The 69,775-nt window shown below is 47.1% G+C and overlaps 6 protein-coding genes and 1 long non-coding RNA gene across 7 annotated transcripts; 4 read left to right on the forward strand and 3 right to left on the reverse strand.

Annotated features, from left to right (window-relative positions):
- The first annotated feature begins 5,071 nt into the window (after positions 1-5,071).
- Doc2 (Dorsocross2) lies at positions 5,072-11,488 on the forward strand. Its single transcript, XM_001354124.4, has 5 exons — positions 5,072-5,802; positions 6,298-6,454; positions 9,407-9,674; positions 9,771-9,908; positions 10,556-11,488. Exons 1-5 carry the CDS (start codon positions 5,712-5,714, stop codon positions 11,360-11,362), a joined length of 1,461 nt encoding a protein of 486 aa, XP_001354160.2. The 5' UTR covers positions 5,072-5,711; the 3' UTR covers positions 11,363-11,488.
- Positions 11,489-14,056: 2,568 nt separating this feature from the next.
- LOC117184675 (uncharacterized) lies at positions 14,057-14,811 on the forward strand. The gene is made up of 2 exons (XR_004470087.1): positions 14,057-14,261; positions 14,314-14,811. It is a non-coding gene; the product is annotated as an uncharacterized lncRNA (long non-coding RNA).
- A 1,679-nt stretch (positions 14,812-16,490) lies between these two features.
- Positions 16,491-18,773, reverse strand: Doc3 (Dorsocross3). Its single transcript, XM_001354123.4, has 5 exons — positions 18,283-18,773; positions 18,051-18,216; positions 17,622-17,889; positions 17,421-17,558; positions 16,491-17,341 (listed from the first exon to the last, which is right to left on the reverse strand). Exons 1-5 carry the CDS (start codon positions 18,371-18,373, stop codon positions 16,730-16,732), a joined length of 1,275 nt encoding a protein of 424 aa, XP_001354159.1. The 5' UTR covers positions 18,374-18,773; the 3' UTR covers positions 16,491-16,729.
- Positions 18,774-20,550: 1,777 nt separating this feature from the next.
- On the reverse strand, positions 20,551-24,662 carry LOC4814003 (ubiquitin-protein ligase E3B). The gene is made up of 7 exons (XM_001354121.4): positions 24,502-24,662; positions 23,948-24,437; positions 23,510-23,890; positions 22,813-23,450; positions 22,631-22,749; positions 21,391-22,568; positions 20,551-21,328 (listed from the first exon to the last, which is right to left on the reverse strand). The coding sequence occupies exons 1-7, from the start codon at positions 24,660-24,662 to the stop codon at positions 21,044-21,046; spliced, it is 3,252 nt and encodes a 1,083-aa protein (XP_001354157.2). The 3' UTR covers positions 20,551-21,043.
- Positions 24,663-26,638: 1,976 nt separating this feature from the next.
- smg (sterile alpha motif domain containing protein 4 smaug) lies at positions 26,639-31,972 on the forward strand. Its single transcript, XM_033384910.1, has 4 exons — positions 26,639-26,992; positions 28,241-29,777; positions 29,838-30,808; positions 30,867-31,972. Exons 2-4 carry the CDS (start codon positions 28,353-28,355, stop codon positions 31,876-31,878), a joined length of 3,408 nt encoding a protein of 1,135 aa, XP_033240801.1. The 5' UTR covers positions 26,639-26,992; positions 28,241-28,352; the 3' UTR covers positions 31,879-31,972.
- Positions 31,973-34,013: 2,041 nt separating this feature from the next.
- On the forward strand, positions 34,014-35,131 carry LOC4814037 (UPF0193 protein EVG1 homolog). Its single transcript, XM_001354119.4, has 3 exons — positions 34,014-34,347; positions 34,419-34,790; positions 34,851-35,131. Exons 1-3 carry the CDS (start codon positions 34,140-34,142, stop codon positions 35,024-35,026), a joined length of 756 nt encoding a protein of 251 aa, XP_001354155.1. The 5' UTR covers positions 34,014-34,139; the 3' UTR covers positions 35,027-35,131.
- Positions 35,132-35,342: 211 nt separating this feature from the next.
- LOC4814002 (protein phosphatase methylesterase 1) lies at positions 35,343-37,323 on the reverse strand. Its single transcript, XM_001354118.4, has 6 exons — positions 37,095-37,323; positions 36,816-37,014; positions 36,618-36,727; positions 36,249-36,560; positions 35,960-36,181; positions 35,343-35,900 (listed from the first exon to the last, which is right to left on the reverse strand). Exons 1-6 carry the CDS (start codon positions 37,166-37,168, stop codon positions 35,591-35,593), a joined length of 1,227 nt encoding a protein of 408 aa, XP_001354154.2. The 5' UTR covers positions 37,169-37,323; the 3' UTR covers positions 35,343-35,590.
- Between the last annotated feature and the right edge of the window lie 32,452 nt (positions 37,324-69,775).

The raw sequence follows: 69,775 nt of genomic DNA on the forward strand, positions 1-69,775 counted from the left end.
ATCTTTATCTTCCGCAATTTATTTGCCTTTTAACAAATATTTTCATGCTTTTTTGCCCCCCTCTTCTCTCTCTCTCTCTGTATCCCCCTTTATCTCGCTGCCTCTAGATGAGTCTCTGATTCGGATTCGGATTCTGATTCTGAATGTGGCTTGGCCTAATCTCGTTTGCTCGTTGTTTGTTTCTTTTGAGGACTTGGGGACTGTAAATATTTAAGCTTTTGACGCCTCACATGGCCTGGAATAGTCACTGGTACAATACGTAGTGCTCCATTGCAGAGGTAGCATAAATTGTTCTCGCTTTGCCGCCATTAGGTAATGGCCGTGCCTATTGTTTGACTTTGCGCCATATTTGTTTGCGACCCCGTTGGGTGTGTGCGTGTCGTCTGCCACGTCCGCCCAGGGGACGGGGGTGGTGGCGGTAGCTTCGGCCCAGTGGTACGGAGGGAGGTGTATGGGCATGTATCTCGCATGTAACTCGGTTGCCAGCCTTTGGAAGATTACTATTTCGAGCGCCAAACAGTGAAAGCTAATGGGAAACTTTTGAGGAGACTTGGCGTCAAAAGTTCCAGGAGTACCGCTAATATTTTAGGGAAAACATCCATATACTACGCACATATATGTATCTATGGTATTTGAGATTTTCCCCCCTTTTTTTTTTAATATAAATTCCACTCGGTAATAGCTCAATCTTCTTCTCATTCCAGCGCACTTTTTAATTCCAATTAACCCGCTGTACATTTTCTCTTTTTCCAGATAACTCCATGCCCTAGACGGCAGAGAATTCCTTATTTAAATGAAGCCCCAGCTAATGCATCATTTCTGATTAGGATTCGTGGAAGCGTTGCCACCATTAAAGCGAAAGTCTTGACGCCATTCGAGAGAGCAATCATCATCCGAGAGCAGAGCTAACAACAAGTGCAGACCATAAAGTGTCAACTATGACTAGTGCCATTAGTACACACACCAGCTACAGATACAGCAACAGATACATACATATACAAAGATAGATTGTACAGCTAGAACCTTGGCCAAAGACTGATCCATGGAGTGTGCGATGCTCAAATAAGAAATGGAATCAGAGACAGTCCGACTCGACTCTATGGGACTATGCACTATATTTGGCTCCGTGACGCTTTAGACTAGCAAACAAACAAATTTCCAACACTACGAGTCCAGTATCCATGGGTTGGCTAGATAATGGAGGTGGAGTCAGAGTCGGAGACAGAGGCAGAGGCAGAGGCAGAGGAAGGCCCATTGTTGTCACGAGATTAAGGCATTTCCTCTTTGACGTTAGCGCGCTAGAGCTCCGCTCCGCTCGTTCTCTCTCTCTGTTTCGGTTTCTACGTTTTTTCCCCCATCTGTGGCTTCTTTATCACTGCCATTGTAATTGCGCACTCAGGCCAGAGCCGATCCCTGATCTGGCTACTGGTCCAGGGTCCATGGTCAATGGTCCCTGGCCTATGGTCCAGCGACAACAATTACATTACCCCGCGGTTATGACCAGATCGTAGTCACTCAATCAAAGGCGAAGGCCGCCTCGAAAATAAGGTAGCGGTAGCCAAAGAAGCCGTCAAATTGTTACGCATAATGGATTTTTTTATCAGGCGAAATGGTTTCGTTTCGTCTCGTCTCTTCTCTCTGCGAGCATATATTGTATCTCTGTATATCTCATCTCCGACTACTGGACTAGGAATTTTCTTCTTTTGTCGGCAATCTTCTGCCACTGTCTTTGATGTCAACGTTTTGGCCAATGACTTTTTTCTCTAGATTTGCTTTGGGCTCCAAGCCCTCTGTTTTGACTAGACCAACCTAAAGATATCTTTATAGAGCGGTTAAAGCCTTGAATGATGAATGTAGTTATTTGGCAATTGTTTTTGAAAATCAGATTTGAATGCATGATCTTGTTATTACACATGCCATTAACACGCATCTCCGCCAAGTGCCAACTCCATGAGAGGAGAGCTTCGAAGGTAGGCAAACAAATATTATAGTTCGGAATATGCAGATTCTTCAGATGTGGAGAGCAGACCCAAACCGAACGGAGAGCCAGTAGCACTTGAAATTTGAATATATAGTAATATTGTAATAGCTCAAGGGTCTACACAACACAACAGAAGCGCCTCTCAGAGCGTCGCGTCGCCAGCAACTTTAGCACTTCAGTTTGAAGATGTTGGGGTCGGGTCGGTTCTGAAAAGCGTAAAGTAGAAACAGTCCACAGTCAGTCCACAGGGAAGGAGTGGAAGAGTAGAAGAGTGGAGCGACTCGGGTCTGGCTCTCTGTCTGGTCTGGCATCTTGTGTCGTATTTACTTATGATAATTTGAGAGCAAACAGCGTTCGACAATGTAGTGGAATAGAAGCTGTAGCTGTAGCTTGAATTTGAATATGAGTTGATGCTGGAGCTGGAGCTGGAGCTGGAGGAAAGAAAAGGATTACGTTTTTGGGGCCATGAATGTGCAGAAAAACAAAAACGAAACACACGATTAAACACCTCTCAATTATAGGAGGGTCCAAAGGGTAGGTCTGGGGTCTGGGGTCTGGGATCTGATGTCTGACTTGCTTTTGGTCGGGTCTGGTCGGATCTGGTCGGGTCGGGGACCATCGAAAGCTGTCAAGTGGCCTGCCATGGAAACACATGATTATGATGCCTTCTTGTTGGGTCAGTTGCTGTTGTTGACCCTCCACTCCGCTCCGCTACTGGCTGTCTATGATTTTGCTGTTTTTCCTCAATGTTGATTGAGTCACTTAATTTGCATACAAAAGTAGATTTGCATTGCCCCAGCCAGACGTCGTGTTGCAACAATGGAACTACACATGAGTACACGTACACATCCCTCTCAAGTGCCAGCCCGTTAATAGTCGTCTTTGGAGGCGCTAGGGCTTGCTCAAACAACCTGACTGAACGACTAACTGTACGACTGACTGACTGGCTGGCTGGCTGGCTGGCTGGCTGGCTGGCTGACTGAACGATCGGCTCTGAATGTGAGCTAAAAGTTTAAATCAATAAATTGCGGATCGTCAATGGCAGATGAGTGCTGGCTGGGGCTGGCTGATATGAGATGGCGGCACAGGGTAAGGCATATTTTCCATGGAAAATTACATTGCTTTGGTAGACGTGGATTTATGCTAATTTTAATTTGAACAGCCGTGTGAGAAAGAGGGCTCGTGCTTCCCAAGTACTCCAATCCGAGATCTTAACTCATTTCGCAACTGGGTGGAAAGACAGACGACACTAAGGTGCACTTCACAATTGGCGACGCAGTTCAAGGCTGTTCCGTTAAGTTCAGGTGCATGTAAGTAAAGGTTCTCCTTATTTCTCTGTTCTTTGATTGCCTTGTGACGACAGGAATGTTTGGCTGATAGAAGCTAGTCCAGAAAACTGAAGAGATTCGATTCCTAATCGCTTTTTGCCTCCACCTTTCCTCCACACTGATAGCCGCCAGATATTCTTCCTCTATGCTGATTAAAGCGAGTGGATTGCGTCTGTCTGGCTTCTGGCTTCTGGCTTTTATCTTCTGTCTCATGGCTACCTGTAGGCCCATTTATCCGGAACTGAACGGAAGTTAACCGAAATGCATTAGTCAAACAGCAGGCGCAGGGGCAGCACCAATTAGATGGGTGCTGACAAATTGCACAGCTATTTGCAGAGACCCTGCAGGATCGATGTCTAATTGTTGGAAGAACCATCCCGAAACCGAATCATGCCCAAACCCAAACCGGATATGTGCGCGACCAAATGTGAAAACGTAGTGGAGAATGGAGAGAGGAGAAGGTAGAAGGGAGAAGGGAGAGAGGAGAGCAAGCAAACACATGGCTTGGCCAGAACGCAATTCTGCTAATAGTAAATTAATTTCACTCTCTTATCGCCAGTGGCTTTGGCTTTGGCTGTGGCTGTGGCTGTGGTTATGGAAATAATGCGTTGGATGTTAGATGTGTCAGGCCGGGAAAGTGCTGTGTAAATTAGCTTGGATAACTGCCTGAGCCTCAGGAATTTAGCAGTGATGCCATAGCAGATAAGAGCCTCCCTCTTGTTTGATCGCCAAAGTCTTACGACGGAAGTGGCAGGGGCAGTGTTTGCCCATCGAGAGGGACAAACACGAGACCCAGTACGCGGGAGCACGTTTCTTATCCGCTTCCCCACATATGTATGTACATATATGTATAGCGTATGCTTGATCTCTCAGTCAAAGTTCAATTAAATTAGTTAATTGTTTTAATTAGTTTCAAATTTGTAATTAGGCAACAGAGCAGCATATTCCGTAGCGTAGCGACACGCGCTTCCGTCGCTTCGAAGCTCGAACAAATGTTTTGTCAAGATCTCTAAAAGGTCAGATCGACAATCCATGAGTATGTGCGATGCCAGATACCACCTGCAACGGCAGCAACATCATCAGAGAGACGCCATATCGAGCCGTGGGATATGGTATGGGGTATGGGTACATGCTGCCATATCAATACCGGAATGACGCAGCGTCAAAACCGAAATAAAAAACCAAATAAAACAAATGAACAGCAAATCGACAAACACACACTTACGTACATACATAACACACATACATATGTACACTGCACGGCTTGGGCTCGGGCTCGGGCTCGGGCTGGGGCTCGACAAGAGGACCAGACCACCATGATGGCATCGGGCTGCAAATGGTCAAAGTATAAAAACAACAAAAATGATGCCAAAAAGCAGACACAGAGAGAGAAAAACAATTTCAATCATGATGATCATAATTAAAAAGGCAACACAAGATCGAGAAGCGACACAGGGACAGAGGGACAGAGGGAGTGAGACAGAGAGAGAGGGAGGGAAGCAGACACAGCCAAAAAAACAGACGAGCAGCATGTTGCTCTTCCTCCTCCGCTGACTGTGCAACTTCGCACTTCAGAATTAGCCACAATTAGAGAGGGACGAACAGAGACAGCATTTACCATTCAACTTTCGAGGGCGGAGCTACTTGGTCTGGAAGAGCGAGACAATTGTTCAAAATGGAGGTGCCAACACAGAGCGGGATAGCTATGTAGACAAAGTCTGAAACAGCCAATGGAAGCAGGGGCTCTTGGCGCAGAGCAGAGTAAATCGAAGACAGAGACAGAGTCCGACTTCGACTTCGAGCAGGTAATGGTAATGGTTATGTCGATCAATGGCTCAAAACGAGTCAAGCTCGTTTCCAGCTCGATCCTCCAAGCAAATGGAACTTGTTCATTTGAAATGCGAACTTGGCGAGCGCAAGACACGACCGTCGGCAAAACCAAAACGAAATCCATAAATCTCGTATATCTAGTATATATATTTAATACGGTTACGGTCCACCATTACGTACTCGTACTCGTATAGCCCACTTTTGGCTACTCATTTGGCGGCTGCTCTGCTCGATGGCTGCTTTGACACCATCGCCAAATCAAATTAACACCCACGCGCACCTCAGACCTCAGACAGTTGTGATTGCTGGTGATTTGCACAAATTTGAACGCTAATCAGAGACGTCTCGTGCAATCCAAAAAATAATAATAAGACCACAAGACCACCGCCAGACTAAAAACAGACTCTCTTTCTAATGTTGTCATTAGTCAGTGTACTTTATATATTTTGGTATTTTTTGACTGTGAAACCATTGTGCCTAAAGTGACAAAAACTAAACAACAGAAGATCCATCAAGTGTTAATATATACTAGGGTATATTTTAAGATACTACAGCCACCACAACCCACCACCATGATCACCATGAACGAGCTGGTGGATCTGCGGATGCAGCAGCACATAGCTCACGAGATATATCGCCAGCAGATCATGCAGCGAATACCAGGTAAGCAACGTCCCCATATCCCAGATATATCACTCATCCGACCCGTTACATTGAGTTCGCCACAAAAGCTGTTAAGCACCATCAGTCAGCATTAATGGCCGTTACATTTGGCGATCAGTCTGCCATCACACCGATCGATTTAGCTGATCATAAAGCTGAGTAATGTGGCAAAGTGATGGCTGCTGATCTTGGGGCCCAGAAATTATATATCGAATGCATTTTTCTTGTTGCCGCCGATCGTTAAACAGCGGGATCGTCGTTCCTCCTTAAGTATGTACATATACTTCTTTGTACTTAATTACGCTGATACATTTTGGGAAACTTTCATGTTATATCCTTAATTGGAGGCATTAAGGTATTAAGGTGGCCAGAGTTTAAACTGGAATCGATCCGTTCAGAAGGAGTTATCTTGTGTTCTTTTTGGGTTTGTGGATCTTAATGAAGAATTAGAAGATTCCTTAATCTTATTCAACCTTCACTTTTCCACCATTCCAGATCCCTTTCCCCCCATGCTGCCCATTCACATGCCACGCCACGTGATCATGCCACCGCGTGTGACACTGCCCGGCGTGGATATGACACTGCAGAACGACGATCTGTGGAAGCAATTCCATCAAATTGGCACCGAAATGATCATCACCAAGAGTGGCAGGTATGTACATACATGCAAAGGGATCCCAATAGACACCCAAATGCAACCCAAATGAAACCCAAATGTGGCATCCACAACCCTCAAATACTCGTAAACATGGGGAAGGGTAAGATAGAGCTAAAATGGAATACGGCAGAGATCGGAAACAAACATCGGCATCGAGCGATGCATTAGCATGAACGTGAAAACTAATACCCGAAACGCAGGGCAAAGAAAAACAACCAACCAAGACCAAGCACAAGGGGCACTTAAAGAACCAAAAACATGCCTAGCCCAGTGCGCCATCCACCAAGTGGAAAGTAGCTGGTGGCTACTCGAGAGGATGTTGTTGGCGGCGGCGGCAACGGCGGCGGCGGCCGTGTCTTCATCGGATTGATTGCCGTCATCCGTTGTCGACGGCGCTGCTGTTAAAGGCTCATTAGATGCAGGCGCCTGCAAATTGTTTACAGCGGTGTCGCGACAACAATTTTCACAGGCAAACAAGGCGGAAGGATGCATTGGCAGGATGTGAAATTGCAGGTACTGATTGCTGCTGAGCTGAGGCCTGTACCACAGCCAAAATGTGCATAATGCACTTTTTGGGCTATCGCATGAGGCGTAAAATGTACAAGTCCAATGCCACTTTGCGTGTCCAGATTGAAGATACGAAAATGGGAGAAGAGAGAGGATAGGGGAGAGGGGAATGGCATCGAACAACGAGCATCTAGCATCGGGTATCGAGAATCAAAGCCATAGCGCAGCCGCCTAGAGATATTTGATCGTGTATCTAGATACACGAATTGGAGGACGACTACCTAAAAGTGTCCGCCACTTGTTCGAATGTGCGTAAAGTGGCGTCATCTTAATTTATTATAGGCCGTCTATGGACGCTGAAAGCAGTGGGACGTCCTGTCGGTCGTCGGCGTTTCTTTTGGATACGGACAGTCGGACAGTGGGACGGCAGGATAGCAGGAGCGCACTCGACGGACGGACATGCTCGACTGGCATAAATCTTTGCGTCAAGGATACTTTGTTGTCATCTTTGTTGCTTTTAGCGTATTTATTGTGGCGCCTGTCTGCAGACAACCTGAACAGAGACTCTACCCGAAATATGTACAGGTTCCCGTCCCTATGCTTTACTCCGCTTCGTGCATTCGTGCATCTGTATATGGTATCTGTATCTGTGAATACGTATCTGTCGGATATGCGAGCCAAGCGCACGCCGCTTTGGCATCGGCAATGACAATGACCACAGCTTGTCGACAGATACGAGCAATTTCACACTTGGCCCTCTCGGGAAGATGCCCAACTGGCGATAACAGCAACAGCAGACCGACCCCAGACCACAACAGTGACTCCACGATGATGATGACGATGATGATGATGATGATGATGACCGATCGAAAGGGCTCCCAAAACATTAACATAAACTTTTGGGTTCCACCAAAGAGTGCTCGAGTGCTCGCTTACTAGCCAAAACTCTTTCCAAACTCTTTTCACTCCCTCCCTTGCTTTAGAATACATACATACATATATGCCATGAATTATTCATAGTGTCTGCGTATTAAATACTTTTTATGCTCATCAAAAATGTTTTATGTGAAATGCAGTCCCGTCCCCGAATCTTCAACGGAGCTCTCGCTCTCGCATCTCCTCTTTCATGCAATCGATTTGAATTTTTAATGACTAGGCGCCAGAGTGCCACCGTCTGCCCAGTACCCAGTGGCCCAGTACCCAATCCGAATCCGAATTCAAATCCCATGCTCGGCCTAGACTAGGCCTATGCCAAGTGGCGCTCATAAAAACTAATTAGTTGCTTGTCGAGGCCTCTCTTGCCGCTTGGACCATTCGATCTGTTTGGGTGGTAAAAGCGCAGACGGCCATTCAACTTAGATAGAACAAAGCGTATCGTTTTACGTACGATAGAGAGGAAATGAAATGACTTCGTCACGATGCTTTTACGCGGAGTGTGTATGGGTAAATGCAGCAGATGGAACATCTCTTAGAGAATTATAGGGTAACCAACGAGTTCATTCTTCAAGTGAGACTTCCCAAGTGGAGTCCCGATTCCACAAACCGTCATTTTTTTCCCCTGCACCTGCACAAGCGCTAAACCGAATGCCGTCAAATGTTCAGCATGCCCCTCACTCAAATCTTGCATCTCGCTCCGCTTCTCTGCCTGCTAATTATGCGCAGACGCGCCAAAGATATCGATCTTAACAAATCGTTTGTCCAAAAGAATTCACCGGACAGCTCGGACAGTTGCCAAAAACACAGACCAGACCAGACCCAGACCCAGAAACCCAAGCAGAGATCGTAGGCCGAGCAGAGCCAAATTGAAAATGAAATTCTAAACCACACGAATGTCGAAATATTCTGGGCTCTTTGTGGTCTAATGGAATTCGAGACAAACAAACCAGAAACTGAAACAGAAACAGAAAGGCAGCCAGCATTAAAAATAAATGTAAGCAAAGCAAACCAAAGCAAAGCGCAGTCGAGTTCAATTAATTAATCATCGGCCCGAAAAAAATATAAAAATCATTGCCAAAAACACGAAACAACTCTCTAGGCAGCCAGAATATCGCAGATATGAGCATCGGACAAACAGTTTCTTCTGCATCTTTCTTTATTTTTATTTATTTATTTTTTTGAACTGGCGCCAAGAGCCGTGAGCCAGGTGACCACCTGCTGTGCCTGTAGCAGAGGCCTCGGATGGCATCGGATCGGATCGGATCCTTGTTAGCACAGAGCAAACCAGACCGCGAAGAAGCGGATCCCTCTCCCGCTCTCTATTTGGTTTGGGCTAATTACATGGCGCATGGAATGGAAAAACTCACAATTAAATATTTGTAACGCCCACGTACTTTTCGGAATAGGGAAAGGGACAGGGACCGGGCTCCTTTTGTCGATCTACCATGACTTTATTTGAGTTTGTTCAATAAACATGGGTTTCAATTTTCCTGGATTTTTCAGACGGATGTTCCCCTCCATGAGATTGAGCGTCTCTGGCTTGGAGGATGAGACCAACTATTGCGTCCTACTTGAGATGGTGCCCATCGGCGATGCCCGCTACAAGTTCTCCGGCTCCCAGTGGGTACCGGCTGGAGGAGCCGAACCGCAGAGCCCCCAGCGAATGTATCTGCATCCGGACAGCCCGGCCACAGGCGCCCACTGGCAAGCTCAGCCCATTCTCTTCAACAAGGTGAAGCTGACCAACAATACCCTGGACAACAGTGGGCATGTAAGTGATATGCGCTTTGAAGTATTCTCCGGTTACTAATGAATCCCCTATCATCCCTGTACCCCTACCATTCCGTTCTGTTCTGTTTTCCTACAGATTGTCCTGGCCAGCATGCACAAGTATCAACCGCGTCTGCATGTCATACGCACCGCTGATCTGGCGCAGATTCCCTGGGCCCCACAGCAGGCCTTTGTGTTCGCCGAGACCGAGTTTGTGGCCGTGACAGCGTATCAGGTAAGTGGCCAAGCTCCGAAGTTCCCAACCCCCATTCACTCTCCCTATGGGTTTCTGTTTCTTGCCAATACATTGAGCAGTGACTGCACCACACAATAATTGGTTAATTTTCGGCAAACGAGGAGCGATCGCTCACGCCATGGGTAACTTGGTCAACGTCTCAAATTAGCATGGTACGCCCTTCGCCCTGCGTCCTGCGTCCTCGTCTGGGGCTAGGGTTAGATGGGCAGGCAAGATTGTTGTTTTAGGAAGTTGGATAGCCACATCCTTGTAAATTTTAGCCATGCTGTGTTTTTGTCTAGGTCTGGACCCATTGACAGGCGACGCCAGTCGTCAGTCTGCGTCTAATTAGCGTGATCGCCTCGCCAAGATCGTCTTCCTTCTCATCCTCGTCCTCCTTCTCAACATCGTCACAAAGTTGTCAAGTCACGAGGAGGGTCACTCCAGATTGACTGGAAACGAGATGGCGCTGGTGCTGGTCCTGTAGCTGCTCTTGTGTCAAGTGTCAAGTGGCCTTGTTACTTAACGCCAGCTATTGACAATCTGCAAGACTGTTACTTAAGATTATGTATAGCTGTCTGCTGGAAATCGTCATATTTCACGCAATCTCGTCAACTATTTCTCCGTTTTGCTTTTGCCTTTCACAGAACGATCGCATCACGAAGCTAAAGATCGACAACAATCCGTTTGCCAAGGGCTTCCGCGAAACGGGACAATCGCGCTGCAAACGCAAGATGTCTTCATCGCCAACCGGTGAAGATCAAGATCAGTCGCTGTCGCTGTCACAGCCACAGACACAAGCACATCCACAGTCTCAATCCCAGTCCCAGACCCAGTCCCAATCGCTTGACATGTCACCAACAAAAGCCAGCGAAACAAAAACTACATCGGACAACAGCAGTCGCGATCTCGGATCAGATGGGCCGCAAATTAAGCGACTGAGATCAAATGGTTCCGCCTGCTCCTTATCCTCATCGCTGGACGGCAACGGTAGTGGCGGTGTCGGCGTCGGCGGCCCAGAGCCTGTGCCAATGTCTGTGGCTGGCGCCATCTCCATGGGACTTGGATCGCCGCCCCCAGGCCTGGGGCAACATCGCAGCGTCTTCATGCAGCACTTCCAGACCCTTCTGCGACCCTCGCTGGTGGACCTGGCCTGCACGTATTTCGGACGCAGTGCTCACGACTACAATGGCGCGATGCCGGTGTATCCGCCAGCCTCCATTTTGCAAGCTGCTCTTCCCCCACTTCCTGCTCTACCACTGCCGCAGGACATTTCCGGTGGGGAGCCGACATCGGATGAGTCTGGGGCGGATGACCTGGAACTGGATGTGGGGAGCGAGACGACAGCAACGCCGTTGCAGCAGCAGGAGCAGCAACAGCCTGTAGAGCAGCCCCCGGAACCCTCCACCAGGAGCAAGGGCTTTAGCATATCCGCCATTTTGGGCGGCAACTAGAGAAGGATGCCTCATGAGATTCCTGCTACTAATTCTGATATTACCCTTGCCTGATTAGATCATAATTTCAATTTTTTTTAAATTTTATTTTTTTGTATCAAAATAAAGTTACTACTGCTTTGCTTACTTGTTTACTTACGTACTTACTTACTCTAAGAAAAATACTCGAAAATGCCTTTTAAATCTTTTTGAAATTCTAATCGATCGGGATCTTTAGGTAAAATGGCATTAGGTAAATCTTGCTGCTGGCTCGGGCCTTTAAAGCCTCTACGCCCACACTCCGCTGTAGGTAAATGAACATGTTACATCCCATCTAGGGATGCAGCATGCAGCGTGCAGCGTGCAGCGTGCAGCGTGCAGCGTCTCTAGAGTTGCAATCACAACTTCCGCTAGACATTAATCCCAACCAATTAACAAGATAAACGTTCGAATTTCAACAACATCATCAGCCGAGGAACAGTCGCAGCCTTCGCATCCATTAGCCACACAGAAGAGATGGGATGGGACTGGGACTAGTACTGGCTCAGATGTGCCTGGACAGAACATAATTTGTTTGCAATTAAATAGCTCGACAAGGCATGAAGTTCGGTTGCAGCCCTCTCTAGCTCTCGCTCGCTCTCTCTGATGCTACCCCAGAGACCCATAGCGTTTCGGAACTATGTACATATTTATGAAATGGGCAGAGACTGAGACGAAGCCAAAAAAAATTCTACGATACAAGACAACTTGTTATGTAAGCTGCCGACTGCTAGTGTATGGTTGCTGCTGCTGCCCGCAGATCTCCGTCCAGAACAGAGCCAATGATGAAGTTCACGATGACATGCGTCACCACCCACGTCTCGACGATGCGCTGGAGACGCCCTGACTGGAGAGAGGGATGCCATGGAGGCGTGTGCAGACGCAGTTGCCTCCGTCTCTGTCTCCGCCCGCCCAGCCATTGAAAAAAGAAACATAACCGAATCAATTTACCACAAAATCGATTTGAAATTGTTGCTGTTCTGTTTGTTGTCTTTCTGCTTGTCCCCGTTTTGGGAAGTCTGTTCCTCTGGGGAGACGGGTGCGGTTTTATAGAGGATGGACGGAGTGACGGAGTGACGGAGCGACCGAACGACCGAACGGGTGACAGATGTCGGCCGTGTGTGCCCCTGTGTGTACATACGTATGTGTGTTGACAGGCACAAGGTTGTAAGTGCATTGAATTCCTCATTAAATGGCTGTCCCCCAATGCCATCCCATCCCATCGCATCCGATCCAATCCAACCCTGACAGATGTCGCAGGTCTCTGGATAATTAATGCATTATGGCTGTTGCTTTTTACGCTGCCACATTTGTTGCTGCCCCTGCTGCTGCTGCCTCTTTTTGTTGTTATGAAATTAGATACACTTTGTCGAGCAGCACATTTCTGTTGGGTAAACAGAATTGGGGGGCCCCGAAAAACGGGGTGAAACTGTTGCCTATACGAAAGTTAATTAGTTCTCTCTGGTGCCTGTGCTGGTGCCAGTGCTAGTGTAGATGGAGGAGTGGATCTATGGTGCTAATGAGTTGGAAAAGCGTTTACGCAGCGCACGCGTGGCTGCCACTTCAAATTGAGACCTGAGACAATCGTCAGGCAAACGAAAAGATAGAGACCTGTGCTGGTTGATTCATTTAAGGGATTTAGGGGAAGGAAGGAAGCAAAAATCCAAACCAAGTGCAACGAGCGGCAGTTCAATCCCTAGTCATGGGTCTGTGGGCCAAGCTTGAGCCTGCGCCCGGCGTTAGGCAAACACAGGACGGGAAAGGGAACAATGCATCGGTACTTGAGTTCTTATTGTTGGCCATGCAAATATATTGGTCGGGAGGAGAATGCAACAAAGCGTGGCAAAGAAAGGTTTCTGTGTCGCCGGGGCCAAGCCATAAACGGATGAGAGCGGATACACCAGGCACTGACCAACGGACCAACGGACCAACGGACCAACGAACCGGCCAGGCTGAGAGCGAACTCAAGTGTTTTTCGCCTAAGCCAGGGTTTTAAACTAGAGCAGAGAAAACCCACCAGGGAAAAAGAAATTGAAGGGAAACGAAACGAAAATAAAAGAAAGAAAGGGAAGGACAAAGGACGACCGAGCAGTTTATGCAAATGGGCTCACATGTGGGCTGGGATCTGGGTTATGGGCTTTGGGTTATGGGCTATGGGCTATGGGCTATGGGCTATGGGCTATGGGCTATGGGACGTCTCTTCAGGGATGGTACAATTAACAAAGCGTGTAATTTCTCAAACCTATCGCGTGAACAATGGCACAAACAATTAGAGGATAATGAAAATCACCCACATAAGCAGGCCAACTATAGTACTCTATTTAACCATTCCACAGTCCATATGTTCACAAGATCTATGTAAATCTGAGGATCAGTTTGAACAAACTCGTACGCCTTGGCATTGGGGGAAGGGAACAATTACAACCGAACAATGCACAGTGGCCGTCGTCAAGTAGGCATCCCCTTGAGTTGGGAGGGAGGAGGAGGGAGTATTGTTTACAATTCTATTGAGTGCAATATGCAGCAGCATTATGTTTTGCTTTGCCATTTTAATTGCACGAAACCACGAGAATCTAATTTCAATTCAAATTCAAATTACTGCGCGCCCTCTACTGAGAGCTGCCAACTAATGCGTAGATAACACATTATTTTAATTAGGCTGCCCATCCGATGCAACGCTGAAAGCGAATGACAGAGCATAATGACGCTCATCTTGCGTCTCTTTAATTGGCATCTCGCAATAATTTTGCGCAAAGATTTCCGAAAAAGACGACAAGTTCGATTACTTCTACTACTACTACTTGGGAGAAAGCTGTGTGGCTACTTAGACGCTTGGTCGTCGTGTGTGACCCACTCTAGCTGTGAAGATAATCAGATAATTGTAAGTTAATCAAAATCCATCCGAAAACGTGTAAAAAACAAACAAATTTCAGAATTGGCAGCTGGATTCGACGATAAACAAGCCCCGAAAATTGTCTCCAGTGCCATACATATGTATGTATGTTTCTGTTGGCCATTGCTGAGGTATTCAGTGTGGATCGATCCAAATCGATATTGAAAGATATTGAGGCCAAGCTAAAGATTTTTTACACTAGGAACTGGTTGGAGTTCCAGCGAATTGAGCCTAAATTCATTATGTTGCCTCGTAAACAATTTGACTTGGTCGTGAATGCCTATTTTCATCAGGCCAAGCGTGTGGAGGAGGAATATGTATCGCCGTTCAAAAATAGACCACTACAACCATGTCCAAAGGAATGACTTGTCTTTCCTGCTGGCTATAATCTAAGCGCCTTACGAGTTATGAATGATCCCAACCACTAGGCCATTCGCAAAGGCGTTCGTACTGGGGATACTACCATTTATTATTACAAAAAGTACATACAAACATAATATTTGTAAGTTTTCATTTTCAATAAAGGCTGAAAGACCGAGCGGAAAAATTAAAGCTACCAAAAATCAGCGACTGTCAGATGGCGCCGAAGACATAATATCGCCAGCGTAGCTCAGAGAATAGGGATTGGAAATGATTTCATTGTTCTGCCGATAAAATTGTCGCCAGCGAAAAATGTTGCCCGTGACTTTGATTTTGGCCGCCACAAAATTAATTTCCAAGGAACTTACACATGCCCGAAAGAGAGCAGCCGCAGCACACATACACACACACACACACACACACAGCAACAGCAACCGGGCATGGGGCATGGGGCATGGGGCATGGAGCATGGGACAAAAAAAAGTTGGCTTATCTGGCCTGAAAGATCTCCGAGCTCGGGTCGGTGCTCATTTGACTTTGACATGCGAACGTTTGCCTCACCGCCAGCTCCAGCATGGACTACACTACTCACTCGTATTGGTCTTTGCTTTGGCTTCAACTCTTCTTTTGCCCTGCCAGAGGATCCCAATGAGAATTCCCCCCAAATGAGAATTCAATAAATTTCAGCAAAAGCCCGCAGCAGCAGCAACAACACAATGGGCCAACCGTTGTCGTTAGTCTTTTGGCGACGTTTAACATGAATATGCGGTGTGGCTAATGTGGAGCCCATAAACACTTCCAGCGGCAACATGAATGGCCTGCAGCCCCCAACAGATGTTTGAGTTGGTCCCACTGAGCACTGAAGCACCAAAAACAGGTTGCTGCTACGTGTGTGGGTCTCACGAGCATCCTGGCCCGCAGATCATGGCAATGGAGCGCTCTTAACAATTGCTTCTTAACGCGAATTGAAATGAAATGCCACCGTCGAAGATTGGTTATTTGGCCAATCATCGCCGGCCAGAGCTAGGGCTCTGGATCTGGCTCTGGCTCTGGCTCTGGCTTTGGCTCTGTCTCTCTGGCGGCCAACACTTGCATCTGGTAGCTGCAGCATCAAAGCAACCGCCTCATTTCCGTTGGCCATTTGATAACATGGAGATGTGTGAGGGACACCCGGACAATTGCACATGTAAATGGCCACAGTTGCTAACAACTACAATGTGAAAACATCAATTACACGGGACTCGGGTGACCGGAGGACGGGGGGGGGGGACCGGGGGGACCAAACCTGGTTCTATGGCTGTGGCTGTGGCAGCGACTGCTCGCCAGGATTGCTGGCGATCGTGGCGTTCAATCAGCGCATTTAACTTGGCGCTGGCGCCAGCGTTTAAGATGCGGCTCGCTCTGATCTGCTGATAAGCCATGTCCATGTTGTTGTAGTGCTCTTGCTGTTTCTGTGGCTGTTTCTATAGCTGTTGCTCTTGCTGTGGCGGTTGCCAGGAGAGCGGCTCTGCGATTTTTTGGAATGGGATTTCGGGGGCAGAGGGCGAAGGGCGGAGCAAGGAGCTGGCGTCTGGCGTCTGGCGATGTTGGAACAGGTTTTAATGGCTTGCATGAGACAGAATTATGTACGGCTCCGCAGACAGCCAAATGGAAGCATGCAACAAACTTCTGAATTGAAAGAACAGGATGGGGCATGGGAAATTATTGAGGAATTTATGCAAATGTGCGCACGGGCTCTCATGTCTCAGGTCTCAGGTGAGATAGGTCGGAGGTAGGTCCAGAGATGTGTCTTCATTGACCCCCACATATGCAGCAGCCCACAAAAAGTGACCGCCAAGCGATTCCTTTCAACTTCCATTTTGAATATAGTGTGTATTTTATTAATGCCGCATTAAAATGCCACAGACAATAAATCCATTACGAAATCATTTGAACAATTAAAATTGCATAATAAATACGATAAATACTGATGGCAAATACCTGGAAATCCTAATTAACTGCAAAATATCACAATTCAACTTAGAGACTACGATGACGATGGCAACCTAACGCTAATTAAATGTACAATGTGCTCCCGAAATGGGTGCAGGCGGCGACTAAACGGAGACGCTCGTTCCTAATATGTCCGAGATGCTGAAGCTGCTCCGTTTGGGCTTTGGCTGTGCATCGGCATTGGCATCGGCATCGGCGGCCACAGAAGCCGCAGACTCATGCGTGCCCGTTGTGGTGGTGGTTGTCGTGTTAGTGCCTACCACATCCACAAAGGTGTCTGCGTCCGCCTCGGCTGCCGACTCGCCACTGAAAGAGGAGGACGACGTGGAGGAGGAGGAGGCTGGCGATGGCGGTGTGTAGGCCCAACTTGGATAGCAGGCAATGTGTCTAGCATATTCAATGGCATGGGATGTCAGCTGTGGCGGTGGCGGCGCTGGCAGATAGAAATTTCCCTCCAGTGTATCCAGCAGATAATGACGCTGCATAAGGTCGGACTGGAGTTGCGCAGCATTCTGTTGTGGATGCAGCGACAGATCGTCGACCAAACGCAGACGCTTGGCTAATGGTGAGTGCTCCACATTGGTTCCTCCTGCTGTGGCCGCCGGCTGTGGAGGCGGTGAATCGTTTAGCTTGCGCTTGCACCGTGATTGGCCCGACTCACGAAAACCCTTGGCAAAGGGATTGTTGTCGATTTTCAGCTTGGTGATGCGATCGTTCTATAGGTAAACAAAGTAAACAAAAGTGGAAGATTAGTTATCAATTTTCACATGGAAAAGCGGTTTCTCAAGTACACACCTGATATGCGGTCACGGCTATGAACTCCGTCTCGGGGAAGACGAAGGCCTGCTGCGGGGCCCAGGGAATCTGGCCAAGATCAGAGGTGCGTATAACATGCAAACGCGGCTGATACTTGTGCATGCTGGCTAGGACAATCTGTAGGAGAACGAGGCTTTGATTATCAACCAATTCAGATTGAGAATAATCAAATCCACTCACGTGTCCGTTGTTGTCCAGGGTGTTGTTGGTCAGCTTCACTTTGCTAAAAAGTAGAGCCTGCGACTGCCAATGCTTGCCAGTGGCCGGGCTTTCCGGATGCAGATACATGCGCTGGGGGCTCTGCGGTTCGGCTCCTCCAGCCGGGACCCACTGAGAGCCGGAGAACTTGTAGCGGCAGTCTCCAATGGGTACCATCTCCAGGAGCACGCAGTAGCTGGCCTCCTCCTCGAGTCCACTCAACGAGACCCGCATCGAGGGGAACATGCGTCTGTTGGAGAAGCAAAGGAGAAGAAAATGGAAGTTAGCGACACGTTGACACGACGATAAGATGGAGGCTTATCGCAATCTCTGGCAAGTCCACACAGTCGACAAAGTCGGTCACAATTTTTGGAGATAAGATGAAGACACAAACAGTCAAATAGTACCAACCTGCCACACTTTGTGATAATCATCTCGGTGCCGATGTTGTGGAACTGTTGCCACAGTTCGTTGTTCTCCAGCTTGGCCTCCACTCCAGGCAGCGATGGTTGCTGAGGTGGTGGCGGCGGAGGCACAAAGTGCCCAGCAAAGGCAGGCAGAAGGCCGCACAGGGGATCTGCAAGGTAGCGAATGGGTTAGATAGTGCCGTCGGCGAATCATTCGGGGAGCTTGCTCCACTTACCAGGCAAACGTTGCATAATCTGGTGGCGATAGATCTCGTGAGCGATCTGCTGCTGCATGCGCAGATCGGCGATGTTTGGCAGGGCCAACATTTCGTATAGATCTCCTCGAAGTGTGAATAGGGGGGTTACGAAATTTCTAACGACGGTTCAAATCGATCGAACTGCTTCTAAACTCCGAAACGTACAATAATATATGTATGTATGTATTTGAGGCGCGACTCGAAACAAGAACTGCTCGTCACGTTGTCAAGATTGAGACTGTTTCTCTCAGCAGCGACGATCGCACTGACTCGATTCTGCCAGAATCCGGTCTTCGCTCAGTCGAGCTTCAGGTAGTAGTAGTTGCTCGACCTGTTCCTCTGCTCAAGTGGTGTGTGCTGGTGTCGGCTCTCCCTCGTTCTTTGTCGCTCTCCCTCTGCCTCTCTGCAGCGCGGGCATTGGCTGATAGTCGTTGGAACGTTTCGTTGTCCCGCTCTAACCGATCCGGAACGCCATTTTGGGTCGTGTGTTCATGTGGGGGGAATGGAATGGAATCTCCATCTCCCCCATCTCCAGTGATGGGGCACGGGCATGGCATCCATATTGCCGTTGATACTATTAATGGGGGATTGGGGTGCAGCGCTCTTTGAAGTAGCCTCCTCCTAATCGGTTGTAATATTTATGGAAAACGAAAACGCTTTTGATGTGGGCCAAATCAGAATGCCTGTAAAGATTGAATTCTACTATTGCAAAAGAAAACATTGGATATTGCATTATTTTAATTTTATTATTACAATTATTTCAAATAGGGGGAGGTCAATGATAATGCATCGATTACTATTTTTACTATGACTTTTTAATATTCAAAAACGTCCTTTAAAATCTTACCACAGAATGTTCTTCAATATTACGTACCACTTCTGATATTTTCCTTTTTCATCATCAGAATTTTCGAGTGCCCACTCGACTCAGAACCTTCTTAGCCTTAGGAAACCTTTAATATCCGTTGGATATCCATATCTCTTTGCCAAGATCAGCTCCCATTTGGTCGAGTGCTGCTATTTTATCTTATCTGAAATCGTACTGGAACAAGCTGCAACTTGTAGTAATAGATCCAAGGAAATCTCGCCGCTACCGTTTATCGACGGACTCACAAAAGAGATCCGCCCTTGATAAGTCGAGCTAATCAAACCTTTAAACGGTACTTGATGCCGGGCCACAACAAATTGCACCGGCACCAAGGCGAGGACACCAGAGAGAGGACATCACATCACATCGCATGCGACTGGCGCCAAGCGACTGTCGCCTCTGTGCCACTTGAATATTATGGGTCTCTCAGCAGTCACTTGTTGCCGCTTGTTGTTGTGCTCCTGGTGGCGGTGGCGGTAAAAACTCACAGGCAAGTCATAAAAATCATCACACTTTGTCCCTGGAATGCTGATGCTCGGGAACAATGCCAGTCGTCGTCGCAGTGATGGCATTTTATGGCCTGACGGTGCGACGACCGCCGACTGTTAGCGTCTGTGCCGATTTTTGAAATTATTGTTATGATTATTGTCTGTTTTGTAGGTCTGTTCTACAATTTGTTTGGCATTGTTCCAGTTCAAGGGAGACCGGTCCGACAGAAAAAAAACCGCAAGAGGAAATCACTTGAGAAACGGAACCCGTAAAGAACAATATAATGATTTTTTTATTCGAATAAAAATGTCAAATAACATTCAAGAAACCAGATTTAGTGCGGGTCAGCTGGATGAGAGATAGGAAGGACTATCCATAAGCCATTCGCTGGTCCAGATCGCATTTCGCATTACGGTCCGATCCCAAGTCATTAGTCAGCCGAAATGCATCCAGTCTGGACCGTGACATGCAATTTCCGGTAATTTGGCTAGCTTTGCATAAACTCTTTGCAATATTTCCGGATATTTCCTAAGTGCATCATTCGACCCTTGCGTCCTGTGTTTCCTTCAGTGTGACTCAGACAATTAGTGGATGACCAGGAGCCAAGTTTCAATCCCAGTCCCATCGCCAGACGGATTTGTGTCATTAGCTCGCGTGGACTCGTCTTCATTTCATTGCATTTCCATTTCATTTTCATTCACTGGCTGGGTCGGAAAAACCCGGGGAAATTTGGATAGCACTAATTGCTGCCGTTTGGCTTCCTTTTCTTCCCTTCCCTTCCCTTCCCATTTGTTTGTTATCTCAGGGAACGCGCTTAGGGGAAATATCAGATAAACAGTAGCGGCTTTACAATTTGAACATGAATCAGACATTTAGATTTATTGCTGCTGTTTTTTTTTGTTTTTTTTTTTTGTGTTTTGTGGTTTTACAATGTAACTCCTGGCGTAAGCCATATGTGTATTGGGTATCATATAATGCTCGTACATATATAAATACATTTATGCCATAGTTTAATAGATTTCCCCCTTCTCCATTTTATCTTTTCCAACCAAAATCGAATATTAGTTGAAGTATTTGTAATTCAGCATTGATTGGTATTTTGGTTATTGTGTACACTTCGTTAGTTTATTATAGTTTTATCACAGCTATACGTTTATATTTATTTGTTTGTTTGTTTCTTTCTTTTTTTATATCCTTGACATACCATTTAGGTTTCACTAAAAAAAAAAAAATATTACGCCGAGGGCTCTTCAACCGCGAGAAATACTTAAAAGATAACATAAAATGTGAATAAAGCACGGAGGGAGAAATATGTGCAATACAGTTAAACAAGATTGTCGCACGGCAGTCCCTGATATGTGGACAGTCCACCTGACAGCCAACTTACGACAGCTCGAAGCCCGTGTTGCTGCTGACGGCATAGCGAAGTTTGTCCCGCAGCGTCGACTTTTTCTGGTAGTTCGGTAGCTTTAGCAGATTGAAGCAGGTCGACGAGGTGGGCAGTCTGTTGAGCGGATCCTTCTTGCGTATGGTGAAGAAGCCGCGTATCACACTACCTATGGTATCGCCAGTGTCCTCGTCGTCGCCCACCTCCACACAGCGGATGGAGAAGGGCGGCTCAAGGTGGGCAAAGCCCAAAAGCGGTGGTTTTGAGCAGCTGGTAACAAACTGTCAAAAAGAATATGCATTAAGGAGATGGCCTTAGACATGATCTTCTTTCGGGTACTCACCTTTAGGAAAAGCTTGCGCTCTTCTTCTGTAAAGTCCTTTCCCAGAATATCCCAGAGCCAGCCAACCACGCGGTGAGAATCATGAAATCCGCCATAATACTGCGTATGCTTGCGCAAATCCCTCAAATCCAATGGCGCCGTATCGCCCGAGATGAGACGCTGCAGCTCCGGTGGCGAGAAGAGTGACAGCCACTCGGGATTGACAATGCTGCGGAAGCCTCGATTGAAGGCCTGTGTCTGCTCGCGTATCTGCGTGTTCATGTGGAAGTAGGCCATGTAGTGGATGTAGACCAGTTTGTTGTGATCGTTGACCACACGCCCCTTGCCGCCGGGATGCAGTTCGTGGGTGACGATCTTGCCCATCACATCCTGATCCACGGAGAAGGTCAGATTCAGCTCGGCCACATCCTGCTTGTAGTGCTTGATGAAGGTGAGGCTGCGATAGAGTTCAGCGTCCAGCGAGGGCAGCTCATCCATGCAGGAGTAGAGGGCCTGCTGCGTCTGCCCCAGCAGCTGGGAGAGGAAGAACGAGGCGAAGGGGACATCCACCACGATGCCCTCGTAGACGGCCTTGCCCAGCATTCGGCCGACAAACTCAAAGAGCTGCAGGTGGTTGTCCTGCACGTAGGAGATCGGCGATGGATACAATCGTTGATCCGAGGTGGTTTTGAAAAGATTCAGCGATGGATCGAACACCTTCTTGATGGTCTCCTCCAGGAACTCCTTGAACACACCGTCTTGGTCGATGCCCGCCTCGTGTAGTCCCTGCTGATTGATAAAGCGCACTCGGATGACGCCCTTGAGAGCTTGCGTGGGCTGGGCGGCCAGCTGGCGGTAACCATCCTCTACAATACGCTCCCGATGGATGACGATCAGCGCTGAGCGAGGCGAGGCACAGGCGCTCTCCGTCAGCCCCATCACAGCCTTTTCGTTCTGCACGAATTTGCGGAACAGCTTGACGCGATCATCGTGAGGAATAATGTGCGGCATCTTGGCCAGCAGCAGCATGGCATTCCGCTTGGCCTTCTCCAAATCGTTGATGAACGTCGAAGGCTTTACTTCCGGTATGAGCCAATGATTAGTCGGCGTAAACGGTCGCCGACAGTCGCGACGATAGAGACAGAGCAGGAGAGTGTGAAGCGAGAGAAATACTGGATTCTGAACAATGTTCTTGGCGCCTTTAAAAAGATGCAGAGGGGATAAGTGTCTGGAATACGGCGATGATTAAATGCAAACTCACCCAAAATGTTATCGTTAATCAACTTGTACAGCATATTGTTCAGAAAGTAGGTCAGCATGACATAATCGTTTAGCCTAAAGGGATTCTGCTCCGTGTACATCTCATACTCGTCGAGAATTCTAAAAAAAAAAACGGAAATATATAGCCACGGATGAGGAATCAGGCATTGTAGATCTACTCACGTAACATAGTGTGTCATGCAGTCGCAGAATAGCATCAGCATTGCTGTCTGCGGCTTCTGGAGGCTGGTCTCGCTCTTCAGTAGATCCAGATACTCCTTCATTCCGCAATTCGGACCCAGCGACGTCAGCATCAGCCAGATGTCGTAGAGAACATTGTCGTTGTAGCATATTCCCGTTAAAATGTCCAGCTTCATTTGGGAGAGCGTGCTGAGAGCCGCATAGTACATGCCGCAAATGCGCGACACCTGCACCACATCGGCACTGTCCAGCTTCCGCCACGGCTGTTTGGCCTGTTTGCTCTGCTTGCTGGCCGTGCCGCCGCCAATGAGAGTGACACCGCAATTGGAGCTGCGTTCTAGGGCGCGTCGCAGCAGATTCGATGTGGAGGGCTGCTGGGGAGACTGGAACTCAATGCGCTCATAGTTCACATTAATGTCCTTCAGGAAATCACCCAGTAGCACCTTGATGCAGCGGCTATCCCACAGCATATGAAATTGCTTCTTGATCAACGACACATTCTGATTTTGTGCGGGCTCCGTACCGGGTGTATGCCAGCCAAGCAACTCGTGCCATTGCGTGAATACTCCTTTGGTGGTCACCGTGTTCGGTATCAGTTCCAGCAGCGTTGTGGTGGTTTCCTATGCAACAGAAAGAGTGTAAGAGCGCACGAAGTCAAATGTGATTGCATCCAACTTACAATCAGTAATGGATAGGCCAGCACTTTGGCCTCCGCTTGGCCATCAATGTTGAACAAGTTGACAATGTTTCCCAAGAACGCCAAGGATTTGGTTCCCGGCATACTGGCGCCGAACTCCTCGAACCATTGGAAGTCTTCGGAGATGCTCAATGCCTTCTTCAGCAGACCCATGGACGACAACTGTTCTATGCACTGGGGCACGCTTTGGTTCAAGTGATAGACTAGAGCCGGCACAGAGACAATCTCCGATAGAAACTGGCTCAACAGGTTGCGACTGTAGTCTCCGTCGATCAGCGGGCGGAGACAGAGCGTGATAATGGCCACAAGGGTGACAGATTTCACGGACAATTCCTCGCGTGCCGTGCCCCGCAGCAGAACCAGCTAAAGGACGGACATTTCAAATACTTATATAGCGGATAAGTTTATAAGACTACTCACCCGCATGGTTTTGTAGAAACCGTGTTGCACCAGGTGCCCCTGAATGTTGCAGCAGACCTTTTGCATGGCAGGCTGGAGGCCTCCAAATGTGGCATTCCGCAGTATGGCCCATGACTTTGGCGAAGTAAACACAATCAGGGTGTGGAGGAAGAGGGCCAATGACAGGCTGTCGGCATGATTCTCTGGCTTGAGCTCTGGCAGCAGCAGCAGGCAGTTGGTTAGCAATATCTTGATGTGCGCGATCCAGGGTAGACTCCGCTCCTTGTGCAGGCAGAGGGCCGCGTACGAGAGCCTTGTATTTTCCGCCTCCATGGCTTTGTTAACGTAGCGGCAGATGATCTCCAGACGCTCGCGTGCTTTCATATTCTTCTTGTCCAATTTGATTTGCGTGAGATACCGACGGAGCAAAGGATACACATTAACGGCAGTCAGCTCCAGTTCCGTATCTTTCTCATCCTGTCCGGGCACAAACACCGCATCAAAATCGTTGCTACAAAGAAGGGGAAGGGGGTATGTATAGAAGAGCGTGGCAATGGGATGGGACAAGGGTTTACATGATACGCTTCTGATATTTCCGGCGCGACGCATATCCTTTGAGTGTAGACTGCAGCAGGATGGCGGCCAACTCACGGCGCTTCTCCAGCGCCCGCTCCTCCCTGGCCGCCTTAGTCTGCTCAAGGAAGCTCGTCTTCTGCGATTCCGTTTGGGCAAACATTCTTTTCGCTGTCGATACTGCTACAGCGCAATGGAAATGTTCTTTTGTTGTGTTTGTGTGCGTTTCGTTGGGATTTTCGCGGTGCTAGTGGTTTATTACAGTATGTAGAACTTGCATGTACTGCTGTGTGTGCCAAAGCTGTTGCTCATAATGTTTTGGTGCCTTTTTCATTATGCAGCCCACATTAGAAGTAAAATTTTCCAATAAAAATTTTCATTTTCCTTCTGCAACAGTGTGACCGAGGATTTATGGTTCGCTCGAACTTAGCCCACTTAACCCCCTCTATTTAAACATGTCAACAACTTTAGTAAAGCCGTGGAAAAGAATACTTTTTGCAAACTGTAAACCAAAAAAAGTTTTATCATTTTCGTGGAGTGTATTTCATAACTCACTGATTTACAAAATCTATCTCTGTCTATGATCGAAAATTATATTTCTTGATTTTTATATTCAGTTAAATATTAGTCGCTATCTAGAACCCTCAGCCCTGAACACATTATTTTGGTCGACTGATAAGTCTATTTTCTACAAGACTACAAGGCTGATATCAATCCTTTTTATTTTATTGTTTATTAAATAAGGTTTAAGCAAGGAAGGTCAACAAAATTTTAATCTTAATACATGTCTTACATTGTAACTACACGTCTCCTACATATTAAGTACATAATGGAAATGTGTACGTTCTTATCGTATCGTATCATATCGTCTACAACCTCCGATTTTGAAAAAAAAAACCTTTTTCACGCAAAATGCAATAAAAGCAAGTATTTAGAATAAGCCAGCTAAGTAGAAAAATTATTCATGAACTGTATAAATTTATGTGGGCATGGCTAAATGTGCTATATAGCTGTGAAAATTCCACGAAAGATAAAAAACGAGGAATATGTAACATAAAACTTGAATTCGTCAGTATATTTACGGTATATTTTTTAAATGAGATGTTTCGGTATATTTCTGACGGTCGGACGGTATATTTGATCGATAAGTCGCGGTCACACTGCACAGCTGATTTGCATAGTCTACAAGCGTTGCGTTCGGAAATAAATAATTAATTAATTGCTGAAAATATGGAATAAACGGCAAGAATGTTCATATAACCACATGCAACAGCAGTTGTGTGGAATTCTCTATCGCGACTTGGCAAAAAAAAACACGTTGCGTCAATGCGCAGCAAATGTGGCTAAAAAAGGCGATGTGTAGTTATGATTTAGCAAAAACAACAAAAACAGCAGCCAGAAAGTGCTAATAAAAAATACACACACACATACAGCGAAGGTGAAAATTATAAATTAATAAATGTGCGCTCTGATAGCATATCACATTAGCGAAATATGCTTAAATTTCGTGTTTCCAAGCAATCAAATCTGTGAATTGCAACAGAAAATAATTTCAAGGTTTGCAGCAGGCGAATAGAAAGCAGAAAGGTAATTGAAAAATAGAACGATTTTGGCACAAGCGCAGTTGTATAGTGTAGCTATGTATTTTTGTTGTCTGGCCGACAACGACGAGACCATGGTTAGGTGGGTGGGGCGTGATTTTGGGAGCTAATATATATGTTGTGCGAGTTGTGTGTGTGTGTGTGCGTGTGTCTGTGGTGAAAACAACAAACCGCCTGCTCCTCCCATACCTCTCCATCACGGACCAGACCAGACCAAAAGACGGAACGGAAAGAAAAGGAAAACTATTGTATGCAAAGCCAGAGCCAGCAGCAGCGACGTCGACAGCATCGGACTGCGAGAAGAGAGTAGGAGAGCGAATTCCTCCCTGCCTGCCGCCCTGTAACGTTCTCTCTCTCCCATGTAATTTGCCGCAATTTTTGCCTTCTTTGCATTGCAATGCCATGCATTCTCAGTGTGTCACACTCACACACACTCGCAGGCAAGGTCTCTCAAAAAAAAAGGCGCGCTTCGTACCCGTGCCCGTGTCCGTTCCCTTTCCCGTTTCGCTCTCTCCTTGATTTTCGCAAGCTCCACCATTTTCTAAAACGCCACACACTCTCTGCTGACGCCAGCGCCAAATCATTCGCCATCATCTCGTCACTCTGCCTGCCGGTCCATCCTCCTCAGTGCTCCACAGAGTGCCTGCTGTCTGTTGCGAGCCGCCACCGCTTGTCGTTGCAGCATTTCTTAATTCAGTTCAGTTCTCATCTTCGTTTATTTAATACAAACTGTTTTCCGTGGCGTCTGGTTCCCTCTCTGTATTGTGTATTTGCTCAACTACAGATAATCAAATTTATATTGTGCATGCAAAGAAATAAGTAAAACATGCAAAACGACTGCGATCGCGGTTGCTGAACAGGCACAATATTCGACAAACAACGACGCCGCATTGTGAGTTTGGTTTCAAATTCCCCCCCAGAGAGTGGAAGGATCTGTGTGTTTGTGTGAGTGTGTGTGTGTGATACGATCGTTTATTGAACTTTAGGAATATTGCAGTTATTCAAAGCCGGTTAGGAACTAACATAACCTCAAAGATTGGATCGGCAATGCATATTTACCGTTAGTTTGCAGCGTGAGATAAGTTCTCCATCTCCCTCTCTCTCATCATATTAAATGTAATGGTGCAAAAATTGGCAACAATTAAACAACAAGAAATGTGAAATTTCATCCAAAAAGTTAAATATAAAAAAGTAAACATCGGTAAATTCCCCAGCTCCGCATTTAATACAGTAATTGGGCCCCGTTATGTTTTAATGTCTGCTTACACCACACACACACGAACCCCATACGTACCAATACAGAAACAGCTCTGCATTGCTAAGAGCGCAGCTGGTAGAGAAGTGGAGCGGGGTGCGTCGCCTCGGCTTTAATGTATAACAGTAGATAGCAAAAGCAGAAAAGAAAAAAAAATCGAAGAAAGTCGCAAAAGCAAAGGCAGGCAGCAGAAACAAGATTCGAAATGAGCACACAAAAGCAATGGAAATTAAATGAAAAGTGCGAACTGCAAAAAACCTAACCAAACTTCTCGACGACTACAGCAGGGCCTCACACTTAACGACTACCCCTCCCCTTCCTTCACTGTTCTGTTCTCTTTGGTCGCTTTGGCATAAAGAAATTTAATTCTAATGATTTCCTATTTAAATTAAATTATTTGCCATTTTATTGATTTACTATCGATTGCGAAAAGCAAGTTGTCGAAGGTGTTATGTATTTGCTTGGTGTTCATTTGTTGCCCTGATAAGCCCCCGATCGAGGGCCGGACGGACCCATGGCGAATGCTAATTTCCCTTTTGCCAATTACAGATAGATTACTATTGTAGCCGCCGGTGCTGCGGCTTTGCTGCTCTTGTTGTTGCTGTCGCTTGGCTGGTAAATTTATTAAATTAGCGAAAAAATTGATTTGATTAACTTTTGAGAGGTGTTTGCGGCTGTGAGACGGTGGCTTGGGGTTTATTTTATTATCGCCCAAGTGCCAAAACAACAACATCAGCAACAGGTGACAAATTCTTGGAAAATATGTGAAATTGTTTGATCTGATCACGTGGCTGGGGATACAGACCGATTCGGATCAGTAGGCTAGGCGTACTCTACATAAATTAGTTTAGCACTCACTAACGTATATACATATTTCTTTTGCAGTAACGCAACCAAATAATCCAACAAAGAAGCCGCCACAGTTGAAATATCAACACAATCCCCACTTAACATATTCCTAAAAACGGAAGAAACTAAATACCGAAATAACAACGAGATGAAGTACTCAACTGGCACAACAGACAACGCGATGTCCTGCGGCATCGACAGCAACACAAACTCCAACAGTGCATTAAACGATATGCAGCCCAAAACCTCCACACCCACACAGACACACTCCCACAAGGAGGCCACATCTACGACAACGCCCGCGAAAACAGGCGCAACACAAATGCATACCACCCATACCAATACCATTGCCAACAGCAACTGCAATTCCAATCCCCATCAGCCGGCTAACGCGCTGTTCTGCGAGCAGGTGACCACAGTGACAAATCTCTTCGAGAAGTGGAACGACTGCGAGCGAACCGTCGTCATGTACGCGCTGCTAAAGCGTCTGCGCTACCCGAGCCTCAAGTTCCTTCAGTATTCGATCGACAACAATTTGACACAGAATCTGGGGACCTCGCAGACGAATCTAAGCAGCGTGGTCATCGACATCAATGCCAACAATCCGGTCTACTTGCAGAACCTGCTGAATGCATACAAGACGTTTCAGCCCTGCGATGTGCTGGATGGCATGTCCTCCTCCTCCTCCGACAAGGACTCGATGCCGTGCTATGGCAGCGATTTTCAGATCACAACCTCCTCGCAGTGTGATGAGAGGAAGCTGTATGCCCGCAAGGAGGATATACTCCACGAGGTGCTGAACATGCTGCCGCTGCTGAAGCCGGGCAACGATGAGGCCAAACTCATATACATGGCCCTGATTCCGGCTGCTGTCAAGGACACCATGCAGCAGATTGTGCCCACGGAGCTGGTGCAACAGATCTTCTCCTACTTGCTCATTCATCCGGCCATAAGCAGCGAAGATCGACGATCGTTAAACATTTGGCTGCGACACCTCGAGGACCACATTCAGGCAGCCGCCGCTGGTCTTACGAATCGCAGCTACTTCCTGCAGCCCTCGCCACAACTGGTCGCAGGAACCAGCTCCACGGGCAGCTCATCGGCAGCTAGTTCTTCGGCGGCCTCCTGCTCTTCGGTGGCCTCTTCATCACTGAGTAACCTAGGGAGCAGCTTGTGCACCACTAGCAGCTCGCGATCGTCGCGCAGCAATGACTGGCAAACGATTGCCCCGCCCAGCAAGCAGCAACAGCAGCAGCACAAACTCACCGGCGGCGACTGGCGAGGCAGCGGGGGCTCCAGCGGATCGATTAATCCACTCTGTGATAATTTAAATGGTATTACCCTGAACGAATTAGCTTCTAGTCAGAATAGCTTAGGCCTGTCGCTGGACAGCAGCTCCTTGCTGGTCAACAGCGTCGTGGCGGGAGCGGCAGCGGGCTCAATGCTTGGCATCGGTGGCACCGAAGACCATGACACGTCATTCAGCAAGAATGGCACGGAAATCCTCGACTTTGAGCCCCCCATTATGGCAGATATGGGTGAGGCCAGCGGCATAAGCAATCTCTGTCAGCAGGTAATAGAAAAATAAGCCCGAAGTAATCTCATAAACATAATACTAAATGATCGCTTGCAGCCTCCCACCTCACATCATCAACAGCTGTTGCAACCGCCTCCGTCAGGTCCACAACTGCCCTACGCCTCGATATTGATGGGTAATGTGGGCGATCAGTTTGGTGACATCAATCGCTGGAGTCTGGACAGCAAAATAGCAGCCCTGAAGACGCGGCGCTCCAACAGCTTGACCACTCAAACCATCTCCAGCTGCTCATCCTCATCCAACTCGTCAGTGATCACGGTCAACGACAACTGCTCCAACTCCACAGAGAATCTGGCCCAGTTTGCCAACAAACCGAGGAGTTTCTCTCTCTCCATTGAACATCAGCGCGGAGCTTTGGCGAACAGTGGCTCCGATACGCGGCTGGACGAGTTCAAGCCCGGCTACATCAAGTTCCAGACCCGCAATGTGGGCATGTCGGGGATAGGCCTCTGGCTGAAGTCCCTACGGCTGCACAAATACATTGAGCTGTTCAAGAACATGACCTACGAGGAGATGCTGATGATTACAGAGGAATTCCTCCAGAGCGTGGGTGTCACAAAGGGTGCCTCCCATAAGCTGGCCCTCTGCATTGACAAGCTGAAGGAGCGTGCCCACATCCTCAGCAGGGTGGAGCAGGATCTGCACGCGGGACAGATTAAGCTCAGTACGGCTGTCGAGGAGCTAACACACATTGTGCTGACGCCAATGAAACCCGTGGAGTCTATGGGGCCACTGGAGGAGAACATTGGTCATCGCTTCCTCAAGGTCATCGACCTGGTCAGCAATGCCCTCCAGGCGGATCCCTACTGTGTGCAGGACGATGAAACAATGGGTGTGTTCATGTGGATACTTGATCGTTCTATTCATAACGAGGCGTTCATGAACCATGCCAACCAACTCAAGGAACTCAAGTTTAAGCTGTCCAAGCTGAAAATCTCAATGGTTTCAAAGCTGCACCATGTGAAGACTCCCGGCGTACCCACTGGCGGCAACATCAACAAACCCAGGTGCGTTTCAATAATACTATTTAATTCTTTCTAGTATTCTAATTAATCTATGTTTTAGATGGAATGGCAAGACTCGCAAGTGTGATCCCAAGAATGGCAGCAGTGATAGGATTAACAATCGGAAGAACTCTAATGACATGTTGAATTTCTCCCTGAACTGCCTGCAGCATCCCCTGCCGCATCACCAGCAGCAGCAGCAACAACAACCACCGCCACCGCCGCTACAGCAATTTGAGTACAACGGCTACGGCGGTCCGTCGCATCAGCCGCAGTATAAGAGCTCTTCATATCCCAGCTTCATGAGCAATCACCAACAGCAGCAGCAGCAGCCACCCAAGTCGCACCACCATGCCCAGCAAATGCAGCAGATGCTTCAGCAGCACAACCATTTCCCGGCCTTACCGCAGCAGACGCCACCGCAGTCGCATCGTCGATCGCTGAACAACCTCATTTTGGTAACTGGTGGGCCACAGCAGCCGCAGCAAATGGTCTTCAAGCCGGGCCAGGGGGTGCTTACCACCAACACCAACGGCTCCAACGATAGTCTGGTCATGGATTCAAGGAGTCAGCAGCAGCCACGCAAGCCAAGCCTAAACGGTCTTAGCGCGAACGGAAATGGTGGAGTGTCCAGTTCGGAGCAACATCCAAAGAAGACCATGGCCGCCGTGGTGATGGTTAGTAGTCAGAGTCAGGAGTCGCAACACAGCGATCATCAGCATCCACCACAAATTTTAATCAACAACAACAATAACAACAACATACTGAACAACAATTTGATTAACCAGCAACAGCTGCAGTTGCTGGCGGCTGCTGCCGCTGCAGTGGGCAGTGGCAGCTGTCTGTGCCCATGTCCTGGTGGTGGTGGCGGCAGTGGAGGGGCCTGCAGCAACACTCTCTGCCAACAGAGCAGCAAGAACAACAATCACACTGCAGATCATTGCCTGTCCCAGCCGCAGCATCAGTTGATTAGCCTAAGCATGGCGCCGCACGAATATAAAATGAACGATTTTAAGAGCCTGGAACAGCTCGAGACGTTGTGCCGCCAAATGACTGAACAGGCAATGAACTGAGCCAACTCGCCCGCTCAGCGATGATTTTGTGGCAGTTTTTGTGTTCACTGCGTTTTGAAGATTGATTTCATAAACGAAAATGAATGTGTTTTTATATCTAGTTCTGTAAGAAACTCGCTTATATGTTTGTGTCGTGTCGCGTCTAATTGTAATGCTCGTTGTTTCGCCACCCCCCCACACACACACACACACCACCCCGCCCCGCCCACCCTCCACCCACCAGAGCCCACAGCCCATGCAATTTTTGTAATCGTTTTTAGTTTGTAAGCTCTGCTAGTTTGTTTAAATGTTAAGTTTTGAGTTGTGTGCCAGGGCTCCTCTGTGTGTCGTGTCTGCCGCGCTGGCGGTGCCCGGAGCCCCTCCCGCTGCCCAACGGCTGGCCGTTGGAGCTGTGACAAGAGCTCTAGCTGCTTTCGCGCCTCCCCCAATGAACGAACTCCCTAACGAAGCCTGCGTCTGTGCCTGCGCCCGGGCTCGGCCAGCTATCTGGCGGGCAGCAGAGATGCCTCTGTAGCGGCCAATGTTATTAATGTTTAAGTTTTGTAAATGTTGTCGCCATTTGTAGTTCAACTAACAAGCCACGCCCCAATCCCACACAGAACACACAACACATACACTATATCACACCACTATCACTTCTCTCTATGTAGGAAAATTTGGCCAAATTTGATCAACATTTTACGCTATTCTAAACCACACATCAATATCCAAGCAAACAAACACGAACCACGTCGCCAAACGATAACAGATCCGATCCCCCGGCAAGAAGACGACAAAAGAAATCGTTTATTTAGTAAAAATTTACATAGTGAACTCTGCATCGTGACCATGAGACTGACTAAGATTACTTTTTCGCAATTATAAACACTAGGAAAGAAAAGGAGGAGAGCTGGAAGGAGGAAAGGGACTGAAAATTGAGAAATGTGAAAGGAAAAAGGAGAATTGAGAAATGTTTGAGCGAATCAAAACACCTTGCTTGCTGAATGAAGTAGAACTCCCATATAACGGATGGTATGTGTTTATATACATATACACATGCACATAATTTATTTTAAATTTAATGGAATATATTTGCTGAACACCGTATAACTAAAAACAAACCAAAAACCAAACCAACCTTCGAATAGGTTTCGAAATGTTTCAATGTTTGCGTTTTTAAGTTGGTGAATCGATCGGAGCTATATATTGTATTTTGTATAAGTAAGCGTAAGCTCCCAACCCCTACCCCATACCCCTTACCCACCATGTACGTGTTGTCGGACACCGTGTTGCACATGCAGCCGGACGGACGTTCATGAGATCATTGTCATTTGTATTCATTGATTTATATGTAACTGTAACTCTACGATTAATTATTTTTTTCGTATTAGTCAATTGTTTATTTGTAAAAACGGCATGTTTTAGTTGGTTTTTTTTAATATTTATACATACCAGTATGTACTGCGTCTGTAGGTCGCATCCTAAGCATAAGACGGGCAGAGCTAAAATGATACGGCAGCCAAAAAAAAATACCCTAAGATACGCAGTACCGCGTAGCCTATGTTTATTTTATTGTACAAAAAGCTGATCAAACTGTAAGCTTGCTTAAAAATTTTTTTTGTTTCCTCATTATCACTGTTTGTCCATAGTTTCGCAAACTTATTGTAACTCGAAAATGCTTTTATGTATAAAAACCAAAACAACAAAATAAAAGAAACGAAATAATGTACGGCCAGAGGAGTAACAGAAAGCCGAAAGCAGCCTAAATAAATAAATGTAAATGTATATTGCAAACTAGCGAAAATAGAGAGTTCAAAGTTATCCGCAAAACTATTGTAAAATTTCAAGTTAAAGATTGTAAACTGCCACTACGGATCGGTTAAGAGGCAGGTGGCATTTTGAATGTTTGGCGAAATAGAGAGAGAGAGAGAGAGAAAGGTAGGGAGAGGGAGGGAGAGAGAGAAAGAGAAGGGCCTGCAGCTTATCAAATGTGAGCCCCCAATCAAGAGTGTACCTACCCTACACATATACACACATACAATACCTACCATATATTTATTTTAAATAAATTATTTCGAGATTTAAAATCGCTCTCACTGTTTACTTGATTCGATACCCTAACAACCGAACAACGCAGGTTGCCATGCGTCCAACTTCCCTGTTGTTTGGGGTAAAACAAACTCGACTCGACTGGGAACCTTTATATCGAAGCTAGCCAGCACACGAAAACGTTCAACAATATTCTACAATTTGTCCCAAGCAAAATTTTCTAGATTTACAGAATGAGCCGACATCGCTATAACAATGTGCATCTGAAGGCGCTGCCAGGTGCCTTGATGGTGGAGCAGGAAGACCAACAGGCGGTTGGCGCACAAGGCAGCACAGAAAAGTTGCCCATGTGGCCAAGTGAGCGCATTGCACCGGGGGGTGCTGGAGCCTTTCACTCGACCAAAGTGAAGTATAGCAAGGAGACCTCTGATTTAATCCGTCGTAAGTGTCATTAGACGCGACTGCCATTACCCGTATGGTCGGCTTCTACTACTGGTTTCGAATTTCCTTAGTGCTCGTTAAGGAGTCCAAGATGTCCATATTGATGCGTAAGCAAATCGATGAGAGTCTGCGCAATGGGGAGCCATTGCCGTTGCCCAAGCCACCACGTCCAAACACCAACAATGACCCGGACAAGGAGACGTTGGCCATTCTCGATCGCGCTCGCAACGCCAAGCGCAAGAATCTGCGCCAGATTGAGGCCAGTGGTGCCTACAAGACGACCTACTATCGCCCACCCACAGACAATCGCATGGCCGGAGAGAAGGCCAAGTCCCAGCTGCAGTTCACCATGGCTGGCACACATCTGGCCGATCCGGCCGTGAAGCCGTTGCGACGTCCCCGTGAGGAGCCACTCGTAACAGAGGAGGATATCATTAACGAACGTAAGCGGAGAAACTGGCTCGTACCTAAGTAGAATCATTACTCATCCGTTTACTTTGCAGTCCTCGATCAGATCAACGAACGGGCCATGTGGCTGACCGAAATGGAATCGTTGGGGCAGGGCAAGAAATATCGCCCAGAGATTCGCGATCAGATAGCCGAGCGCTTGCATCGCATCCAGGCCTTGGAGTCCAAGATTAAGATGAAGTCTGTGGGTGGCTACCGTTTCGTCGACTAACTGTGTTAATCTGTTATATAATCTATGTGTTAAATGTTGCTTTTGACCCTATAGGGCGCCCAGAAGCGAATAGAACCAATTCAATAAATGCCAATATATTGTGTACATTCCAAATTGATAATTTTGCTGGAATTTTCGGTTAACATTTGATTAATAATAGTTTTATTCAACCTTTTAGCATTCGTATAATTTCGATTTCGTTAAAATTTCTTTCGATCTGGCACATATTTAATACACACACATTTTAACAATTTAAGAAGCCCGAACTCAATGAATTCTTTTGCTTGCGATTTTTTTTGGCAAAATGAGTATAAAGTACGATAGTAAAAATTCATAGATTTAATTAAAAATATCGAATAAATTACTGAAGTATACGTATATCTGCATATATAGAATATACGGCTAAATATATATGTATGTACCTGTTCCTACGCTCTACCTCTTGTTTTTGTATATATATATGCTTTATGAACGCATCTGTTAGTTCAAAGTTTAATGATACATTCAAAAAATATTTGTGAACTCTGCTTGTGCTCAGCCATAGATACGACCATCGCGATTCGCTCAACAAGATGGCATGTGGCAGCGGAATTCACCAGCTGCCTCTGCGAAACGATTGCGTATCAAGTAGCCGCTAATGACTTCGGCAACTTCGTGTGGGCGGTCCTCGTGCACGGCATGCCCGCAGCGTGCCAAGACTTGCATTTGGAAGCGACCCTGCATTTGGCCAACTGTCAAGGTCCTATCTAACCCATCGATGCTGGCCAACAAAAGTTGCTTGGGCAATCGAAGGTTTAGAAACTTGTCGCTCAGGCCTGAGAACCAGCCCACCCAGTACTTCTCTGACTTTGAGAGATCAATGCGCCAGGTGTAACTGAAGGAAAAGTGTGTTAAAAGACTTGTGTACGTGTGTGTGCTTAGGGTTTAACTTACTTCTTGGCAGCTTCAGTGGCCTCTTTGGTCGTGGTGGGTTTCTTAAATTCGGTGCCAGCTGCTTCACCGTCGGCGCTGCCTTCCTCACCATCGCCCGGAGGCGAAACTTCTTCATCTTCGGAAATGCTGAACGGATTTGGAAACATGCTCGAGTGATGCGCCTCCTCCAGCACATCATCGGGTAGTGGCAGGTCATTCGTTGCCAGTTGATTCGTTGTACAGCTGGAAATGGGCGATTCGGTCAGACATTTATGAGAAATGGCTATGGAACACACTATGGAGCACTCACTTGATTATCTGCCCGGGCATTGAGACTTTGGCACTGTCCACATTGCGCACCTGTCCGCTTCTTATGCACCATTCGATGGCATTGGGAATACTCTGGAAATACTTTGGACGGGAGCGGAGGAAGCTTTGCATGCTGGCGAGCGCCTCCATGGCAGTTCCCTCAACCACATCGATAACGGTAATGCCGATTAAATTGGGCACCAATGCCATAGAAGCAAAATGGACTGCAATGGCGCCTCCCATGGAGTGGCCGACCACAAAGAGTTGTGGCACTTCTTCTGGATACAGTTTAAGAATCAAATCGCCAATATCCCTAGGGTCAAAAAATCAATAAAAACGACCACTGAACAGAGGTCAAGGTGATACTCACTTTGACAACGTATCTGCCGAGAGGTCATCCTCGTCGCCCACCTTGCTATCACCGTGGCCTCGCAGGTCAATGCACAGGCACTGGCAGTGTATCATGCTCGTCACCTCGGACTGCAAATTAAATTAATAATGGAATTATCATCCCATATCCCAGACACGCAGTCAGAACGCCAAGGCAAAACAGCTGCGGAATACATACACAAAAGTGCGCCCAGGTAAGTGCCGAGTAACCGCCGCCATGTAGTAGCAATAGAACGGGGCCCGGCTTCTCGGGCTTCTTGGTGCGATAGACACGAAAAGTTCGCTGCTCATCCACCGTGACATCCTCCTTTTCGGCAAAGAACTCGTTCCACATGCCCGGCTTGTAGTCACGTATGCGCGACTTCTTGAAGGAGTCTCTGTAATTAACCAATTTGGGTATTAATCTATACTACTCCCTCCCTCCCACGCAGGCAGCAGCATCCTAGCAAAAACTTACGCTCTACCAATGCGCCCGCTAGGAATGGTGGGTGGCAATTTGCCCTTGAGCATGGTTCGCTGTAAGTTCGACATTGCGCTCGATTGTCTCCGCAATAAAAGCCACAATTGGGAATCTTTTATCTCAAGTGCAGGACTTTGTTTTCTGCTTTTCCCAAGCTTTTACGCGTTTTCAAACTTATTTACTTCTTGTCGTAGTCAGTTGCAGTGTGACCGCGGATTTATCGATAAAATATACCGTCCGACCCTCAGAAATATACCGAAACATACCACCTCATTTTTAAAATATACCGTAAATATACGGTTGTAGTTTACATTTTCCTCGTTTTTGATCTTCCGTCGAATATTCCAAGCTATATAGAACACTTAGCCATGCCACATAGTTTTATCCGATTAATGAATCAATTTTCTAATTGACTGGCTTAACTTAACCACTTGCTTTTATTGGATTTCTATATAACGTTGAAAAGGAAAAATAGATTGTCGAAATTGACAACATATACCATTATATACCGATATACCGTCGGTTAAATTTTGACCTCAAAAAATACCGAAAAGTATTCAAAATACCGTAATGGGTCACCCTGGACCACGGATTTATATGGATTTTAAATATACGGTCAGACCTTTAGGAAATATAAAATTCTTTTTCCAAAATATACCAAAAAATATACTTAAAAATCCAATTTTTCATCTGAACTGCTTCAAAATTATGCAAGTTTCATAATTTTCGTGGGAATATTTCAACATCCCCCTGGTCGACAACAGGCTAATCGTTCTCTGTTCATGATCGGAATTCATATTCATCGATTTTGATATTCAGTTTAAAATTACTAGCTAACTGGAACCATCTAACCTGAACACATAACTTTATTCGATTGATGAATACATTTTCCACAAGATTGGCTTGCTTTATGGGATTGCTATAAAATAAGGTTTAATCGAAAACGGCCAAAGCACAAAACGTGAGTGAACATGAAATGAAACGTCATTTGAACTCTTGTTGCTTGTCAACCGGTGGTATGCATGTTTGAATATCTATTTCATTTAATACGAATTAAAGCTCTGTTTTCAAAGCTGATTTGAAACAGCAGTTTCATCATGACAATGGCCCGCAGGAAGACCCAGGATAGGATGAGGATTTACGGCACACGGAGGAGCAGCGGACGAGCGGATTGGATAAGTGGATTTGATGCCGAACGACAGTCTGGGTCCCCACGATCCTGGTGCGGATCGGGGTGCGGCATGTCTTGTCGTGATCGGCAGAGTCCTGCCAATCGACTGCAATCGTAAAAAAGGACATCCACTCCTTCACGATTTTCGCAGAAAAACATGATGAAACCATCATTAAATTTGCCAAAAAGCGGCCTCATTTTCGTAGTCGAGATTTTGATGCCGCTCGACAGTCGGGATCCTCGCGATCCTGGGAGTGTTGGTCCTTCACCGACCTGGCCCCATTTTTCTGAGATATAGCCTTCCGAAGATTGACATATCATTAAAATACTGGTTTCTTCGGCACGCTATATATCTGCTATACGGCAGCCGATGGGGCCGCGGCATGTCTTTTCGTGATCGGCAGAGTCCTGCCAATCGACTGCAATCGGAAGAAAGGACATCCCTTCTTCACGATTTTCGCAAAAAAAGATGATGTAACCATCATTAAATTTGCCAAAAAGCGGCCTCATTTTCGTAGTCCAGATTTTGATGCCGCTCGACTGTCGGGATCCTCGCGATCCTGGGAGTGTTGGTCCTTCACCGACCTGGCCCCATTTTTCTGAGATATAGCCTTCGGAAGATTGACATATCATTAAAATACTGGTTTCTTCGGCACGCTATATCTCTGCTATACGGCAGCCGATTGGGGCCGCAGCATGTCTTTTCGTGATCGGCAGAGTCCTGCCAATCGACTGCAATCGTTAAAAAGGTCATAAACTTCTTCACGATTTTCGCAAAAAGACATGATGTAACCATCATTAAATTTGCCAAAAAGCGGTCTCATTTTCGTAGTCGAGATTTTGATGCCGCTCGACAGTCGGGAATCTCGCGATCCTGGGAGTGTTGGTCCTTCACCGACCTGGCCCTATTTTTCTGAGATATAGCCTTCCGAAGATTGACATATCATTAAAATACTGGTTTCTTCGGCACGCTACATCTCTGCTATACGGCAGCCGATGGGGCCGCGGCATGTCTTTTCGTGATCGGCAGAGTCCTGCCAATCGACTGCAATCGGAAGAAAGGACATCCCTTCTTCACGATTTTCGCAAAAAAAGATGATGTAACCATCATTAAATTTGCCAAAAAGCGGCCTCATTTTCGTAGTCCAGATTTTGATGCCGCTCGACAGTCGGGATCCTCGCGATACTGGGAGTGTTGGTCCTTCACCGACCTGGCCCTATTTTTCTGAGATATAGCCTTCGGAAGATTGGCATATCATTAAAATAATGGTTTCTTCGGCATGCTATATCTCTGCTATACGGCAGCCGATTGGGGCCGCAGCATGTCTTTTCGTGATCGGCAGAGTCCTGCCAATCGACTTCAATCGGAAGAAAGGACAGAAACTTCTTCACGATTTTTGCAACAAAACATGATGTAACCATCATTAAATTTGCCATAAAGCGGTCTCATTTTCGTAGTCCAGATTTTGATGCCGCTCGACAGTCGGGATCCTCGCGATCCTGGGAGTGTTGGTCCTCCACCGACCTGGCCCCATTTGTCTGAGATATAGCCTTCGGAAGATTGGCATATCATTAAACTACTGGTTTCTTCGGCACGCTATATCTCTGCTATACGGCAGCCGATTGGGGCCGCAGCATGTCTTTTCGTGATCGGCAGAGTCCTGCCAATCGACTGCAATCGGAAGAAAGGACATCCACTTCTTCACGATTTTTGCAACAAAACATGATGTAACCATCATTAAATTTGCCAAAAAGCGGTCTCATTTTCGTAGTCCAGATTTTGATGCCGCTCGACAGTCGGGATCCTCGCGATACTGGGAGTGTTGGTCCTTCACCGACCTGGCCCTATTTTTCTGAGATATAGCCTTCCGAAGATTGGCATATCATTAAACTACTGGTTTCTTCGGCACGCTACATCTCTGCTATACGGCAGCCGATGGGGCCGCGGCATGTCTTTTCGTGATCGGCAGAGTCCTGCCAATCGACTGCAATCGGAAGAAAGGACATCCACTTCTTCACGATTTTCGCAAAAAAACATGATGTAACCATCATTAAATTTGCCAAAAAGCGGTCTCATTTTCGTAGTCCAGATTTTGATGCCGCTCGACAGTCGGGATCCTCGCGATCCTGGGAGTGTTGGTCCTCCACCGACCTGGCCCCATTTGTCTGAGATATAGCCTTCGGAAGATTGGCATATCATTAAACTACTGGTTTCTTCGGCACGCTATATCTCTGCTATACGGCAGCCGATTGGGGCCGCAGCATGTCTTTTCGTGATCGGCAGAGTCCTGCCAATCGACTGCAATCGTTAAAAAGGTCATAAACTTCTTCACGATTTTCGCAAAAAGACATGATGTAACCATCATTAAATTTGCCAAAAAGCGGTCTCATTTTCGTAGTCGAGATTTTGATGCCGCTCGACAGTCGGGATCCTCGCGATCCTGGGAGTGTTGGTCCTTCACCGACCTGGCCCTATTTTTCTGAGATATAGCCTTCCGAAGATTGACATATCATTAAAATACTGGTTTCTTCGGCACGCTATATATCTGCTGTACGGCAGCCGATTGGGGCCGCAGCATGTCTTTTCGTGATCGGCAGAGTCCTGCCAATCGACTGCAATCGGAAGAAAGGACAGAAACTTCTTCACGATTTTTGCAACAAAACATGATGTAACCATCATTAAATTTGCCATAAAGCGGTCTCATTTTCGTAGTCCAGATTTTGATGCCGCTCGACAGTCGGGATCCTCGCGATCCTGGGAGTGTTGGTCCTCCACCGACCTGGCCCCATTTGTCTGAGATATAGCCTTCGGAAGATTGGCATATCATTAAACTACTGGTTTCTTCGGCACGCTATATCTCTGCTATACGGCAGCCGATTGGGGCCGCAGCATGTCTTTTCGTGATCGGCAGAGTCCTGCCAATCGACTGCAATCGGAAGAAAGGACATCCACTTCTTCACGATTTTTGCAACAAAACATGATGTAACCATCATTAAATTTGCCAAAAAGCGGTCTCATTTTCGTAGTCCAGATTTTGATGCCGCTCGACAGTCGGGATCCTCGCGATACTGGGAGTGTTGGTCCTTCACCGACCTGGCCCTATTTTTCTGAGATATAGCCTTCCGAAGATTGGCATATCATTAAACTACTGGTTTCTTCGGCACGCTACATCTCTGCTATACGGCAGCCGATGGGACCGCGGCATGTCTTTTCGTGATCGGCAGAGTCCTGCCAATCGACTGCAATCGGAAGAAAGGACATCCACTTCTTCACGATTTTCGCAACAAAACATGATGTAACCATCATTAAATTTGCCAAAAAGCGGTCTCATTTTCGTAGTCGAGATTTTGATGCCGCTCGACAGACGGGATCCTCGCGATCCTGGGCGTGTTGGTCCTTCACCGACCTGGCTCTATTTTTCTGAGATATAGCCTTCCGAAGGTTGACATATCATTAAAATACTGGTTTCTTCGGCACGCTACATCTCTGCTATACGGCAGGCGATGGGGCCGCGGCATGTCTTTTCGTGATCGGCAGAGTCCTGCCAATCGACTGCAATCGGAAGAAAGGACATCCCTTCTTCACGATTTTCGCAAAAAAAGATGATGTAACCATCATTAAATTTGACAAAAAGCGGCCTCATTTTCGTAGTCCAGATTTTGATGCCGCTCGACTGTCGGGATCCTCGCGATCCTGGGAGTGTTGGTCCTTCACCGACCTGGCCCTATTTTTCTGAGATATAGCCATTCGGAAGATTGGCGTATCATTAAACTACTGGTTTCTTCGGCACGCTATATATCTGCTATACGGCAGCCAATGGGGCCGCGGCATGTCTTTTCGTGATCGGCAGAGTCCTGCCAATCGACTGCAATCGGAAGAAAGGACATCCACTTCTTCACGATTTTCGCAACAAAACATGATGTAACCATCATTAAATTTGCCAAAAAGCGGCCTCATTTTCGTAGTCCAGATTTTGATGCCGCTCGACAGTCGGGATCCTCGCGATCCTGGGAGTGTTGGTCCTTCACCGACCTGGCCCTATTTTTCTGAGATATAGCCTTCCGAAGATTGACATATCATTAAAATACTGGTTTCTTCGGCACGCTATATATCTGCTGTACGGCAGCCGATTGGGGCCGCAGCATGTCTTTTCGTGATCGGCAGAGTCCTGCCAATCGACTTCAATCGGAAGAAAGGACAGAAACTTCTTCACGATTTTTGCAACAAAACATGATGTAACCATCATTAAATTTGCCATAAAGCGGTCTCATTTTCGTAGTCCAGATTTTGATGCCGCTCGACAGTCGGGATCCTCGCGATCCTGGGAGTGTTGGTCCTCCACCGACCTGGCCCCATTTGTCTGAGATATAGCCTTCGGAAGATTGGCATATCATTAAACTACTGGTTTCTTCGGCACGCTATATCTCTGCTATACGGCAGCCGATTGGGGCCGCAGCATGTCTTTTCGTGATCGGCAGAGTCCTGCCAATCGACTGCAATCGTAAAAAAGGACAGAAACTTCTTCACGATTTTCGCAACAAAACATGATGTAACCATCATTAAATTTGCCAAAAAGCGGCCTCATTGTCGTAGTCGAGATTTTGATGCCGCTCGACAGTCGGGATCCTCGCGATCCTGGAAGTGTTGGTCCTTCACCGACCTGGCCCTATTTTTCTGAGATATAGCCTTCCGAAGATTGACATATCATTAAACTACTGGTTTCTTCGGCACGCTATATCTCTGCTGTACGGCAGCCGATTGGGGCCGCAGCATGTCTTTTCGTGATCGGCAGAGTCCTGCCAATCGACTGCAATCGTTAAAAAGGTCATAAACTTCTTCACGATTTTCGCAACAAAACATGATGTAACCATCATTAAATTTGCCAAAAAGCGGTCTAATTTTCGTAGTCGAGATTTTGATGCCGCTCGACAGTCGGGATCCTCGCGATCCTGGGAGTGTTGGTCCTCCACCGACCTGGCCCCATTTGTCTGAGATATAGCCTTCGGAAGATTGGCATATCATTAAACTACTGGTTTCTTCGGCACGCTATATCTCTGCTATACGGCAGCCGATTGGGGCCGCAGCATGTCTTTTCGTGATCGGCAGAGTCCTGCCAATCGACTGCAATCGTTAAAAAGGTCATAAACTTCTTCACGATTTTCGCAAAAAGACATGATGTAACCATCATTAAATTTGCTAAAAAGCGGTCTCATTTTCGTAGTCGAGATTTTGATGCCGCTCGACAGTCGGGATCCTCGCGATCCTGGGAGTGTTGGTCCTTCACCGACCTGGCGCTAATTTTCTGAGATATAGCCTTCCGAAGATTGGCATATCATTAAACTACTGGTTTCTTCGGCACGCTACATCTCTGCTATACGGCAGCCGATGGGGCCGCGGCATGTCTTTTCGTGATCGGCAGAGTCCTGCCAATCGACTGCAATCGGAAGAAAGGACATCCACTTCTTCACGATTTTCGCAAAACACATGATGTAACCATCATTAAATTTGCCAAAAAGCGGCCTAATTTTCGTAGTCGAGATTTTGATGCAGCTCGACAGTCGGGATCCTCGTGATCCTGGGAGTGTTGGTCCTTCACCGACCTGGCGCTATTTTTCTGAGATATAGCCTTCCGAAGATTGGCATATCATTAAACTACTGGTTTCTTCGGCACGCTATATCTCTGCTATACGGCAGCCGATTGGGGCCGCGGCATGTCTTTTCGTGATCGGCAGAGTCCTGCCAATCGACTGCAATCGGAAGAAAGGACAGAAACCTCTTCACGATTTTTGCAACAAAACATGATGTAACCATCATTAAATTTGCCAAAAAGCGGCCTCATTTTCGTAGTCGAGATTTTGATGCCGCTCGACAGTCGGGATCCTCGCGATCCTGGAAGTGTTGGTCCTTCACCGACCTGGCCCTATTTTTCTGAGATATAGCCTTCCGAAGATTGACATATCATTAAAATACTGGTTTCTTCGGCACGCTATATCTCTGCTATACGGCAGCCGATTGGGGCCACAGCATGTCTTTTCGTGATCGGCAGAGTCCTGCCAATCGACTGCAATCGGAAGAAAGAACATAAACTTCTTCACGATTTTCGCAAAAAAACATGATGTAACCATCATTAAATTTGCCAAAAAGCGGCCTAATTTTCGTAGTCGAGATTTTGATGCAGCTCGACAGTCGGGATCCTCGTGATCCTGGGAGTGTTGGTCCTTCACCGACCTGGCGCTATTTTTCTGAGATATAGCCTTCCGAAGATTGGCATATCATTAAACTACTGGTTTCTTCTGCACGCTATATCTCTGCTATACGGCAGCCGATGGGGCCGCGGCATGTCTTTTCGTGATCGGCAGAGTCCTGCCAATCGACTGCAATCGGAAGAAAGGACATCCACTTCTTCACGATTTTCGCAAAAAAACATGATGTAACCATCATTAAATTTGCCAAAAATCGGCCTCATTTTCGAAGTCGAGATTTTGATGCCGCTCGACAGTCGGGATCCTCGTGATCCTGGGAGTGTTGGTCCTTCACCGACCTGGCCCTATTTGTCTGAGAAATAGCCTTCGGAAGATTGGCATATCATTAAACTACTGGTTTCTTCGGCACGCTATATCTCTGCTATACGGCAGCCGATTGGGGCCGCAGCATGTCTTTTCGTGATCGGCAGACTCCTGCCAATCGACTGCAATCGGAAGAAAGGACATAAACTTCTTCACGATTTTCGCAAAAAAAACATGATGTAACCATCATTAAATTTGCCAAAAAGCAGATTTTGATGCTGCTCGACAATCGGGATCCTCGTGATCCTGGGAGTGTTGGTCCTTCACCGACCTGGCCCTATTTTTCTGAGATATAGCCTTCGGAAGATTGGCATATCATTAAACTACTGGTTTCTTCGGCACGCTATATCTCTGCTATACGGCAGCCGATTGGGGCCGCAGCATGTCTTTTCGTGATCGGCAGAGTCCTGCCAATCGACTGCAATCGGAAGAAAGGACAGAAACTTCTTCACGATTTTTGCAACAAAACATGATGTAACCATCATTAAATTTGCCAAAAAGCGGCCTCATTTTTGTAGTCGAGATTTTGATGCCGCTCGACAGTCGGGATCCTCGCGATCCTGGGAGTGTTGGTATTCGACGGACCTGGCCCTATTTGTCTGAGATATAGCCTTCGGAAAATTGGCATATCATTAAAATACTGGTTTCTTCGGCACGCTATATCTCTGCTATACGGCAGCCGATTGGGGCCGCAGCATGTCTTTTCGTGATCGGCAGTGTCCTGCCAATCGACTGCAATCGTAAAAAAGGACAGAAACTTCTTCACGATTTTTGCAACAAAACATGATGTAACCGTCATTAAATTTGCCATAAAGCGGTCTCATTTTCGTAGTCCAGATTTTGATGCCGCTCGACAGTCGGGATCCTCGCGATCCTGGGAGTGTTGGTCCTCCACTGACCTGGCGCTATTTTTCTGAGATATAGCCTTCGGAAGATTTTCATATCATTAAAATACTGGTTTCTTCGGCACGCTATATCTCTGCTATACGGCAGCCGATTGGGGCCACAGCATGTCTTTTCGTGATCGGCAGAGTCCTGCCAATCGACTGAAATCGGAAGCAAGGACATAAACTTCTTCACGATTTTCGCAAAAAAACATGATGTAACCATCATTAAATTTGCCAAAAAGCGGCCTCATTTTCGTATTCGAGATTTTGATGCCGCTCGACAGTCGGGATCCTCGCGATCCTGGGAGTGTTGGTCCTTCACCGACCTGGCCCCATTTTTCTGAGATATAGCCTTCGGAAGATTGGCATATCATTAAAATACTCGTTTCTTCGGCACGCTATATCTCTGCTATACGGCAGCCGATTGGGGCCGCAGCATGTCTTTTCGTGATCGGCAGAGTCCTACCAATCGACTGCAATCGGAAAAAAGGACATCCACTTTTTCACGATTTTCGCAAAAAAACATGATGAAACCATCACTAAATTTGCCAAAAAGCGGCCTCATTTTCGTAGTCCAGATTTTGATGCCGCTCGACAGTCGGGATCCTCGCGATCCTGGGAGTGTTGCTCCTTCACCGACCTGGCCCCATTTGTCTGAGATATAGCCTTCGGAAGATTGGCATATCAATAAAAAACTGGTTTCTTCGGCACGCTATATCTCTGCTATACGGCAGCCGATGGGGCCGCGGCATGTCTTTTCGTGATCGGCAGAGTCCTGCCAAACGACTGCAATCGTAAAAAAGGACATCCACTCCTTCACGATTTTCGCAGAAAAACATGATGTAACCATCATTAAATTTGCCAAAAATCGGCCTCATTTTCGAAGTCGAGATTTTGATGCCGCTCGACAGTCGGGATCCTCGTGATCCTGGGAGTGTTGGTCCTTCACCGACCTGGCCCTATTTGTCTGAGAAATAGCCTTCGGAAGATTGGCATATCATTAAACTACTGGTTTCTTCGGCACGCTATATCTCTGCTATACGGCAGCCGATTGGGGCCGCAGCATGTCTTTTCGTGATCGGCAGACTCCTGCCAATCGACTGCAATCGGAAGAAAGGACATAAACTTCTTCACGATTTTCGCAAAAAAAACATGATGTAACCATCATTAAATTTGCCAAAAAGCAGATTTTGATGCTGCTCGACAATCGGGATCCTCGTGATCCTGGGAGTGTTGGTCCTTCACCGACCTGGCCCTATTTTTCTGAGATATAGCCTTCGGAAGATTGGCATATCATTAAACTACTGGTTTCTTCGGCACGCTATATCTCTGCTATACGGCAGCCGATTGGGGCCGCAGCATGTCTTTTCGTGATCGGCAGAGTCCTGCCAATCGACTGCAATCGGAAGAAAGGACAGAAACTTCTTCACGATTTTTGCAACAAAACATGATGTAACCATCATTAAATTTGCCAAAAAGCGGCCTCATTTTCGTAGTCGAGATTTTGATGCCGCTCGACAGTCGGGATCCTCGCGATCCTGGGAGTGTTGGTATTCGACGGACCTGGCCCTATTTGTCTGAGATATAGCCTTCGGAAGATTGGCATATCATTAAAATACTGGTTTCTTCGGCACGCTATATCTCTGCTATACGGCAGCCGATTGGGGCCGCGGCATGTCTTTTCGTGATCGGCAGAGTCCTGCCAAACGACTGCAATCGTAAAAAAGGACATCCACTCCTTCACGATTTTCGCAGAAAAACATGATGAAACCATCATTAAATTTGCCAAAAAGCGGCCTCATTTTCGTAGTCCAGATTTTGATGCCGCTCGACAGTCGGGATCCTCGCGATCCTGGGAGTCTTGCTCCTTCACCGACCTGGCCATATTTTTCAGAGATATAGCCTTCCGAAGGTTGGCATATCATTAAAATACTGGTTTCTTCGGCACGCTATATCTCTGCTATACGGCAGCCGATGGGGCCGCGGCATGCCTTTTCGTGATAGGCAGAGTCCTGCCAATCGACTGCAGTCGTAAAAAAAACATCCACCCCTTCACGATTTTCGCAAAAAAACATGATGAAACCATCATTAAATTTGCCAAAAGCGGTCTCATTTTCGTAGTCCAGATTTTGATGCCGCTCGACAGTCGGGATCCTCGCGATCCTGGGAGTGTTGGTCCTCCACCGACCTGGCCGCATTTGTCTGAGATATAGCCTTCGGAAGATTGGCATATCATTAAACTACTGGTTTCTTCGGCACGCTATATCTCTGCTATACGGCAGCCGATTGGGGCCGCAGCATGTCTTTTCGTGATCGGCAGAGTCCTGCCAATCGACTGCAATCGTTAAAAAGGTCATAAACTTCTTCACGATTTTCGCAAAAAGACATGATGTAACCATCATTAAATTTGCCAAAAAGCGGTCTAATTTTCGTAGTCGAGATTTTGATGCCGCTCGACAGTCGGGATCCTCGCGATCCTGGGAGTGTTGGTCCTCCACCGACCTGGCCCCATTTGTCTGAGATATAGCCTTCGGAAGATTGGCATATCATTAAACTACTGGTTTCTTCGGCACGCTATATCTCTGCTATACGGCAGCCGATTGGGGCCGCAGCATGTCTTTTCGTGATCGGCAGAGTCCTGCCAATCGACTGCAATCGTTAAAAAGGTCATAAACTTCTTCACGATTTTCGCAAAAAGACATGATGTAACCATCATTAAATTTGCTAAAAAGCGGTCTCATTTTCGTAGTCGAGATTTTGATGCCGCTCGACAGTCGGGATCCTCGCGATCCTGGGAGTGTTGGTCCTTCACCGACCTGGCGCTAATTTTCTGAGATATAGCCTTCCGAAGATTGGCATATCATTAAACTACTGGTTTCTTCGGCACGCTACATCTCTGCTATACGGCAGCCGATGGGGCCGCGGCATGTCTTTTCGTGATCGGCAGAGTCCTGCCAATCGACTGCAATCGGAAGAAAGGACATCCACTTCTTCACGATTTTCGCAAAACACATGATGTAACCATCATTAAATTTGCCAAAAAGCGGCCTAATTTTCGTAGTCGAGATTTTGATGCAGCTCGACAGTCGGGATCCTCGTGATCCTGGGAGTGTTGGTCCTTCACCGACCTGGCGCTATTTTTCTGAGATATAGCCTTCCGAAGATTGGCATATCATTAAACTACTGGTTTCTTCGGCACGCTATATCTCTGCTATACGGCAGCCGATTGGGGCCGCGGCATGTCTTTTCGTGATCGGCAGAGTCCTGCCAATCGACTGCAATCGGAAGAAAGGACAGAAACCTCTTCACGATTTTTGCAACAAAACATGATGTAACCATCATTAAATTTGCCAAAAAGCGGCCTCATTTTCGTAGTCGAGATTTTGATGCCGCTCGACAGTCGGGATCCTCGCGATCCTGGAAGTGTTGGTCCTTCACCGACCTGGCCCTATTTTTCTGAGATATAGCCTTCCGAAGATTGACATATCATTAAAATACTGGTTTCTTCGGCACGCTATATCTCTGCTATACGGCAGCCGATTGGGGCCACAGCATGTCTTTTCGTGATCGGCAGAGTCCTGCCAATCGACTGCAATCGGAAGAAAGGACATAAACTTCTTCACGATTTTCGCAAAAAAACATGATGTAACCATCATTAAATTTGCCAAAAAGCGGCCTAATTTTCGTAGTCGAGATTTTGATGCAGCTCGACAGTCGGGATCCTCGTGATCCTGGGAGTGTTGGTCCTTCACCGACCTGGCGCTATTTTTCTGAGATATAGCCTTCCGAAGATTGGCATATCATTAAACTACTGGTTTCTTCTGCACGCTATATCTCTGCTATACGGCAGCCGATGGGGCCGCGGCATGTCTTTTCGTGATCGGCAGAGTCCTGCCAATCGACTGCAATCGGAAGAAAGGACATCCACTTCTTCACGATTTTCGCAAAAAAACATGATGTAACCATCATTAAATTTGCCAAAAATCGGCCTCATTTTCGAAGTCGAGATTTTGATGCCGCTCGACAGTCGGGATCCTCGTGATCCTGGGAGTGTTGGTCCTTCACCGACCTGGCCCTATTTGTCTGAGAAATAGCCTTCGGAAGATTGGCATATCATTAAACTACTGGTTTCTTCGGCACGCTATATCTCTGCTATACGGCAGCCGATTGGGGCCGCAGCATGTCTTTTCGTGATCGGCAGACTCCTGCCAATCGACTGCAATCGGAAGAAAGGACATAAACTTCTTCACGATTTTCGCAAAAAAAACATGATGTAACCATCATTAAATTTGCCAAAAAGCAGATTTTGATGCTGCTCGACAATCGGGATCCTCGTGATCCTGGGAGTGTTGGTCCTTCACCGACCTGGCCCTATTTTTCTGAGATATAGCCTTCGGAAGATTGGCATATCATTAAACTACTGGTTTCTTCGGCACGCTATATCTCTGCTATACGGCAGCCGATTGGGGCCGCAGCATGTCTTTTCGTGATCGGCAGAGTCCTGCCAATCGACTGCAATCGGAAGAAAGGACAGAAACTTCTTCACGATTTTTGCAACAAAACATGATGTAACCATCATTAAATTTGCCAAAAAGCGGCCTCATTTTCGTAGTCGAGATTTTGATGCCGCTCGACAGTCGGGATCCTCGCGATCCTGGGAGTGTTGGTATTCGACGGACCTGGCCCTATTTGTCTGAGATATAGCCTTCGGAAGATTGGCATATCATTAAAATACTGGTTTCTTCGGCACGCTATATCTCTGCTATACGGCAGCCGATTGGGGCCGCAGCATGTCTTTTCGTGATCGGCAGTGTCCTGCCAATCGACTGCAATCGTAAAAAAGGACAGAAACTTCTTCACGATTTTTGCAACAAAACATGATGTAACCGTCATTAAATTTGCCATAAAGCGGTCTCATTTTCGTAGTCCAGATTTTGATGCCGCTCGACAGTCGGGATCCTCGCGATCCTGGGAGTGTTGGTCCTCCACTGACCTGGCGCTATTTTTCTGAGATATAGCCTTCGGAAGATTTTCATATCATTAAAATACTGGTTTCTTCGGCACGCTATATCTCTGCTATACGGCAGCCGATTGGGGCCACAGCATGTCTTTTCGTGATCGGCAGAGTCCTGCCAATCGACTGAAATCGGAAGCAAGGACATAAACTTCTTCACGATTTTCGCAAAAAAACATGATGTAACCATCATTAAATTTGCCAAAAAGCGGCCTCATTTTCGTATTCGAGATTTTGATGCCGCTCGACAGTCGGGATCCTCGCGATCCTGGGAGTGTTGGTCCTTCACCGACCTGGCCCCATTTTTCTGAGATATAGCCTTCGGAAGATTGGCATATCATTAAAATACTCGTTTCTTCGGCACGCTATATCTCTGCTATACGGCAGCCGATTGGGGCCGCAGCATGTCTTTTCGTGATCGGCAGAGTCCTACCAATCGACTGCAATCGGAAAAAAGGACATCCACTTTTTCACGATTTTCGCAAAAAAACATGATGAAACCATCACTAAATTTGCCAAAAAGCGGCCTCATTTTCGTAGTCCAGATTTTGATGCCGCTCGACAGTCGGGATCCTCGCGATCCTGGGAGTGTTGCTCCTTCACCGACCTGGCCCCATTTGTCTGAGATATAGCCTTCGGAAGATTGGCATATCAATAAAAAACTGGTTTCTTCGGCACGCTATATCTCTGCTATACGGCAGCCGATGGGGCCGCGGCATGTCTTTTCGTGATCGGCAGAGTCCTGCCAAACGACTGCAATCGTAAAAAAGGACATCCACTCCTTCACGATTTTCGCAGAAAAACATGATGTAACCATCATTAAATTTGCCAAAAATCGGCCTCATTTTCGAAGTCGAGATTTTGATGCCGCTCGACAGTCGGGATCCTCGTGATCCTGGGAGTGTTGGTCCTTCACCGACCTGGCCCTATTTGTCTGAGAAATAGCCTTCGGAAGATTGGCATATCATTAAACTACTGGTTTCTTCGGCACGCTATATCTCTGCTATACGGCAGCCGATTGGGGCCGCAGCATGTCTTTTCGTGATCGGCAGACTCCTGCCAATCGACTGCAATCGGAAGAAAGGACATAAACTTCTTCACGATTTTCGCAAAAAAAACATGATGTAACCATCATTAAATTTGCCAAAAAGCAGATTTTGATGCTGCTCGACAATCGGGATCCTCGTGATCCTGGGAGTGTTGGTCCTTCACCGACCTGGCCCTATTTTTCTGAGATATAGCCTTCGGAAGATTGGCATATCATTAAACTACTGGTTTCTTCGGCACGCTATATCTCTGCTATACGGCAGCCGATTGGGGCCGCAGCATGTCTTTTCGTGATCGGCAGAGTCCTGCCAATCGACTGCAATCGGAAGAAAGGACAGAAACTTCTTCACGATTTTTGCAACAAAACATGATGTAACCATCATTAAATTTGCCAAAAAGCGGCCTCATTTTCGTAGTCGAGATTTTGATGCCGCTCGACAGTCGGGATCCTCGCGATCCTGGGAGTGTTGGTATTCGACGGACCTGGCCCTATTTGTCTGAGATATAGCCTTCGGAAGATTGGCATATCATTAAAATACTGGTTTCTTCGGCACGCTATATCTCTGCTATACGGCAGCCGATTGGGGCCGCAGCATGTCTTTTCGTGATCGGCAGTGTCCTGCCAATCGACTGCAATCGTAAAAAAGGACAGAAACTTCTTCACGATTTTTGCAACAAAACATGATGTAACCGTCATTAAATTTGCCATAAAGCGGTCTCATTTTCGTAGTCCAGATTTTGATGCCGCTCGACAGTCGGGATCCTCGCGATCCTGGGAGTGTTGGTCCTCCACTGACCTGGCGCTATTTTTCTGAGATATAGCCTTCGGAAGATTTTCATATCATTAAAATACTGGTTTCTTCGGCACGCTATATCTCTGCTATACGGCAGCCGATTGGGGCCACAGCATGTCTTTTCGTGATCGGCAGAGTCCTGCCAATCGACTGAAATCGGAAGCAAGGACATAAACTTCTTCACGATTTTCGCAAAAAAACATGATGTAACCATCATTAAATTTGCCAAAAAGCGGCCTCATTTTCGTATTCGAGATTTTGATGCCGCTCGACAGTCGGGATCCTCGCGATCCTGGGAGTGTTGGTCCTTCACCGACCTGGCCCCATTTTTCTGAGATATAGCCTTCGGAAGATTGGCATATCATTAAAATACTCGTTTCTTCGGCACGCTATATCTCTGCTATACGGCAGCCGATTGGGGCCGCAGCATGTCTTTTCGTGATCGGCAGAGTCCTACCAATCGACTGCAATCGGAAAAAAGGACATCCACTTTTTCACGATTTTCGCAAAAAAACATGATGAAACCATCACTAAATTTGCCAAAAAGCGGCCTCATTTTCGTAGTCCAGATTTTGATGCCGCTCGACAGTCGGGATCCTCGCGATCCTGGGAGTGTTGCTCCTTCACCGACCTGGCCCCATTTGTCTGAGATATAGCCTTCGGAAGATTGGCATATCAATAAAAAACTGGTTTCTTCGGCACGCTATATCTCTGCTATACGGCAGCCGATGGGGCCGCGGCATGTCTTTTCGTGATCGGCAGAGTCCTGCCAAACGACTGCAATCGTAAAAGAGGACATCCACTCCTTCACGATTTTCGCAGAAAAACATGATGAAACCATCATTAAATTTGCCAAAAAGCGGCCTCATTTTCGTAGTCCAGATTTTGATGCCGCTCGACAGTCGGGATCCTCGCGATCCTGGGAGTCTTGCTCCTTCACCGACCTGGCCATATTTTTCAGAGATATAGCCTTCCGAAGGTTGGCATATCATTAAAATACTGGTTTCTTCGGCACGCTATATCTCTGCTATACGGCAGCCGATGGGGCCGCGGCATGCCTTTTCGTGATAGGCAGAGTCCTGCCAATCGACTGCAGTCGTAAAAAAAACATCCACCCCTTCACGATTTTCGCAAAAAAACATGATGAAACCATCATTAAATTTGCCAAAAGCGGCCTCATTTTCGTAGTCCAGATTTTGATGCCGCTCGACAGTCGGGATCCTCGCGATCCTGGGAGTGTTGGTCCTTCACCGACCTGGCCCTATTTTTCTGACATATAGCCTTCCGAAGGTTGGCATATCATTAAAATACTGGTTTCTTCGGCACGCTATATCTCTGCTATACGGCAGCCGATGGGGCCGCGGCATGTCTTTTCGTGATCGGCAGAGTCCTGCCAAACGACTGCAATCGTAAAAAAGGACATCCACTCCTTCACGATTTTCGCAGAAAAACATGATGAAACCATCACTAAATTTGCCAAAAAGCGGCCTCATTTTCGTAGTCCAGATTTTGATGCCGCTCGACAGTCGGGATCCTCGTGATCCTGGGAGTGTTGCTCCTTCACCGACCTGGCCCCATTTGTCTGAGATATAGCCTTCGGAAGATTGGCATATCAATAAAAAACTGGTTTCTTCGGCACGCTATATCTCTGCTATACGGCAGCCGATGGGGCCGCGGCATTTCTTTTCGTGATCGGCAGAGTCCTGCCAAACGACTGCAATCGTAAAAAAGGGCATCCACTCCTTCACGATTTTCGCAGAAAAACATGATGAAACCATCATTAAATTTGCCAAAAAGCGGCCTTATTTTCGTAGTCCAGATTTTGATGCCGCTCGACAGTCGGGATCCTCGCGATCCTGGGAGTGTTGCTCCTTCACCGACCTGGCCCCATTTGTCTGAGATATAGCCTTCGGAAGATTGGCATATCAATAAAAAACTGGTTTCTTCGGCACGCTATATCTCTGCTATACGGCAGCCGATGGGGCCGCGGCATGCCTTTTCGTGATAGGCAGAGTCCTGCCAATCGACTGCAGTCGTAAAAAAAACATCCACCCCTTCACGATTTTCGCAAAAAAACATGATGAAACCATCACTAAATTTGCCAAAAAGCGGCCTCATTTTCGTAGTCCAGATTTTGATGCCGCTCGACAGTCGGGATCCTCGCGATCCTGGGAGTGTTGCTCCTTCACCGACCTGGCCCTATTTTTCTGACATATAGCCTTCCGAAGGTTGGCATATCATTAAAATACTGGTTTCTTCGGCACGCTATATCTCTGCTATACGGCAGCCGATGGGGCCGCGGCATGTCTTTTCGTGATCGGCAGAGTCCTGCCAAACGACTGCAATCGTAAAAAAGGACATCCACTCCTTCACGACTTTCGCAGAAAAACATGATGAAACCATCACTAAATTTGCCAAAAAGCGGCCTCATTTTCGTAGTCCAGATTTTGATGCCGCTCGACAGTCGGGATCCTCGCGATCCTGGGAGTGTTGCTCCTTCACCGACCTGGCCCCATTTGTCTGAGATATAGCCTTCGGAAGATTGGCATATTAATAAAAAACTGGTTTCTTCGGCACGCTATATCTCTGCTATACGGCAGCCGATGGGGCCGCGGCATGCCTTTTCGTGATAGGCAGAGTCCTGCCAATCGACTGCAATCGTAAAAAAGGACATCCACTCCTTCACGATTTTCGCAAAAAGACATGATGTAACCATCATTAAATTTGCCAAAAAGCGGTCTCATTTTCGTAGTCCAGATTTTGATGCCGCTCGACAGTCGGGATCCTCGCGATCCTGGGAGTGTTGGTCCTCCACCGACCTGGCCCTATTTTTCTGACATATAGCCTTCCGAAGGTTGGCATATCATTAAAATACTGGTTTCTTCGGCACGCTATATCTCTGCTATACGACAGCCGATGGGGCCGCGGCATGTCTTTTCGTGATCGGCAGAGTCCTGCCAAACGACTGAAATCGGAAGCAAGGACATAAACTCCTTCACGATTTTCGCAGAAAAACATGATGAAACCATCATTAAATTTGCCAAAAAGCGGCCTCATTTTCGTAGTCCAGATTTTGATGCCGCTCGACAGTCGGGATCCTCGCGATCCTGGGAGTCTTGCTCCTTCACCGACCTGGCCCTATTTTTCAGAGATATAGCCTTCCGAAGGTTGGCATATCATTAAAATACTGGTTTCTTCGGCACGCTATATCTCTGCTATACGACAGCCGATGGGGCCGCGGCATGTCTTTTCGTGATCGGCAGAGTCCTGCCAAACGACTGAAATCGGAAGCAAGGACATAAACTCCTTCACGATTTTCGCAGAAAAACATGATGTAACCATCATTAAATTTGCCAAAAAGCGGCCTCATTTTCGTAGTCCAGATTTTGATGCCGCTCGACAGTCGGGATCCTCGCGATCCTGGGAGTGTTGCTCCTTCACCGACCTGGCCCCATTTGTCTGAGATATAGCCTTCGGAAGATTGGCATATCAATAAAAAACTGGTTTCTTCGGCACGCTATATCTCTGCTATACGGCAGCCGATGGGGCCGCGGCATGCCTTTTCGTGATAGGCAGAGTCCTGCCAAACGACTGCAATCGTAAAAAAGGACATCCACTCCTTCACGATTTTCGCAGAAAAACATGATGAAACCATCACTAAATTTGCCAAAAAGCGGCCTCATTTTCGTAGTCCAGATTTTGATGCCGCTCGACAGTCGGGATCCTCGCGATCCTGGGAGTGTTGCTCCTTCACCGACCTGGCCCCATTTGTCTGAGATATAGCCTTCGGAAGATTGGCATATCAATAAAAAACTGGATTTTTCGGCACGCTATATCTCTGCTATACGGCAGCCGATGGGGCCGCGGCATGCCTTTTCGTGATAGGCAGAGTCCTGCCAATCGACTGCAATCGTAAAAAAGGACATCCACTCCTTCACGATTTTCGCAAAAAGACATGATGATAATGATGGTTATTAAATTTGCCAAAAAGCGGCCTCATTTTCGTAGTCCAGATTTTGCTGCCGCTCGACAGTCGGGATCCTCGCGATCCTGGGAGTCTTGCTCCTTCACCGACCTGGCCCTATTTTTCAGAGATATAGCCTTCCGAAGATTGGCATATCATTAAAATACTGGTTTCTTCGGCACGCTATATCTCTGCTATACGGCAGCCGATGGGGCCGCGGCATGTCTTTTCGTGATCGGCAGAGTCCTGCCAAACGACTGCAATCGTAAAAAAGGACATCCACTCCTTCACGATTTTCGCAGAAAAACATGATGAAACCATCACTAAATTTGCCAAAAAGCGGCCTCATTTTCGTAGTCGAGATTTTGATGCCGCTCGACTGTCGGGATCCTCGCGATCCTGGGAGTGTTGCTCCTTCACCGACCTGGCCCCATTTGTCTGAGATATAGCCTTCGGAAGATTGGCATATCATTAAAATACTGGTTTCTTCGGCACGCTATATCTCTGCTATACGGCAGCCGATGGGGCCGCGGCATGTCTTTTCGTGATCGGCAGAGTCCTGCCAAACGACTGCAATCGTAAAAAAGGACATCCACTCCTTCACGACTATCGCAGAAAAACATGATGAAACCATCATTAAATTTGCCAAAAAGCGGCCTCATTTTCGTAGTCCAGATTTTGATGCCGCTCGACAGTCGGGATCCTCGCGATCCTGGGAGTGTTGCTCCTTCACCGACCTGGCCCCATTTGTCTGAGATATAGCCTTCGGAAGATTGGCATATCAATAAAAAACTGGTTTCTTCGGCACGCTATATCTCTGCTATACGGCAGCCGATGGGGCCGCGGCATGCCTTTTCGTGATAGGCAGAGTCCTTCCAATCGACTGCAATCGTAAAAAAGGACATCCACTCCTTCACGATTTTCGCAGAAAAACATGATGTAACCATCATTAAATTTGCCAAAAAGCGGCCTAATTTTCGAAGTCGAGATTTTGATGCCGCTCGACAGTCGGGATCCTCGCGATCCTGGGAGTGTTGGTCCTTCACCGACCTGGCCCTATTTTTCTGAGATATAGCCTTCCGAAGATTGGCATATCATTAAAATACTGGTTTCTTCGGCACGCTATATCTCTGCTATACGGCAGCCGATGGGGCCGCGGCATGTCTTTTCGTGATCGGCAGAGTCCTGCCAAACGACTGCAATCGTAAAAAAGGACATCCACTCCTTCACGATTTTCGCAGAAAAACATGATGAAACCATCATTAAATTTGCCAAAAAGCGGCCTAATTTTCGTAGTCCAGATTTTGATGCCGCTCGACAGTCGGGATCCTCGCGATCCTGGGAGTGTTGGTCCTTCACCGACCTGGCCCTATTTTTCTGAGATATAGCCTTCCGAAGATTGGCATATCATTAAAATACTGGTTTCTTCGGCACGCTATATCTCTGCTATACGGCAGCCGATGGGGCCGAGGCATGTCTTTTCGTGATCGGCAGAGTCCTGCCAAACGACTGCAATCGTAAAAAAGGACATCCACTCCTTCACGATTTTCGCAGAAAAACATGATGAAACCATCATTAAATTTGCCAAAAAGCGGCCTAATTTTCGTAGTCCAGATTTTGATGCCGCTCGACAGTCGGGATCCTCGCGATCCTGGGAGTGTTGGTCCTTCACCGACCTGGCCCTATTTTTCTGAGATATAGCCTTCCGAAGGTTGGCATATCATTAAAATACTGGTTTCTTCGGCACGCTATATCTCTGCTATACGGCAGCCGATGGGGCCGCGGCATGTCTTTTCGTGATCGGCAGAGTCCTGCCAAACGACTGCAATCGTAAAAAAGGACATCCACTCCTTCACGATTTTCGCAGAAAAACATGATGAAACCATCATTAAATTTGCCAAACAGCGGCCTAATTTTCGTAGTCCAGATTTTGATGCCGCTCGACAGTCGGGATCCTCGCGATCCTGGGAGTGTTGGTCCTTCACCGACCTGGCCCTATTTTTCTGACATATAGCCTTCCGAAGGTTGGCATATCATTAAAATACTGGTTTCTTCGGCACGCTATATCTCTGCTATACGGCAGCCGATGGGGCCGCGGCATTTCTTTTCGGGATCGGCAGAGTCCTGGCAATCGACTGCAATCGTAAAAAAGGACATCCACTCCTTCACGATTTTCGCAAAAAAACATGATGTAACCATCATTACATTTCCCAAAAACCGGCCTAATTTTCGTAGTCGAGATTTTGATGCCGCTCGACAGTCGGGATCCTCGCGATCCTGGGAGTGTTGCTCCTTCACCGACCTGGCCCTATTTTTCAGAGATATAGCCTTCCGAAGATTGGCATATCATTAAAATACTGGTTTCTTCGGCACGATACATCTCTGCTATACGGCAGCCGATGGGGATGCGGCATGTCTTTTTGTGATCGGCAGAGTCCTGCCAATCGACTGCAATCGTAAAAAATTACATCCACTCCTTCACGAGTTTCGCAGAAAAACATGATGTAACCATCATTAAATTTGCCAAACAGCGGTCTCATTTTCGTAGTCGAGATTTTGATCCCGCTCGACAGTCGGGATCCTCGCGATCCTGGGAGTGATATTTTTCTGAGATATAGCCTTCGGAAGATTGGCATATCATTAAAATACTGGTTTCTTCGGCACGCTATATCTCTGCTATACGGCAGCCGATGGGGCCGCGGCATTTCTTTTCGGGATCGGCAGAGTCCTGGCAATCGACTGCAATCGTAAAAAAGGACATCCACTCCTTCACGATTTTCGCAAAAAAAACATGATGTAGCCATAATTAAATTTGCCAAATAGCGGCCTAATTTTCGTAGTCGAGATTTTGATGCCGCTCGACAGTCGGGATCCTCGCGATCCTGGGAGTGTTGGTCCTTCACCGACCTGGCCCTATTTTTCAGAGATAGAGCCTTCGGAAGATTGGCATATCATTAAACTACTGGTTTCTTCGGCACGCTATATCTCTGCTATGCGGCAGCCGATGGGGCCGCGGCATGTCTTTTCGTGATCGGCAGAGTCCTGGCAATCGACTGCAATCGTAAAAAAGGACATCCACTCCTTCACGATTTTCGCAGAAAAACATGATGTAACCATCACTAAATTTGCCAAAAAGCGGCCTCATTGTCGTAGTCGAGATTTTGATGCCGCTCGACAGTCGGGATCCTCGCGATCCTGGAAGTGTTGGTCCTTCACCGACCTGGCCCTATTTTTCTGAGATATAGCCTTCGGAAGATTGGCATATCATTAAACTACTGGTTTCTTCGGCACGATATATCTCTGCTATACGGCAGCCGATTGGAGTCGCAGCATGTCTTTTCGTGATCGGCAGAGTCCTGCCAATCGACTGCAATCGGAAGAAAGGACATCCAACTCTTCACGATTTTCGCAAAAAAACATGATGTAACCATCATTAAATTTGCCAAAAAGCGGCCTCATTTTCGTAGTCGAGATTTTGATGCCGCTCGACAGTCGGGATCCTCGCGATCCTGGAAGTGTTGGTCCTTCACCGACCTGGCCCTATTTTTCTGAGATATAGCCTTCGGAAGATTGGCATATCATTAAACTACTGGTTTCTTCGGCACGATATATCTCTGCTATACGGCAGCCGATTGGAGTCGCAGCATGTCTTTTCGTGATCGGCAGAGTCCTGCCAATCGACTGCAATCGGAAGAAAGGACATCCAACTCTTCACGATTTTCGCAAAAAAACATGATGTAACCATCACTAAATTTGCCAAAAAGCGGCCTCATTGTCGTAGTCGAGATTTTGATGCCGCTCGACAGTCGGGATCCTCGCGATCCTGGAAGTGTTGGTCCTTCACCGACCTGGCCCTATTTTTCTAAGATATAGCCGTCGGAAGATTGGCATATCATTAAAATGCTGGTTTTTTCGGCACGCTATATCTCTGCTATACGGCAGCCGATTGGGGCCGCAGCATGTCTTTTCGTGATCGGCAGAGTCCTGCCTATCGACTGCAATCGTAAAAAAGGACATCCACTTCTTCACGATTTTCGCAGAAAAACATGATGTAACCATCACTAAATTTGCCAAAAAGCGGCCTCATTTTCGTAGTCGAGATTTTAATGCCGCTCGACAGTCGGGATCCTCGCGATCCTGGGAGTGTTGGTCCTTCACCGAGCTAGCCCTAATTTTCTGAGATATAGCCTTCGGAAGATTGGCATATCAATAAAATACTGGTTTCTTCGGCACGCTACATCTCTGCTATACGGCAGCCGATTGGGGCCGCAGCATGTCTTTTCGTGATCGGCAGAGTCCTGCCTATCGACTGCAATCGTAAAAAAGGACATCCACTTCTTCACGATTTTCGCAGAAAAACATGATGTAACCATCACTAAATTTGCCAAAAAGCGGCCTCATTGTCGAAGTCGAGATTTTGATGCCGCTCGACAGTCGGGATCCTCGCGATCCTGGGAGTGTTGCTCCTTCACCGAGCTAGCCCTAATTTTCTGAGATATAGCCTTCGGAAGATTGGCATATCAATAAAATACTGGTTTCTTCGGCACGCTATATCTCTGCTATACGGCAGCCGATTGGGGCCGCAGCATGTCTTTTCGTGATCGGCAGAGTCCTGCCTATCGACTGCAATCGTAAAAAAGGACATCCACTCCTTCCCGATTTTCGCACAAAAACATGATGTAACCATCACTAAATTTGCCAAAAAGCGGCCTCATTGTCGAAGTCGAGATTTTGATGCCGCTCGACAGTCGGGATCCTCGCGATCCTGGGAGTGTTGCTCCTTCACCGAGCTAGCCCTAATTTTCTGAGATATAGCCTTCGGAAGATTGGCATATCAATAAAATACTGGTTTCTTCGGCACGCTATATCTCTGCTATACGGCAGCCGATTGGGGCCGCAGCATGTCTTTTCGTGATCGGCAGAGTCCTGCCTATCGACTGCAATCGTAAAAAAGGACATCCACTTCTTCACGATTTTCGCAGAAAAACATGATGTAACCATCACTAAATTTGCCAAAAAGCGGCCTCATTGTCGTAGTCGAGATTTTGATGCCGCTCGACAGTCGGGATCCTCGCGATCCTGGAAGTGTTGGTCCTTCACCGTCCTGGCCCTATTTTTCTGAGATATAGCCTTCGGAAGATTGGCATATCATTAAACTACTGGTTTCTTCGGCACGTTATATCTCTGCTATACGGCAGCCGATTGGGGCCGCAGCATGTCTTTTCGTGATCGGCAGAGTCCTGCCTATCGACTGCAATCGTAAAAAAGGACATCCACTTCTTCACGATTTTCGCAGAAAAACATGATGTAACCATCACTAAATTTGCCAAAAAGCGGCCTCATTGTCGTAGTCGAGATTTTGATGCCGCTCGACAGTCGGGATCCTCGCGATCCTGGAAGTGTTGGTCCTTCACCGTCCTGGCCCTATTTTTCTGAGATATAGCCTTCGGAAGATTGGCATATCATTAAACTACTGGTTTCTTCGGCACGATATATCTCTGCTATACGGCAGCCGATTGGGGTCGCAGCATGTCTTTTCGTGATCGGCAGAGTCCTACCAATCGACTGCAATCGTAAAAAAGGACATCCACTTCTTCACGATTTTCGCAGAAAAACATGATGTAACCATCACTAAATTTGCCAAAAAGCGGCCTCATTGTCGTAGTCGAGATTTTGATGCCGCTCGACTGTCGGGATCCTCGCGATCCTGGGAGTGTTGGTCCTTCTACGACCTGGCCCTATTTTTCTGAGATATAGCCGTCGGAAGATTGGCATATCATTAAAATGCTGGTTTTTTCGGCACGCTATATCTCTGCTATACGGCAGCCGATTGGGGCCGCAGCATGTCTTTTCGTGATCGGCAGAGTCCTGCCTATCGACTGCAATCGTAAAAAAGGACATCCACTTCTTCACGATTTTCGCAGAAAAACATGATGTAACCATCACTAAATTTGCCAAAAAGCGGCCTCATTTTCGTAGTCGAGATTTTAATGCCGCTCGACAGTCGGGATCCTCGCGATCCTGGGAGTGTTGCTCCTTCACCGAGCTAGCCCTAATTTTCTGAGATATAGCCTTCGGAAGATTGGCATATCAATAAAATACTGGTTTCTTCGGCACGCTACATCTCTGCTATACGGCAGCCGATTGGGGCCGCAGCATGTCTTTTCGTGATCGGCAGAGTCCTGCCAATCGACTGCAATCGTAAAAAAGGACATCCACTCCTTCACGATTTTCGCAGAAAAACATGATGTAACCATCATTAAATTTGCCAAAAAGCGGCCTAATTCTCGAAGTCGAGATTTTGATGCCGCTCGACAGTCGGGATCCTCGCGATCCTGGGAGTGTTGGTCCTTCAACGACCTGGCGCTATTTTTCTGAGATATAGCCTTCGGAAGATTGGCATATCAATAAAATACTGGTTTCTTCGGCACGCTATATCTCTGCTATACGGCAGCCGATTGGGGCCGCAGCATGTCTTTTCGTGATCGGCAGAGTCCTGCCAATCGACTGCAATCGTAAAAAAGGACATCCACTCCTTCACGATTTTCGCAGAAAAACATGATGTAACCATCATTAAATTTGCCAAAAAGCGGCCTCATTGTCGTAGTCGAGATTTTGATGCCGCTCGACAGTCGGGATCCTCGCGATCCTGGAAGTGTTGGTCCTTCACCGACCTGGCCCTATTTTTCTGAGATATAGCCTTCGGAAGATTGGCATATCATTAAACTACTGGTTTCTTCGGCACGATATATCTCTGCTATACGGCAGCCGATTGGGGTCGCAGCATGTCTTTTCGTGATCGGCAGAGTCCTACCAATCGACTGCAATCGGAAGAAAGGACATCCAACTCTTCACGATTTTCGCAGAAAAACATGATGTAACCATCACTAAATTTGCCAAAAAGCGGCCTCATTGTCGTAGTCGAGATTTTGATGCCGCTCGACAGTCGGGATCCTCGCGATCCTGGGAGTGTTGCTCCTTCACCGAGCTAGCCCTAATTTTCTGAGATATAGCCTTCGGAAGATTGGCATATCAATAAAATACTGGTTTCTTCGGCACGCTATATCTCTGCTATACGGCAGCCGATGAGGCCGCGGCATTTCTTTTCGTGATCGGCAGAGTCCTGCCAATCGACTGCAATCGTAAAAAAGGACATCCACTCCTTCACGATTTTCGCAGAAAAACATGATGTAACCATCATTAAATTTGCCAAAAAGCGGCCTCATTGTCGTAGTCGAGATTTTGATGCCGCTCGACAGTCGGGATCCTCGCGATCCTGGAAGTGTTGGTCCTTCACCGACCTGGCCCTATTTTTCTGAGATATAGCCTTCGGAAGATTGGCATATCATTAAACTACTGGTTTCTTCGGCACGATATATCTCTGCTATACGGCAGCCGATTGGGGTCGCAGCATGTCTTTTCGTGATCGGCAGAGTCCTACCAATCGACTGCAATCGGAAGAAAGGACATCCAACTCTTCACGATTTTCGCAGAAAAACATGATGTAACCATCACTAAATTTGCCAAAAAGCGGCCTCATTGTCGTAGTCGAGATTTTGATGCCGCTCGACAGTCGGGATCCTCGCGATCCTGGAAGTGTTGGTCCTTCACCGACCTGGCCCTATTTTTCTGAGATATAGCCTTCCGAAGATTGACATATCATTAAACTACTGGTTTCTTCGGCACGCTATATCTCTGCTATACGGCAGCCGATGGGGCCGCGGCATTTCTTTTCGTGATCGGCAGAGTCCTGCCAATCGACTGCAATCGTAAAAAAGGACATCCACTCCTTCACGATTTTCGCAGAAAAACATGATGTAACCATCATTAAATTTGCCAAAAAGCGGCCTCATTGTCGTAGTCGAGATTTTGATGCCGCTCGACAGTCGGGATCCTCGCGATCCTGGAAGTGTTGGTCCTTCACCGACCTGGCCCTATTTTTCTGAGATATAGCCTTCGGAAGATTGGCATATCATTAAACTACTGGTTTCTTCGGCACGATATATCTTTGCTATACGGCAGCCGATTGGGGTCGCAGCATGTCTTTTCGTGATCGGCAGAGTCCTACCAATCGACTGCAATCGGAAGAAAGGACATCCAACTCTTCACGATTTTCGCAAAAAAACATGATGTAACCATCATTAAATTTGCCAAAAAGCGGCCTCATTTTCGTAGTCGAGATTTTGATGCCGCTCGACAGTCGGGATCCTCGCGATCCTGGAAGTGTTGGTCCTTCACCGTCCTGGCCCTATTTTTCTGAGATATAGCCTTCGGAAGATTGGCATATCATTAAACTACTGGTTTCTTCGGCACGATATATCTCTGCTATACGGCAGCCGATTGGGGCCGCAGCATGTCTTTTCGTGATCGGCAGAGTCCTGCCAATCGACTGCAATCGTAAAAAAGGACATCCACTCCTTCACGATTTTCGCAGAAAAACATGATGTAACCATCATTAAATTTGCCAAAAAGCGGCCTCATTGTCGTAGTCGAGATTTTGATGCCGCTCGACAGTCGGGATCCTCGCGATCCTGGAAGTGTTGGTCCTTCACCGACCTGGCCCTATTTTTCTGAGATATAGCCTTCGGAAGATTGGCATATCATTAAACTACTGGTTTCTTCGGCACGATATATCTCTGCTATACGGCAGCCGATTGGGGCCGCAGCATGTCTTTTCGTGATCGGCAGAGTCCTGCCAATCGACTGCAATCGTAAAAAAGGACATCCACTCCTTCACGATTTTCGCAGAAAAACATGATGTAACCATCATTAAATTTGCCAAAAAGCGGCCTAATTTTCGAAGTCGAGATTTTGATGCCGCTCGACAGTCGGGATCCTCGCGATCCTGGGAGTGTTGGTCCTTCAACGACCTGGCCCTATTTTTCTGAGATATAGCCTTCGGAAGATTGGCATATCATTAAACTACTGGTTTCTTCGGCACGCTATATCTCTGCGATACGGCAGCCGATGGGGCCGCGGCATTTCTTTTCGTGATCGGCAGAGTCCTGCCAATCGACTGCAATCGTAAAAAAGGACATCCACTCCTTCACGATTTTCGCAGAAAAACATGATGTAACCATCATTAAATTTGCCAAAAAGCGGCCTCATTGTCGTAGTCGAGATTTTGATGCCGCTCGACAGTCGGGATCCTCGCGATCCTGGAAGTGTTGGTCCTTCACCGACCTGGCCCTATTTTTCTGAGATATAGCCTTCGGAAGATTGGCATATCAATAAAATACTGGTTTCTTCGGCACGCTATATCTCTGCTATACGGCAGCCGATTGGGGCCGCAGCATGTCTTTTCGTGATCGGCAGAGTCCTGCCAATCGACTGCAATCGTAAAAAAGGACATCCACTCCTTCACGATTTTCGCAGAAAAACATGATGTAACCATCATTAAATTTGCCAAAAAGCGGCCTAATTTTCGAAGTCGAGATTTTGATGCCGCTCGACAGTCGGGATCCTCGCGATCCTGGGAGTGTTGGTCCTTCCACGACCTGGCCCTATTTTTCTGAGATATAGCCTTCGGAAGATTGGCATATCATTAAACTACTGGTTTCTTCGGCACGCTATATCTCTGCTATACGGCAGCCGATGGGGCCGCGGCATTTCTTTTCGTGATCGGCAGAGTCCTGCCAATCGACTGCAATCGTAAAAAAAGACATCCACTCCTTCACGATTTTCGCAGAAAAACATGATGTAACCATCATTAAATTTGCCAAAAAGCGGCCTCATTGTCGTAGTCGAGATTTTGATGCCGCTCGACAGTCGGGATCCTCGCGATCCTGGAAGTGTTGGTCCTTCACCGACCTGGCCCTATTTTTCTGAGATATAGCCTTCGGAAGATTGGCATATCATTAAACTACTGGTTTCTTCGGCACGATATATCTCTGCTATACGGCAGCCGATTGGGGTCGCAGCATGTCTTTTCGTGATCGGCAGAGTCCTACCAATCGACTGCAATCGGAAGAAAGGACATCCAACTCTTCACGATTTTCGCAGAAAAACATGATGTAACCATCACTAAATTTGCCAAAAAGCGGCCTCATTGTCGTAGTCGAGATTTTGATGCCGCTCGACAGTCGGGATCCTCGCGATCCTGGAAGTGTTGGTCCTTCACCGACCTGGCCCTATTTTTCTGAGATATAGCCTTCCGAAGATTGACATATCATTAAACTACTGGTTTCTTCGGCACGCTATATCTCTGCTATACGGCAGCCGATGGGGCCGCGGCATTTCTTTTCGTGATCGGCAGAGTCCTGCCAATCGACTGCAATCGTAAAAAAGGACATCCACTCCTTCACGATTTTCGCAGAAAAACATGATGTAACCATCATTAAATTTGCCAAAAAGCGGCCTCATTGTCGTAGTCGAGATTTTGATGCCGCTCGACAGTCGGGATCCTCGCGATCCTGGAAGTGTTGGTCCTTCACCGACCTGGCCCTATTTTTCTGAGATATAGCCTTCGGAAGATTGGCATATTATTAAACTACTGGTTTCTTCGGCACGCTATATCTCTGCGATACGGCAGCCGATGGGGCCGCGGCATTTCTTTTCGTGATCGGCAGAGTCCTGCCAATCGACTGCAATCGTAAAAAAGGACATCCACTCCTTCACGATTTTCGCAGAAAAACATGATGTAACCATCATTAAATTTGCCAAAAAGCGGCCTCATTGTCGTAGTCGAGATTTTGATGCCGCTCGACAGTCGGGATCCTCGCGATCCTGGAAGTGTTGGTCCTCCACCGACCTGGCCCTATTTTTCTGAGATATAGCCTTCGGAAGATTGGCATATCAATAAAATACTGGTTTCTTCGGCACGCTATATCTCTGCTATACGGCAGCCGATTGGGGCCGCAGCATGTCTTTTCGTGATCGGCAGAGTCCTGCCTATCGACTGCAATCGTAAAAAAGGACATCCACTCCTTCACGATTTTCGCAGAAAAACATGATGTAACCATCATTAAATTTGCCAAAAAGCGGCCTCATTGTCGTAGTCGAGATTTTGATGCCGCTCGACAGTCGGGATCCTCGCGATCCTGGAAGTGTTGGTCCTTCACCGACCTGGCCCTATTTTTCTGAGATATAGCCTTCGGAAGATTGGCATATCATTAAACTACTGGTTTCTTCGGCACGATATATCTCTGCTATACGGCAGCCGATTGGGGTCGCAGCATGTCTTTTCGTGATCGGCAGGGTCCTACCAATCGACTGCAATCGGAAGAAAGGCCGCTCGACTGTCGGGATCCTCGCGATCCTGGGAGTGTTGGTCCTTCTACGACCTGGCCCTATTTTTCTGAGATATAGCCGTCGGAAGATTGGCATATCATTAAAATGCTGGTTTTTTCGGCACGCTATATCTCTGCTATACGGCAGCCGATTGGGGCCGCAGCATGTCTTTTCGTGATCGGCAGAGTCCTGCCTATCGACTGCAATCGTAAAAAAGGACATCCACTTCTTCACGATTTTCGCAGAAAAACATGATGTAACCATCACTAAATTTGCCAAAAAGCGGCCTCATTTTCGTAGTCGAGATTTTAATGCCGCTCGACAGTCGGGATCCTCGCGATCCTGGGAGTGTTGCTCCTTCACCGAGCTAGCCCTAATTTTCTGAGATATAGCCTTCGGAAGATTGGCATATCAATAAAATACTGGTTTCTTCGGCACGCTACATCTCTGCTATACGGCAGCCGATTGGGGCCGCAGCATGTCTTTTCGTGATCGGCAGAGTCCTGCCAATCGACTGCAATCGTAAAAAAGGACATCCACTCCTTCACGATTTTCGCAGAAAAACATGATGTAACCATCATTAAATTTGCCAAAAAGCGGCCTAATTTTCGAAGTCGAGATTTTGATGCCGCTCGACAGTCGGGATCCTCGCGATCCTGGAAGTGTTGGTCCTTCACCGACCTGGCCCTATTTTTCTGAGATATAGCCTTCGGAAGATTGGCATATCATTAAACTACTGGTTTCTTCGGCACGATATATCTCTGCTATACGGCAGCCGATTGGGGTCGCAGCATGTCTTTTCGTGATCGGCAGAGTCCTACCAATCGACTGCAATCGGAAGAAAGGCCGCTCGACTGTCGGGATCCTCGCGATCCTGGGAGTGTTGGTCCTTCTACGACCTGGCCCTATTTTTCTGAGATATAGCCGTCGGAAGATTGGCATATCATTAAAATGCTGGTTTTTTCGGCACGCTATATCTCTGCTATACGGCAGCCGATTGGGGCCGCAGCATGTCTTTTCGTGATCGGCAGAGTCCTGCCTATCGACTGCAATCGTAAAAAAGGACATCCACTCCTTCACGATTTTCGCAGAAAAACATGATGTAACCATCATTAAATTTGCCAAAAAGCGGCCTAATTTTCGAAGTCGAGATTTTGATGCCGCTCGACAGTCGGGATCCTCGCGATCCTGGGAGTGTTGGTCCTTCAACGACCTGGCCCTATTTTTCTGAGATATAGCCTTCGGAAGATTGGCATATCATTAAACTACTGGTTTCTTCGGCACGCTATATCTCTGCTATACGGCAGCCGATTGGGGCCGCAGCATGTCTTTTCGTGATCGGCAGAGTCCTGCCAATCGACTGCAATCGTAAAAAAGGACATCCACTTCTTCACGATTTTCGCAGAAAAACATGATGTAACCATCACTAAATTTGCCAAAAAGCGGCCTCATTGTCGTAGTCGAGATTTTGATGCCGCTCGACAGTCGGGATCCTCGCGATCCTGGGAGTGTTGGTCCTTCACCGACCTGGCCCTATTTTTCTGAGATATAGCCTTCGGAAGATTGGCATATCATTAAACTACTGGTTTCTTCGGCACGCTATATCTCTGCTATACGGCAGCCGATTGGGGCCGCAGCATGTCTTTTCGTGATCGGCAGAGTCCTGCCAATCGACTGCAATCGGAAGAAAGGACATCCACTTCTTCACGATTTTCGCAAAAAAACATGATGTAACCATCATTAAATTTGCCAAAAAGCGGCCTCATTTTCGTAGTCGAGATTTTGATGCCGCTCGACAGTCGGGATCCTCGCGATCCTGGGAGTGTTGGTCCTTCACCGACCTGGCCCTATTTTTCTGAGATATAGCCTTCGGAAGATTGGCATATCATTAAACTACTGGTTTCTTCGGCACGCTATATCTCTGCTATACGGCAGCCGATTGGGGCCGCAGCATGTCTTTTCGTGATCGGCAGAGTCCTGCCTATCGACTGCAATCGTAAAAAAG

Source organism: Drosophila pseudoobscura, chromosome X, assembly GCF_009870125.1.
Source record: "Drosophila pseudoobscura strain MV-25-SWS-2005 chromosome X, UCI_Dpse_MV25, whole genome shotgun sequence".
NCBI lineage: Eukaryota > Metazoa > Arthropoda > Insecta > Diptera > Drosophilidae > Drosophila > Drosophila pseudoobscura.

Excerpts from the sequence above, each read along its gene's own strand:
- Doc2 (XM_001354124.4), top strand. The coding sequence starts at position 5,712 with ATGATCACCATGAACGAGCTGGTGGATCTGCGGATGCAGCAGCACATA. Across the intron at positions 9,675-9,770 it reads CCCTGGACAACAGTGGGCAT|ATTGTCCTGGCCAGCATGCA; the intron begins GTAAGTGATATG and ends GTTTTCCTACAG. Across the intron at positions 9,909-10,555 it reads TGGCCGTGACAGCGTATCAG|AACGATCGCATCACGAAGCT; the intron begins GTAAGTGGCCAA and ends TGCCTTTCACAG.
- Doc3 (XM_001354123.4), bottom strand. The coding sequence starts at position 18,373 with ATGTTGGCCCTGCCAAACATCGCCGATCTGCGCATGCAGCAGCAGATC. Across the intron at positions 18,217-18,282 it reads GATTATGCAACGTTTGCCTG|ATCCCCTGTGCGGCCTTCTG; the intron begins GTAAGTGGAGCA and ends GCTACCTTGCAG. Across the intron at positions 17,890-18,050 it reads ATTATCACAAAGTGTGGCAG|ACGCATGTTCCCCTCGATGC; the intron begins GTTGGTACTATT and ends CTTCTCCAACAG.
- LOC4814003 (XM_001354121.4), bottom strand. The coding sequence starts at position 24,662 with ATGTTTGCCCAAACGGAATCGCAGAAGACGAGCTTCCTTGAGCAGACT. Across the intron at positions 23,451-23,509 it reads TGGCCTATCCATTACTGATT|GAAACCACCACAACGCTGCT; the intron begins GTAAGTTGGATG and ends TCTGTTGCATAG. Across the intron at positions 21,329-21,390 it reads AGCGCAAGCTTTTCCTAAAG|TTTGTTACCAGCTGCTCAAA; the intron begins GTGAGTACCCGA and ends TCTTTTTGACAG.
- smg (XM_033384910.1), top strand. The coding sequence starts at position 28,353 with ATGAAGTACTCAACTGGCACAACAGACAACGCGATGTCCTGCGGCATC. Across the intron at positions 29,778-29,837 it reads TAAGCAATCTCTGTCAGCAG|CCTCCCACCTCACATCATCA; the intron begins GTAATAGAAAAA and ends GATCGCTTGCAG. Across the intron at positions 30,809-30,866 it reads GGCAACATCAACAAACCCAG|ATGGAATGGCAAGACTCGCA; the intron begins GTGCGTTTCAAT and ends TCTATGTTTTAG.
- LOC4814037 (XM_001354119.4), top strand. The coding sequence starts at position 34,140 with ATGAGCCGACATCGCTATAACAATGTGCATCTGAAGGCGCTGCCAGGT. Across the intron at positions 34,348-34,418 it reads GACCTCTGATTTAATCCGTC|TGCTCGTTAAGGAGTCCAAG; the intron begins GTAAGTGTCATT and ends GAATTTCCTTAG. Across the intron at positions 34,791-34,850 it reads GGAGGATATCATTAACGAAC|TCCTCGATCAGATCAACGAA; the intron begins GTAAGCGGAGAA and ends TTTACTTTGCAG.
- LOC4814002 (XM_001354118.4), bottom strand. The coding sequence starts at position 37,168 with ATGTCGAACTTACAGCGAACCATGCTCAAGGGCAAATTGCCACCCACC. Across the intron at positions 36,728-36,815 it reads TTACCTGGGCGCACTTTTGT|TCCGAGGTGACGAGCATGAT; the intron begins GTATGTATTCCG and ends TTTAATTTGCAG. Across the intron at positions 36,561-36,617 it reads TCGGCAGATACGTTGTCAAA|GGATATTGGCGATTTGATTC; the intron begins GTGAGTATCACC and ends TTTTGACCCTAG.